The sequence below is a fragment of the Topomyia yanbarensis genome, chromosome 3 (genome assembly GCF_030247195.1).
Source record: "Topomyia yanbarensis strain Yona2022 chromosome 3, ASM3024719v1, whole genome shotgun sequence".
NCBI lineage: Eukaryota > Metazoa > Arthropoda > Insecta > Diptera > Culicidae > Topomyia > Topomyia yanbarensis.
Window position 1 is genome coordinate 168985085 of NC_080672.1, and position 72089 is coordinate 169057173.

Sequence of the window (72089 nt, forward strand, 5' to 3'; positions counted from 1 at the left end):
TGTAAGTTTGTGAAAATTCGCTGAGAAAAGTTATTAACTAAAGCAGCCGCATGGCTTCAAAACAAAACAAGGGCAATTAGCGCATCCGAGTTGGCAAATAGTCCCCCGTTAACCAGCAACATGCACTTTTTGACTGGGATAGGATATTTTTGGCTTCACAGTTCACACTATATTCATCTCTCTCCCTATTCTCTCTGATCACGATGAGCAATTCGCTTCACAAACTGTCAAGTGGTGAAAATTTGTATCAGTTTTTAGGTGCAATTATATTGTAATTGTAAACACAAATTTTGTAAAAATTGCGTATTATGATAGGAAATGACCGATTTTCCTTTCAAAAAACAGTTCATTGTTTGGCTCGTGTGCTGGCTCGCATAAAACCGACACCATGGGATAAGGTAATTCACGCTAACATCTAAATATATTGCATACTGGAAATCGTTTTCTAATTTTGCTTCAAGGTTCAAACCCTGTATAGATACTGCCCCCAGGAAAATGCGGCAGGAGTTTTCTGTCTCGACTCCAGGGCTCAGGATGCCGTTATTGCATTGGGTCTATATTTTCTTGAAAGTGATTATCAGTACGAGAAGGAAATCATACCTTATTTGCTGAGGCTTTCGAAAGCCCTTCCCAGAGCAGTATGGATCGATGACGTCAAGCCCAACAAAAACGATAGTAAGTTGGAAGTATACTATATACAGTATATAACATACTCTAGCTATTTTCTTTTTTCAGAAATACCAAACGCCGAGAAGTTTTGTTTTTGCTTGAATAGTTTACTATCGGATATTGCGGTCGGATGCCCGGAGAGTCGCGATGAAATAATCTTGAACCAGGTCGAGGTTTTAGCGGTACTCACCAACATGATCAAAGGGAGCAAGGAAAACAACACTTTACCACCAATTATATTATGCAAGGCGACTGTTCCACTGCTCCTAGGTCTAGGAAGATCTATGGGACGATATGCAACAAGTGATCCACCTTTATTGTGTCGGCTTTTTCCACGGGACTTAATCCCAACACCAAAGTCATTGGAAACCAGCTCGAACACTGATTTAAAGCAAAACAATGCAATCAGTCAGTTTCGCTCTATCATCCCGCGCTCTATGTCTGGAAGTTTAACAGTCGAATCACCGGAAGAAAGGTCACCGAAAAAGCATACCAAAAAACTAAATTCTTTTTACTCCGTCCCATACGATCCAACGACATACTTCTTCTCCAAATATGGCTCTAGTTTTAACCAGTTCCCCAACATGCGTTTTTGCGACTCTCCAGAGCGGAAAAATCGACTTCATTTTCCTATCAGTCATTTGCAGACGATATTCGCCCTAGCAAAAAAGCTTCTCACCAAGGAGACGCTAGAACATCTTGATGAGCAAGCCGGAGATATTTACGCGTTGCATCAGATAAAACCATACGGATATAAGAGTTTCTCAGAAACAATCAACCTGGTTATGGTGACCCTTTTGAGGGAAATTTTGCAAAATCAAAATGGTGAGTCATAAGAAAAACATAGCTCTCCAAGCTTCATGGTACGTTTTTTCAGATCTTCCTACACCGTTCACCAAGGATGTGCAGGAGTTTGTGAAGCGCCTGTTTCTGATTGGTCAAACCGAACTGCAAAATAAACAGCAGGACAGCTCATTGGATAGAGTGAATGATCCGTCCAACATCGTGGTAAACAAGTACAAGATCAATGTTATGGCCAACGCGGCGTGTGTCGATCTACTAGTGTGGGCCATCGGCGATGAAACTGGTGAGTAGTTACTATGCCTGTTGGGATGACTTGATTTCACGATGTATCTGTGGCTCTGTTCATTTGTGATTGAAATTTACTGCGATTAGGCGTGGAGTTATTCATGAGATTCCAAAATTGTTTTATATTATCGAATCGATGCTTTAAATTTAAAAAAAAATCGAAATTTCAATCGACAGTTGTGGAATATAATTAAGTCGATCAATTGTGTGCGATATGCATCAATTGATGAAAACATGTGTAACTATGCTAAGGCAAAGCTGGACTAAAATACAGTAAATAATTTATATTTGACTATGTTTGCTCGTAATATTACATATTATTATCATTATTTTTTCATTTTAATATTTGTTTAGTACTACTTTTATTGATTTTTTTTTTCATTTTTTGTTCTTGTGATCTTCGTTTACCAATATCCATTTCAGTGGATGATGTCTATACACTATCTTCGCTGCAACAAAGTTTATCTGGTTTGCTGGAGCTAGGTGATAGAATTTTCAGTTTTTCTATACTTCCCCCAGACAAGGAATCCCATTTGTTAACGATTGGTTGTTTATTTCGTTATTCGTTTTCATCTTGTGTTGACTTGAATATATTTTTTTGACTTTGGCTTTATTTGGCTTTGCTTTTGTTCGCTGCGATTGCTGATTTGTCAGTTTTCGTTTTTTATTGTACATATTTTATAAATAATCGATACATATTAATTTCAGAGGCTGATAAATTGTGTAGTAGATTGTATCAAAAATTGAATTCAGTGTTGGGCCATAAGGTGGTTATGGATCACATGCCGTTGCTAATGGTGTGCTTAGAGGTAAGTAGGCCATACTACTTTGCTAGAATTTGCTTTAACAAATCTTTTTCTTTGCAGGGATTGGGAAAATTAGCCCAAAAATTTCCCAACATTGCAGGTACATCGATTTCATACCTACGAGATTTCCTCGTAGATCCAAGTCCCATCTTGACAAAACTGCATGCACAATCTCAGGCACAAAATAAAAAGGAGAAAGAAAATGCTCCTTTTAGAATTATTGGTAAGTTGCTTATTTGTTGATTATAATTTTTTGGTCTAATAAGAATATTTTAGTTCAAGGATCCGATTTTAAGGCGTTGGACCAGCAGCCGAATCAACGAAATGGTCTAACGAAGTCCGCTCACGAAGCGTTCGAAGCCCTACGAGACGCGGCAATAGAAAATCTGGCCATCGCTCTCAAAGCCGCTCACATACTAGACCAGTACTGCGTCCCGGCACTGGTGGCCAATGTTTCCAATCGGTTATTTACAGTTGAGAAGCAGGAAAGCGAATCTAGTCTGGTTTCATTGAACATTATCGTCATGCTGGGTCATGTCGCCGTTACACTAAAAGACACTCCCAAAACAACGAACAACATTCTACAGTTTTTCATCCAGCGCTTCTGTAAGGTTCCATCCGAACAAAATGTGTTGATCGTGGATCAGTTGGGATGCATGATAATTTCGAAATGCGAGGCGCAGGTTTTTGAGGAAATAATGAAAATGTTTTCTCGCGTAACAGTACAGGCAGCTTCGTTGGCTTACTCTGCCAACCCGGAACAAAGGTAGGTATCACGACGTTTTATTATTCATATTATTTCTTCGCAATATTTCGATATTCTTCCTGCTTGGCTGTGGATTTTCTTGTTCTTTATTAGTTTTGGTTTTAAAATATTCTATTCTATACTTTCTAGGCATCAACTGTAGTACGACAAACGATATACATTATCTTTTGTATAATTGAGAGTAACTAACAGCTAAACAATAATTTTATTCCAATTTAATGCTATTAGCACAAGGTCCCATACTAACCATAATGTTACGAAAAAATATGTTGCTTACCCTCAGCATTATGTTCAATTATTTTCGTGCGTAAAAAGTTGCAGAATGAACATTTTTGCAAATAAATTTTGTAACAAGCAATTTATTTAGAAACCTGTGGTATATTAGTTCCATGCTCTTCTCACGCAACCTATTCGCATGCCAGTGTTCACGCTGTGTTGTTTGTGCTATGTTCAATCTACAGAGTTGAAACACGTTATAATAGTTAACAACAAGAAAAGAAAAAATTTAAAGAAAAAAAGCGTGATGTATGTTATGAGCGCTATCGCCGATAGTACAGGCCAGATTCGATTATCCGTAGGGTGCAGAAAAATTTCGCTTCGGATTATCGAATCAAAACAAAAGTTTTTTCTTCTTCATGAAATATATCTGTTATATGTTCAAAAACAGTATCTAAGGTACATACATATGTTTGACTCATGGAACATTTTTTTTGTCAAACCGTTTTAATAACGAATATCGATCGCTTTATCTATCTATCTATATATCTATATATATAAAAGTCAATGTTTGTATGTATATGATTTATGGACTCCCAAACGGCTTAACCGATTGTCGTCAAAATTTATACATAGTGGGCATTTGTTATGGAGCGTGTTTTTGTGCCATTGGTTGGAGATTATCTGCCCGCCAGATGACGCTTCGGAACAAATTATGTTTTCCTCCTATTTCGTTGAAAGTCGCAGCAACGCGCGATGGGTATTAGCTAGTATTCTATAAAGTGATAGTAAGACATGTAAGAAAAATAAGTTATATAGCCAAGTTATTTTATTTTAAAGTTTGTGTTCGATTGATTGGGATACTTATGTTTGGTCTAATAATCATGAGGCATAAAACTAAATTCTCTGCGTGAAACTTCAGTTAACTTAATGCTGGTTTCGGTAAATTCAGACAGAAGTAACAACTGAATTTATGATTACGCACTACTGGTTTGTATAAAACAACAAAACTTTGGGAATCCTTTAAGAGCCGATTTCTGCGGTCTGCTGAGCGTCGCTTAACGTTGGTCCAACGAAAGACCAGCATTGGACGATTTTAAAACATGGATTTTTAAAAAGATGAATTTTGCACACGTTACAAGTAAAAAAACCATCATCGGCAGCAGCATCATCATCGTCATCATGCGCTCTAGGGTTTTGGAGAGCTACTCAGAAACTAGCTGATTCTTGGTTCTTGAAAATTTTTAGCTATAAATATGTTCAAACGCATTGAGTGATTCAATTTGTTATACATCGTCGCACAGTAAACTTTTTTCTCTTGTTTGCTTGGTGGAAACATCATCCAGAATCTTCATTTGGCCTTTGTTCAGCGTTCTACGTCGCCGAGTCACTTAAAGTATGTTCGGTGCATATACTTCGTAACGAATTATTAGCGCTGTTCTTTTTAAAGCGGTTCAAAGTGCTGACTACAGTAAAGATCCTATTTTATAAGTCCCCGTGTTTGTCCGCCTCCGAATTTGTCAAATTTTTTACCCGTTCAAGACAAAGTCTTGTGGTTTGATTCTCCTATGTTACATGTTGGGATTCAAGCAAAAGCCTTTTACTTGAGTGAGCTAAGAATTCAAAATGTCGATGTTCTTAAAGTGATGAAAATGTTTCGATTTTTTTAACTGATGCGATAATAGACTGATTCCGAAGAGTTGAGTGGGGTTTTATATCATACTTTAGATAGTCCCAATCAATATGACACATATATATTCAGATCTTGTCAATCTTCAATACATAATGGGGATGACAAAATCGGTCATTATACATTATTACAGAAAAAATCACAGATTTTAAAATTTTGTTTTTCTAGTAATTATAGCTGGCATCTACAGGCAATTATAGTTTGCAGCCAATCTATAATGTGCATAAAATTTTATAGGACACTGCACTAAATTGAAAGATTTGTTGATTATATGAAACTTCTTTATTTTTCCAAATTATTGTAATTTTTACGAGAGTTTCAAATTTTGTGCTTCCAGGAATTGTAGCTGATATCAATTTCTATCGATTTTTGTATTTAAATATTGGGATAAAAAAATATTTTTTTTTGTGAAAAATACGATATTTCTGTATGTGTCTTTTTGAGAACATAAAATTCTAGTTTTCCAGGAATTGTAGCTAGTATCAATTGTAATTGATTGGTGTACGAAAATATGTATGTCATCGCATCGAATTCAAAATTATATGTTGAATAACTAAAATTTCTGTATTTCTACGAAGTTTTCATTATTTTTTAGAAAATAGTTATTCTTTCAAAAACTGCAGTTAGAAGCAAATAATAAATTATAAATGTGTAATGTAGCTTGAGAAAAAATAATGTGCCGATAATCGAAACAATTTCTTCGGATTGTCGTACTACGGATAATCGAATCATTTTCTACGGATAATCGAGACTGCGGATAATCGAATATGGCCTGTAGCGAATTTCAAGTCGCCATCTTTGGTTTCAAAATGGCGTCACTAATCAATTTCTGGCACCTACTCTTCAAGACCATTCCGAAAATACCCATATTGATTGGGTTATAGCGAATTTCGCTAAACCGGAAGTCGCCATCTTTGATTTCAAAATGGCGCCGAAAATTAATTTCTGGAAGCTACTCTTCAAGACCTTTCCGAAAATACCCATATTGATTGGGTTATAGCGAATTTAGCTAAACCGGAAGTCGCCATCTTTGATTTCAAAATGGCGTTAAAAATCAATTTCTGGCACCTATTATTCAAGACCATTCCGAAAATACCCATATTGATTGGGTTATAGCGATTTCACTAAACCGGAAGTCTTTGATTTCAAAATGGCGTCAAAAATCAATTTCCAAAGTCTTCCGAAAATGGGTATATTGATTGGGTTATAGCGAATTTCACTGGAACGGCACCTCCCAAGTAACCATAAGCATTAAGCCATTGCACTATATTGGCTATATATTTGAACTAATGTTGCATTGAAACTCCATTACAGCATTAACAATGCAATGAAGGTCTATATTAACATTAATAATGCATAACTGCACAGCTGACATATAGCATTATCGCTTGCTATAGATGCGTATATAAAACTGATATAACGCGTACATACTTCAAGGATCTTTAAAGCATGTAAGCTTTACAATTGCATTTAGTGCCATTATAGAGCAAATAAAAAGCCGATATAATGTTATTGTAATGCTGTGGGTTTTTTGAAGATTATATTCGGCATATTTCATTTCAATCGAACATGTGCAATATAGTCTAGGGAGCAAACGCAGCGCACTTACCGTGAAGGACAAGGCAAGGTACCTCAGTTCGAGACTGACTAAAGGTAATTTTCGTAAAACATTCATATTATGTGAGAACGAAATTTTTGCAATTTTTGCATTCAAAAGGACTTAGAATATATTTTGCAAAAACCGTGTTGATTGCGAAATCCGCGCAAAACAAAAACTGCCAAAATTCTTCTAAGTGCATTTAAAAGGACTTAGAATTTTTTTCGGAAAAAAGTCTAAGTCTTTTGCATTCAAAAGGACTTAGAATATTTTTGCAAAAACCGCGTTAATTGGAAAATCCGCGTAAAAAACCGCCGTAATTGGAAAATCCGCGTAAAAAAACCGCGTAATTGGAAAATCCGCGTAAAAAAAGCCTCGTAAAAAACCGCGCAAAAAACCGCCTAAGAAAACCTAGGTGTATATTTACATCGTATATGTTGGGACGTTTGACAGGCCATAGCAAATTGTTGACCGGATCGCGGAATTGTCATTCGATACTGATTATCCGTGACTGAAGACACTCGGACACTGCCTCACACGTGTTATCATGTACTATAAATACTAGCTACAACGGGGATGCGACCGTACGGGCGAGCGACCAAAACCACTATCAAGGACTGATCAAGTTGCATAGTTTGAGAGCATTTTACCGCAATGATCAATGCTTCCATCCAATGAACGTGCATGGATGATGATGATGTATATCCGAAGAGTCGTTCTATATCAGTGGTTTTGAACCTGGGGTGAATTCACTCATAGGGGAAAATTAAATTATTGTAGGGGATGAATTATGCGGGGTCATTTTTAGTTTGTTGCCCTTATATTCCCGTCGAATTTGTTTTAGGATTCGAGTGCGTATCTTCATCGCGAGCGGTTGACTCTCGTAGAGCTCCCTTCGAGTCGGTTAATTTTCATCATTTTCGGCAGTTTACTGCCTCCCGGTTATCAAAAGTGTGAATAACTGTGCAATTTAACGATTATACAAAGGGTTTGTGAAAATCGAATTCCGGCAAATGAAAAAAATATGTTCCTCGCATTACGGGCCGTCGATTCCCGATGCAAGGACAATAAAAGTGGGCAGAAAATATCTAGAAACACAGTGTACATTCTAAAAATAGTGAAAAATGGTTTTTCAGAGAAAAAATTCGATCCGAAAAGTGAAAAAATACGGCAATAAAACAAATTGGCATATTCAAATAATTGGCGTTTCACCGGCGACTAGCGACTACCAGGTGTCGTCCCAAAATTCTTCGCCCGAAAAATAGGTGGCAAACCAACCGGTCGGTGCTCCTATTTTTTATTGGGTGTTTCATCGGCGGTACTATCTTTGAAAATGAGCCGCCTTGGATATTCAACTGTTTTTTTTTGCGTTCTTGTTTTGTTGCAAATGAGTAGAGGTTTTGATTCTTTTATATTCGGGATTGCAGATATTTTGTCGCATGTAAATTTTGGATGTACGTTGATGTGATGGCACTGTAAGGGAACACGTATTTGCCGGTCGGCCAACTTTTCTTTGGACTGAGCAAACTAATTTCTATGTTTCTTTAGGGTTTTGTTTTACCAACGGAGGAACTGATCCAGAGAGCATTCAATGTGCATAGGGAAAGCACATGGCCTTATTTGAGTGGAATGATCACTTCAATCATATATAAGGTTTGAGGATTGACAATTCGCGAGAGGGATCGGGAGCCGCTTGGCAATTACCTTCAGTTATGTCAGCACGAAGAATAACAGTTTTGCTATCATGTTCATTGGTCATCATGTGTATGTATGTAGCTTTCAATTCTATCTCATGCCTCCATGTGAGTCCAGGTCTATTGATGACATTTGGTCCTTAGACCAGCGACGACTGGGTGCTGTCGGCCTTCTGCCGATAGTGGCAGAATGAGAGGGTGCGAACGGATCTAGCCGAGAAGACAATACCGTAAAAATGAATAGTTGTTCGGAGGTCGGCTCCAATGGGACTTTGATTTGACTGGTATCGATGATCGCGTGTCAATACGTACTGAAAATTCGCCGCGTTTGTTTTAATGAATCTAATTTCATGTTCCGTTATTGGTAACAAGCCCGTGCATCAGGTTAACGATCCTCTGTATTTCCGTTCAATGTTCGATATATTCGTTCGTATACGTGTATTTCACAAACATCCGATATGGAAAATAGGGAAAATATTTTCGTTGATTTATAACATCTCGAGCTATCATAACTCTTTGTCTGTATAACGTGTTATCACTCGGTAGTTTGCAGCCCAAAAATATACCGTAGAGAAGGAATAGTTTTATTAATAGTTAAATAATGCCGCAATAAATAGTGATCCGGCCCATTACGCAGATAAGATTAGCTTTTCTAAGCAATACTCCCACGGTCGGCTGTGTGGAGTTGCTTTTGTTTAGAAAACATAGGATACTCTCGGTAGCCGACTACCCAGAGTTTAAAAAGAACCGAAAACTAAACAAGATCTTTTTCGAGCGGTCGTGTTCTCGAAAACTAACTAAACTACTACCAAATAAACTATGCTTTACGGGTCGCATCGCTTGCTTGGAGCGAATCCTAGACTCTATTCCCTTCAGAACCACCAACTCCGTGACACCTATTGAAGAGTCTGATAAATCGAAAAAAAAAATCGTCGCGTAATTGAATATTATGAAAAAATATAAGCTGTGCTCCTTATAGCCGGCTATCCGGATTTTAAGTTGCTTATTTTGCTAATCGTATTAATACAACAAATGATAAATTTCCCAAATACTCGGCATCCGGCTGCCCAGAGCAATTATTACATGATAACGCTATTGGCACACTTACTAACAACTCTCCCCTTCTCGTGCTACATGTGGAGATGCAGAGGATTCCTCGGTCTCTAGTAGCAACATGTATCGCACTAACATTCCTTCCTTTCCTAGAAGATCTGCATTCGGACGTGGCCGGCGTCAGTATTGATAGGCATGCAGGGATCAATATAGATTGTACAATGTGGCTCATCATGTTATTCTCAAGCATGTTGTTACAATGAACATTTTGCAACCTAATTTGGTTCTGGTCAATAACGTAGTAGCAACTACGGGCGATCTCTTATGCTTATGCTTATATTCCCGTCGAATTTGTTTTAGTGTTTTGATTGTTTCGGTTGTCATAACTCTACGAGCAAATGTCCAAGAATTAGAACTTCCTGAAAGGAAGTTAGAGGCATTCGTCGGTGATAGCTCCGTACACTGACAGGTATGTCACATTGAAACCTGTGTTTCGATCAAAAAAATCTTTTCAGCATCTTTGATGTCCAAAACAGAAAAAATTGTGAAAAATCGCAATATTTTCAAAATTCTGCGGAAATTTTCATCAACATACAAAAAATCTGTCATCTGTAAAAAAGAATGTCATCAAAACTTGTGAAAAAACATATGCGACATTACAGAAAAAAATTCTGAATACAGTAACCCTGCAGTATAGGCTGTAAAGTATCTATCAAAAAGACAATTGAATAGTTTATCTTCGTCCAAAGTCCTTATATTTAGAGGGACTTTGATCTTCGTCTTCGTTTTTGTTTTACCTTTTGTGAGATCCAATCTCAAGATTTCATGCAAACTTCAAGACGTCTTTTTAGAATAGCTGCCGGAGAACACCTCAGCTGTGAAAGTCGACTAAAAAAACTGATATGCACAATGTAAAAAAGAACCACAAGTTGTGCATACATATTAACTTTAATAAATTGAAAGGTCTTTACAGGAAAAATTTATGAAAACTCTTTTTTGGCATCCTGAGTATAGCCCCTTAAGATAGATTTTTTGCCTTCATCTGTTTATTTCACACGGCTAGTTGCGGTAGCGGCAAGGAGTTTAAGTATGTAGTCTTGCATCACTTACCCAATATTCATTGACCTAACACAATTTGCATTTTAACTTGCACTGCACATACTTACATATCAATAACAATTGTTCAGAATTCAACTTCCACTTCGATTTTGCATGGTCTGTTCGTTTGGTAGTTGCCAATGTTCATTTAATCTAATATCCTCGTTTTATTTTCTCCAACCGAACCAACACGCGTAAACCCTTGACTTACATGCGCGCGCTCTTTTTCACTCTGGTTGGTTCAAATGCTAAAGTGTTTACAGGAAATCCTATCACCACGTCTCGGATGCAGTGGTCAACGCACTGGCTAATATCGCAGCCAACATCCAGGGCGAGCTGGAAATGTTGGATCTGTTGGGAAAGTTACTTGAGCTTTTTGTTCAGATTGGCTTAGAAGGAGAGCGTTCGTACGATAGTACTTCTGGTGCTCAGAAAGCTAGTTCCAGTGCTGGCAATTTGGGCATGCTAATTCCTGTGATTGCAGTAAGTTTTAATAATTTAATAATAATTTATGCATGCTTTCAACGGATTTTTCTATCGACCGTAGGTTCTAGTCAGACGTCTGCCACCTATCAAAAATCCAAAGCAACGTCTCCACAAGCTGTTTAAGGACTTTTGGCTTTACTGTGTGGTGATGGGTTTCACCAATGCGCGGTTATGGCCCTCGGACTGGTATCAGGGTGTCCAGCAGATTGCGGCTAAATCACCACTGTTGATATCACAAACAGCGCACCGATCAGAGATGCGCGAGCTTAATTACACATCCGCCATTCGTTCAGACAGTGTCAGCTTGAATGAGCTAAGAAGTCAAATTTTGGTGTTATTGGATCACCCACCAGCGGACATCACGGCTTGCATTAACAAGTTGACCTTTGCCCAGTGTACGTATTTGTTAAGTGTGTATTGGTTGGAGATTTTACGAGTGGAGAATGCATCTGAACCAAGTTTGGAACCGATTCTCAACTATCTATGTGACAACGCCTTGCTGAAGGATAAGTACGGCATGTGGCAGTGTATTCGCTGTATTGGTGATCAAGTCTTTGAAAAGTTTCGAAGTGTGCTGGTAGAACAGGATGAATTGAGGGAAAAGGTGTTGGAGTCACAAGCAATGTTATTATTGGTATATTTCAATCATATTCACAAACAGATTCAATTGGTAGCGGATCAATATCTGTCACAGTTGGTTGATAAATTTCCCCACTTGCTGTGGAATCGTAAAGTGTTATGGTGCATGTTGGACGTTCTTCAGTTGCTGGCTTTCTCACTGACATTGGATCCGAATGAAGAAACTCCTACGTTAAGAGTTGCTTCAACTCCTTATACGCTTCAGTTGATGGATAGCCTGCCGGCCAGAGAAAGTCGAGTTAAAGATTTTGCCGATCGTTGTCAAGGGATTGTCAACGAGGCTATGAAATGGGCGCCGAAATCTACAAGAAGTCATCTTCAGGAGTACCCCAATCAGGTACCAACGACAACTCTTTCTAACCACAGTGGATTGGCGCTGGCCGTGGATTCGATTCTACACACATGGGTAACTAATGCTGGTATCCAATCGACTTCGAAGCGACCGCATTGCGTTAACAGTGACACTTCAAAATTTGTGTCCGTGCTCTGCCTACGTAGCAAATACGCAGGAGAAATATCCGGGTTACTGTCTGTTTTGGAAGACAACGAGAAAAAAGGTCTAGCCGATCGATTAGTTAAAGATATTTGGGATGCTTGCGCAGAGAAGAGTGATGCCCAACATCGAGGCGCGTTATGGAGAGCAACTGCATATTTGATTCTATGCGCAAGTGCAAATCGGAAGCTTCTGCATGCGATTTCGTCGTCTCAAGTTCAGTTGTTCACAGAATCCGCTATGGAGACCGCCGTTGAATGTTGGCAATGGATCCTGACCGCCCGGCAGGATTTGGAGCTATGTTTCATCCAGGAAATGGTGACCGCTTGGCAGACGACCTTCGATAAACGGATTGGACTTTTTACGGAAGAGGTGGACATTACAAGCCCTCTAGCTGCTTACGAAGGGTGCCGTTTGGTACCAAAACCGATAATGGTTTCTCCACATTTGATTTGGCTTCAACTGCTTTCTGAAATGGTTGATACAGCCAAATATTGCAATAGGGATAAAGTTGAAATGTTTTGCATGCTCCTTCACCGATGTTTGCCATTCAGTCGTGATTTTAAACAAACAAGGCACATTTCTACCGTTGGATGTCGTTTCAAATTACTTCAGTGTGGTCTGTCGCTATTGCAAGGTAATACGATTCCGAAATCTTTGGCACGGAACATTTTGAGAGAACGAATCTACGCCAATGCTTTGGACTATTTCTGTGGACCGCAGATGTGTCCAAGTCAATCGCGAGAAGCTCTACTGGAAGACATAGGAATTCTTTTAAAATTTTGGCAAACGATGAGAAGTGAAAAGAAACACCTCGTTGCTTCAGAAGTAAGCGACTACGATCTAAACCCAACATCGCAAAATCTTTCGGTGAATAAATCCTCCTTGGATACGGTTTCTCTCGCTGGCAGTGAAGTTGCTCGTTCAACAAGTAGTGGAAATGCTGGTTGGTACAACACTATTCCTCATTCTACATCCACTTTATCAAAACGATCCAATCGAATCAAAAGACCACCCTATCAAAAGGACGCATACGACAAAGATTACATGAAGAAACGAAACCTTATTTTAGAACTGTTGGCCGTCGAGATCGAATTTATGCTGATTTGGGCTAATCCTCTTGCAACACCCGAAATGCAAGTCATTGGCGAAGAATCTGTTGCTGAGTGGCGAGCTAGGCCTATAAAGCTGAATGTTTGGCGGGATTACACTCGTCTTGCCTGGTCGTACAATGCCGCGTTAGCTATATTTTTGCCCCAAAGGATACGTAATGCTGAAACGATTGAAGATGAAGTTACCCGACTTGTCTGCTCTGATCCTCTCGCAGTGAGCCACATTCCCGAGGCACTGAAATATCTTGTCACGACGAGAACTCTTTTGAACGAAACGCCAGAGTTGGTCTACATGCTGACATGGGCACGAGTTAGTCCGATACAGGCATTGTCATACTTTTCTCGGCAATACCCTACGCATCCGTTGACTGCACAGTATGCTGTTAAAACGTTGAACTCGTACCCTGCTGATGCCGTTCTTCCATACATACCGCAGTTGGTTCAAGCCCTGCGACATGATACGGTTTGTGTTTATTCAGCCCGAATTGGTGGATAATGATAAATCTGCAATTTTCATTTCCAGATGGGCTATGTAACTGAGTTAATCAAACATATTTCGAAGCGGTCACAAATTGTGGCTCACCAGCTTATTTGGAACATGCAGACTAATATGTACATTGATGAAGAAATGCATCATAAGGATAGTAGGTTTTGAAACTCCTTCAGTCGCAACAAAACAATATATTTCAATATTCTTTTCATTTATAGCCCTTTTGTATGACGGTTTAGAGACACTTTCTCAGAATATTATCTCGTCGCTGTCCGGACCTGCCAAACAATTCTACGAACGGGAATTCGATTTCTTCGGCAAAATTACAGGTAAGGCTTTAAAAATCCTAATAAACTAGTATTTAATCTTTAGTAAATCGTATTAAAGAATATATTTTTGTGAGACGAGTATGTATTTCGAACCCGTTTTTCCTTTGATCTACAGCGACCAATCATAATTTGAAATAAAAAATTAAAGTCGGCAAGGTGAGCCTTTTTCATCTCCTCCTGCTCGATACACTGTGTGTGTGTCCGGATGTCTTACGTACTATCCGATCATACCTAAAAACTTTCGTTGCTGATTTTAATTGTAAATAATTACATAAGAGGAAAACCGTACAAACTAGTTTCTATTGTTCTCTTTCAGCCGTCAGCGGAGAAATCCGCTCCTTCCCGAAGGGTCAGGCAAGAAAGAAAGCTTGCTTAGATGCGTTAAGTAGAATCAAGGTGCAGGCTGGTTGCTATTTGCCATCGAATCCGGAAGCAATGGTTCTCGACATTGACTACAACAGTGGAACTCCGATGCAAAGTGCCGCAAAGGCGCCGTACTTGGCACGATTCCGTGTTCATCGATGTGGTATCACTGAACTGGAAACGATGGCAATGGAAGTGTCTAACAATCCCAACACACAACTGGATGGTCCAAAATTGAATTCTATGGGTCCGGAAACGTGGCAGGCAGCAATCTTCAAAGTAGGTGACGATGTGCGACAGGATATGTTGGCTTTGCAAGTCATATCGATATTTAAGAACATCTTCCAACAAGTTGGTCTTGAACTATTTCTATTTCCGTATCGTGTTGTAGCAACGGCACCAGGGGTAAGTTATTTGATATTAATGACGCCTTTCAGTTGCCATTGACGAAATGTTTTGCATTCACAGTGCGGTGTAATCGAGTGTGTGCCCAATGCTAAATCACGCGATCAGCTTGGAAGGCAAACTGATTCAGGTTTGTATGAGTATTTCCTGCATCAGTACGGAGACGAAACATCCAAAGAGTTCCAGGCAGCGCGAAGCAATTTTGTTAAATCAATGGCTGCATATTCAGTTATCGGCTATCTTCTGCAGATTAAGGATCGTCACAATGGCAATATAATGATCGATAAGGATGGTCATATTATTCACATCGGTAAATAAAGGTTACTTACTCTTATTAATTAAACAATTACCTAAAATACAATTTACAGATTTTGGCTTCATGTTTGAATCATCTCCCGGTGGTAACATAGGGTTCGAACCGGATCTCAAACTAACAGACGAAATGGTGATGGTGATGGGTGGCAAAATGGAAGCCGCTCCATTTAAATGGTTCTGTGATTTGTGTGTGCAATCATTTCTGGCGATCCGTCCGTACCAGGATGCTATCGTAACGTTGGTCTCGCTCATGCTGGACACCGGATTGCCTTGTTTCCGTGGGCAAACCATTACACTGTTGAAGCAACGATTTGTCCCTACTAAGAATAACAAAGAGGCAGCAGCTCACATGCTGGGCGTTATTCGTAACTCCTACCAGAACTTCCGTACTCGAACGTACGATATGATACAGTACTATCAGAATCAAATCCCGTACTAAGATAAAGGTCATCAGGGTGGGTTTACAGTGATTGTATTATTCAATGTTCAAATTTAAAGATTATCAAAAAAAAAGTTTTAAATCGATGACGAAATGTGTTGGAATAAACATCATAATGTGGGAAGCGGGCTGGGAATGTGGTAAACTGAACAAAATCTATTCTATGTGGTATTGCATGTGATTCAAAGTATAGCTAAACTTACTCTTGTTAAATATTTGTTGACTATATTGAATAAAATTAATGTTAGCAAGAAGCAAGAATCGCTAGTTCATCCGTCTTCACTTCAAGGAACACGAAAAAGAAAATTGCCTAACGTTGTTTTAAGAATTTCGAAGAATTGATCAAAACACGTTTGTATAATTTACACCGAACATGTGATATTTGTATTTTCAAAATATAATAGTTTACGTACAAAACTTACAAGTTAGATTTGCACTGACGAACAAAAATTAAAATTCGTGTTCTATACTTATTGTGGATAGATTCTTTTGTATGTTTGGTTTTGCTTTGACTAGCAGTAGTTTTTTTGTTGATGACATCATTTTTGGGCGTAATTTTTTGTTCCTGTAGTTTTGACTTAATTTAAATTTGTTTATGCATAACCAGAATAGTAAATATTAAAGATGTTTTCTTTGGATCCTTCTTACAATTTTTAATCTTTTGCTAATGCATTATTATTGTTTTGTTAATGGGCGGCCCTACATTCGTTTAATTGCGTTTTTATGCACGTGTCTAAATCTGCTTTGGTTTTCGGGGTTTTACTATTCCGTCGTTTTGTGTTAAAAATAGTGGAGTTTCGTCATAGTAATTGTGGTGTATGCGTTAGGTGTCATATGCTGCACATCTAAAGGGTGTTCTAGCTTTCTAACATGTCTCCTAAATCTATGCGGTAGAGTAACAAACGTTCTTTTCTAGGAGCACAACAATATTTCGACCTATCTGTTAGAACGAAGAAACAATGGCTTATAATGTGTCTATAATTAAGCTTTTTGACACTGAAATTGTGTTATTTATTAATTTCGTTTAGCTTTCATGACACGGGACAAGGAAATCTTTAGTTTTATTTTCAGAGTTGATTGAAAATTCAAGATTTAACAAGTATAAAAACGAAATACTCTACCCTTGTTCTACGGGGCATGCGGCGTGAGGCGATAAATCTCCCTTCACGTGACTTTCCTCGCTCGATTCTGAGAGTTGATTCGGATACCATCGCGATTAAGGGATGCCTGACATCTAACGAAGTTTTAAAATCGGGTTAGAAAAGTCGTGTCCTCTCTCTTTACACGCCACGTAAGGGTGAGTTTGAAATTCCTAAAACATGCCTAGAAAATTTTATGTTAAATTTCATTCAGGCTGAAATCTGCCAAATAATCGTGAACAAATTGAAAATTGAGTGAAAACGATAAAACTACGCAGATCAGCGAATGAAACTGACACGGTCTATTTCTTAGTCTGATCAAATATAAAATTAATGAAAACAAAACTAAAAGTTGATGTTATTTTTATTTCTGCATCGCCACTACAATTTTTACACCTAAGCGTGAAACAATTTTGTATAGCAGTAACTGTATTTTCTATTGGATCTATCTGAATTTAGCTAATAGTATTCCTTCACAAGCTACCTTTTCGATTTTGTGTATTGTTTTAAACTTCAAATATAACGATACAGCTAAATGGTGACAATTGAACCAGTTCAAGCGAAATACGTATAATTAGTTTTGCGATAAAAATTAAAAACGTATATTGCTAACTTTTTGTATGGGAAAAGCATGTACGACTACCAACTTCAACAACAGCCGATTCAAACCCATTTAACAAATTGAACAACAGGAAAAAGAATCACTTTGCACAGCAACCTAAAACATGATGTTTATGAACGCAATATAAGGAAGTGGATTCCGTATTGGAAGATAGATATAAAAACTACTTCCCATCTAAGTCTAAGGAACAATTCATAAACCACGCAAACCAAAATTTGACACTTTTCGATTCTCATGCTGGGGTCCGCCGACCTCCAGTGGGCCGTGAAGCTAATGCTGGGGGTCCACGAAGAACAACTTTTCCTTAACTAACAAACTGAAAATAATATATTTATCGAATAAAAACTCGATGTTAAACCGTGACACAATGTCGCCTAGCCGGCCAAAACCTAAAATTTTTATTTGAGATTTTTCATGATTTAATATTTGTCTCTGTTTGTTAACAGGTAGACTAGAGTCTGCTCAAAATGCTAAGTCCTGAGAACGAAAGTTTTTTACAGAACTTCAAAAGTGAAATAGATGATGAATTCTGAGAAAAAACTGTTTTCAAACCTAAGTTATTCAATTGAATATATCTTTTTAGTTAAGACTCCGATTAGGGTCGAACTGGTTTCATTTATAGTTGCTATTCGATTTAGTCGATACAAGTCTTTCTCTGGGACAGTTATGCTTATAGCGGCAGTGAAGAACAAATAATAAATCGCGTGCAATAAATAAAAGTTATAAAGTTCAAAGTGGGTGTACTTTTTGAAACAGTTCGGAAAGATAGCTTGTTGTTCGTTAGTGTACTTAAAATTAGTGTACTTTCCGAAAATAAATGTCTTGTTTTGCCTCTTTCTGCCTCGAGGTATGAAAATAGGTGACTTTTCATGATATGTCTGAAGGAGACGCCTGGTAGCCTTTGATTACGCAGGGTTCGTTATAATAATTTGTAGATGTGTCTTATCATTATCAACAATTGAAAAAATGTGTATTCTGCTAAAAAATCCACCACACCTAATTTTTTGAAAATTAATTTTCGGATGTAGTGCACTTTATATTTGTGAATATTGGCACTCTAGATGCCAACATTTTGAGGCAATAAAAACAAAAAAAATAAACCTCAAATATGAATTCAGCGTCACAAAATTACCTTAATGTGAAGTTTTCATCAAATTCGAGCCACTTTTGAGGTTCTGTCCGACTGTTGTATGGAAGGTGATCACTGTGCGTGGGGGTCCGCGACATCCCAGGGTGTTTTCGGTGGGGTTCGTGGTACGAGAAAGGGTTGAGCACCACTTATCTAGAAGGTAATTAATATTTTGGCACAAAACCAGTTAAAAAACGAACTGGTTCAATTTGCAAATATTACGTCAAAAGAATGTAATCTGATACATTTCGAATATTCCGCAATCAGGATCCATCAAGAAAATTTCCATTTCGGGAAGACACTTGATAGAATCGTGAATTGAACATAATCTTCCATGTTTGATAGTAATCTGTATGACTCCTCTCGTCCTGACCAAGATATCGGTATCGCCACTTGCTACGGTGAAAAGTGACGAGACTAGTGCCAGTGCCTAGAGCCTAGTAGAGTTATATCATCCAAAAAGTCATTGGTTTCGAGGATCGTAGCGGGATAATATTTCGAGTTTTCGTTACCGTGGTCATTTTTTTTTCGAAAGCCAATAGAAGTTGGTGGATGGTTTGCTATAACGTTGAACGAGGAAGAAAAAATTGAGCCAACTCCCTAATTTTTACAGTTAAGAAGCGATACGCCGAGCTACACTTTGACCACAATCTGCCTGCATCAAAAAATATGATGCAATTTGAGAAGAGAAAGGATCCATAATAATGCCATAAAGAAATCAATGCTGAGAAATTGAACAACTTCTTCAGCGATGGACACAGACAATTACAACCTGTAGACCATCACATGACGGCTAATGAACCATCCCACCGCACCGCAGATGACCGTGAAGAACCCGATTTCGATTTCCGCCACACTAATGTTGATTAAATTTGGCGCAAGATTCATGAAATAGGTACCAACGCTACAAGCTCTAATGAAATCCAGATCTCATTCATCAAACAGCTATGCCCTTTCATCGTCCCAACCCTCTCTCAGTTATTCAACTCGATCATCGGTGCCAAACCCTTCCCCTCGATTTGAAAGAAAGCTTTAATTACTCCAATCCCGCCCAACCTAAGGACTTTCGAACAATAAACGTCCTGCCAGCATTATCGAATCTTCTAGAAAAAAAAAACTACTTGCATAAATCACTGATCATCTTGATAATCTGAACATTCCGCAGTTAGCAAAGTATCAATCTGGATATCGAAAAGGATACAGCACGACAACTGTTTTAACGAAAGTCGTTCACGACATTTACGACGGGTTCGGCAGTATCCAATGCACCGTCATGGTGCTGGGTTACCTCTCGCTTCAACTGTGTGGATCATCGCATTTTAGAAACAAAACTTCGCGATGAGTTCCACTTTTCTCAAACCGCCCGTAACTTAATATCATCCTTTCTCGCGCACAGAAAACAGCCAGTGCGCTTGGGTGATAGAATATCAACCGGCCGTCATGTCCTAGACGGCACACCACAATGTTCCTGTTTAAGTGCACTGCTGTTTAGTTTATACATCAACTGCTTGCCGTCATCCCTAAGATGCAACTACCACCTCGACACGGACGACTTACAAGTGTACGTACTGATCCAGCAGCTGACATTGACGTCCTTGCCCAGTATATCAACGTTGATCTGGAAGCAATAGCTACGTGGGCCAAAATGAACCGCTTAGCTCCAAAAAAACACAAGATATAATATTTAGTATGACAGGAACGGTTTCGCAAATCAACATTTCGTTCTGCGGAGAAACAGTGCCACTTTCAAATACGGTGACGAATTTAGGATTAGAGCTCAACCATAAATTACCATGGTCTCACCAAGTCAACAGTGTGACAATGAAAGTGTACAACAGTGTAGTTTGCTACTGTTCTTTCCCTGCCGACCAAGAAGAAAGCGGATGCAAGCAGTAGTGGTACCCCGGACTCGCTGCCAACCTCAGAGCAACCACATCGATGCTATAAGTCCGCCGTTCGCTTTGTGTTCAGCCTCCGTCGTCGAGAATCTGCAGTAACCGTTCGAAACTCGGTAATGGGCCACGACCTACCGTTCAACTACCAACTACGAATCGGTAGCATCATGAGGCACGCATTCTACGCAGATCGACCTAATTGCATTTTGGAACACATGCAACGAGGTCCCAACACATACAACGTCGAGTGGCAAAAGCCTGCTAATATCCGGAGCCTCTTATTTAGGGTTACCACTTCTGGGAAGGCTTAAACCCGGAGATTTTTAATGACCTGGTAGTAGACTTTAAGGAACATATGGGTATTCGCTGGAATCAAACAGAAATGTGAATCAAAGCGATTGCTCGATATTTATCATTTTTTGTTACCCAATGAGTTAAAAGTGATAATTATGCCCTCATTCATACCTTTTGAAACTAGTCAAGGTATCAATTCAGCGCTGGTTGATAGGAATATTACCAAAATGAACTCACGTTTGCAAAGTATAATGCGCACCGTTTCTAAGAGTTCAAATTTTTCACATTTCTAAAGGTTTTAGTTTAGTACAGAATTTCACTTCCCCGGCTAATCGCAAAGAATACAAAAGCACCATTCACTCTCGCTGTGGAGGATAGGCCGAACCTTTCCCTGCAACACAACGAACAGGAAGAGCAGAGAAGCAGGATATCAGCACTGCTTGGGAATCACACTGCAGTGTCGCTATGGAGATCTTAGCAAAGCAGCAAAGCTCACCTCCGTAGCCAATACCTAAGGACCGCTAAAGGAGCAGCAAACGTTAACACGATAAGAAATCGTTGTATGTTGACCCGGCTGGTTGAATTAGACCAACCCCCATCCTATCAAGCAGCATATGTATATAAGCATCAGCAACAGGTAGGTGATTTAGTGAAATAGAAGGAACTTTTTTAAATCATTTTGAGCGCCTTTGTGTGATGTAAAATAATAAATTTTAGCAATCGGCGGAATATTTTTTTTCTAAAATGATGGACAAGCTAATTTGTTTTTCATACGAATTCCAAAATAATTCTTGGCATATCGGCCACCTTGAAACAAAGGGTTAGTCCACCAAATAACTTTTAACCCTAGAAGTGATAACAGCACTTCTTACACTTTTTAGACGTTTTGAAAAAAACAAGTACTAAAACAGTTTGAATTATAATTATGGGCAGCATAACTATGCGATAGTTGTATTGCGGTTACAGTAGAGAAACACACAGGATAAGTGACCAAATAAATCTTAGAAAATGACTGATTTGTTCGTCGGTGGAACGGTGAAACGCATGCACATCACCTGGAATATTGTAGCACAGTGTTACGATCATCGTTTTTGACAGTGCACTACATTGGTGTAGTCGGTGCTACACTCATTCAAACTTGGTAGTAATCAGTTTGTCTCTTTTTTGCACTACACTTGCACTGGTGTAACACTAGGTAAAAACGAAAACGCTATAAACTTCATTTTAGATAAATCCATTTAGTGAAATTTATGAAAAAATGCAAAAGTGCTTGTAGAAAGAAAATTTTCTACCTGAGCAAACAGCAGCTCGTGCGCCTATGTCATCAACAGTACCAAGAAGAAAAAAAAAAATAACTGATTATAATAATAACAATAAAATAAGGGTGCCCTAATAAACATCTTATGATCCAATAGACTAACGAAATATGATTTTTATTGAACCCTTTTACCAAAACTACTATCAATGCGCATCAGTCTTGTCAACAGCACGAAACGCTACTCCCCTTGTTTATGAAGTTCGCACACTTTGACCGAATAGTAGTCAAGGAGCAGGCAGAATCACGTAACCTAAACGAATCATCATTATGCCAGAGCATGCTTGTGCCGACAAAAATAGAGCAAACTTCCCGCCTAGAACACATTGTGCCACATTTCCGCAATGCTTATCTTTCTATACATTGTACTTCTGAGGACTGGTCACAAGACGAGCAGGGTCAAATTCAGGAGACAAACACTTGAACTTTCCTAATGAGGCGAACAAACTCTCGCTGCTGCTCGTCCCTGTCTAGTGTATTGCAGAAATGTTGGAGAGGGTCGTACGAACGAGTGTGCAAATCGAAAAAAAAACGTTTTGCCATGTAGGCATGTACGGAAATCAAGTTAAATTGCTGTTTTGGAGAAAAAAACGGCATTCGATGAGTTGCAATGTCCCATTTGGCTGAGCCGTTTTCAAGTTTTTTCCCTGTTTCTTTTCCGTCCTTTCAACTCATATTGGGAATGTCCTTGTATATAGGTATTATGAATTCAATTTTTTGTCGTTTAACCTATTTTCATTCTTTGAGTCATCAACTTACGATTGTTTGGAAACTCAGAAGAAGCTAAAATTAGTGAATAGCCCATTAAGCTTAGTGAGATCTTTAATTACCTTTCAATATTGCTGTCTTTTTCTGCAGTTCTATGTTTGTGTGCTGTGAACATTTTTTTGGTGACAACGGATAATTAAGGCAAGAAAGGTGATTTTATTATTTGATTAGTTTATCTTCTCAGATTGTTTAAATTTTAGACAGCGATGTAGAATACCCTATCAGGATAGTCTGCTTTTGTCCCTGGGCAATTGCGATGCCCAGCTTTCCTTCATATTTTTGTGTCTATGTACGTTGATCATTGTTTTCGATTCACAAACGATGTTCATTTAGTCATCTCAGAGAAACCTAACGAATAAAAACTTTTCCGAACGTTTACCCTAATCGTATTTTTCCTCAGAACATTTGCATATCTTCACAATAAATAGTTTTGCAGTAGTTGCAATAAAATGCTCAAATGTAAAATATATCATAATAATTCAGTAAAATCCTCCAACGTTTTTTTCTTTACCTTCTTTTTGTTTTTAAGCTCATAGACCGCCGTTGTACGCATAGTCTGCCTTATTATGCATCACCAGACAGTTGTCGACGAAGTAAAAGCTATCCGAGCGTGTCTCGAACGGGTTCAAAATCATTTCGTTTACTGGAAAGTTTAATGAGATTGATTAAACACGGTGATATGGGTTTGAATAGTGATGAAGACGATTTTCGATTTTTTTTTGCTTTATAATAAACGGTGCGGATATGGCTCTGAAAATGGTGCTCATAATATTCACTCTAAATAACAAAAAAGAAACTTCTTTAGAACAACCTGCTGAAAATTGGCATAGTATAGGTCAGTTGTAAGATTTTTTTAATTTAGAAACCAGAATTTTACGGCGATTTTATTGCGTATCACACTCCACCGAGGTCCACTAAATCTCCCGAGCTACCATGATCGTTGTATGCTTATAGACCTTGAGCTCCCGCCTATTAGCAGGGACGTGTCCATATGAGTTTTCATTGCAGATTTGCTACAATCGCGAATTGATTGTTCTGAACTTGTACAGCTTTTGAACTTCAACATTTATTATCGAGATCTCCAATACCAACCCTTCTTTCTACCGCCAGAACCATGTATAGCTACAATGAGCCTCTCGCCAGTATGTACGGTCTATTCAATCGTTGTTCCAATTGTTTCAACTTTCATCTATCCCGTAATGTTATCAAGTGTTCGTTTTTTAGTTCCTTGTCTAGTTAGCTATAGTTCTAGTGCTAGTATTATTGCGGTAAAGATGTAAGTGAGCCAATTGTTTTATCTCAAGAGGGGGGAACCCGGGGTTATTAAAAATGCGGGGATAATTCAGACCTCCTCTATTTCTCAGAAAATCATAAGACTTTGAGACTGTCGTTCATATTCGTGGAACCGCTTTTCGAATACTTTAATTTTGACAGCTAAATCACATTTTCAGGTTTTTTTGAAAGGAGATACAGCGTGTTCCATTTTTTTGCCATCTTCAAAACAAAAATCATTGTAATAGTAAAACTGTAAAGTAAAGTAAAAAATAAAAGAGAAACTAAATAACAGGTAAGTGTTTTGGAAAGCTTGAGCCTCCTATTTTATTCATGACGCTCACCACTTTTGTGCGAAATGAGCGTATGGATCTATTCGGACCCCCTATTTCATCAACCATCGTTCAGCGGCTTGCGGCTGCGCACAGGATTGCACACATCACAGCAAAGAAAGTACATGATGCGTCAATCGACAGCTACGACTACCTAATTTTATTTAACACATTTTTTTGCTTCCTAAGGAGTTTCTCCAATACATGTTTTATAGGTAAACATAATTCCATGCGGACCATACAATTCGTAGTTGCTACTCCGCAATTGACCAGAACTATCAAAATTGCACAGAGAATCAACGAATGGAGCCTGGGAGTAGCTATCCATCCTCAATGTGCACGTTTCGAAAGTACTATACTTGAAAATTTCAATAGCGGCGCCGGTCACGTCCTTACAGTCATCGTGGAAAAAAGGAATGTTAGTGTGACAAACGTTGTTATGGAGACCGTGTATACCTCTGCAGGTCCACGTTTGTCACGGGAAGGAGTTTTTGTTAGTGGGATGGGGTAAAAAGTTACGCAAATCAATATTTACCGTGATAAGCGACACCATCTATGGGACTGTGGATTTATCGTTTGTTGAATTAATTTGAAAATGCTCAATTTTTTTAAGCGGGCTGATAGGACTGCAGCTCATAGCTTAGGGGATCTCGGTTCGTCCAGCGAAGCAAAATTTGCAAATTCGGACGAATTAGCAACTATCTACCAAGTAAACACCGATCCTCGGGAGGAGTACTAAATTTTGCGCCTGTTTGTCTCGAAGTGTGTAACATCAAGTCCTCCATTTAGTCTAGTCCAATGTATCAAGCTCCTAACAACGCGTGTTAAATCGTCGACGATGCACTTAAAACGTCCCATTGAATCCGCTTCTGTCTTGTTTCTGATCTTGCCTCTTGACCTCTTGAGTCCCCTAGGTTTTAAGCGGATCAATCGACTATTAACTAATTCAGAAAGCGCTAATAACCGTAATGTCCACGAATACTAATTTCCCTGTAACTATGTATTCGGTCAGTTATTATTCCTGTGCTGGTGTGTATTAATGATTGTTTTGTTTCACAATCAGAAATAAATTAAGATTTTATTAGTTACAACTAAGTCACAGAGAACAGACATCCAGTTTCGAACAAACAAGTTTAAAATAGTTGTTTTGTCATTTGAACAAATATTTCCTAGACCATTACGACCACCATACTGGCATATCCCAAAATTATAGCGATCACTTGGATATCAATTCAGTAAAACTCACGCACTAAACGGGATGAAGACAGAACCCCCTTTGGTGGTAACATCTCAATTACCTTTGGATGTGCCTTTTTCTCAACTCCTACTTGGAAGTCTGTTCTCTGTGCCGAAATGGATGTTGCTTCTCAGTTTTGCACTACCCAGGGTGAACTTGGCCTTAATCCCACTGCTCTGTCATTGATGTAACGTGATATTAATTATGAAATATTGTTTGTTTGGGATATTCATAAACAATGTCGTGCAGAAAAAAGTCTAAAATTTTTGTTGGTTTCATTAACCCCACTCCACTAGTACGTCTCAAATGTTTAGTTTTTCTCGCGGTAATTTATGGCCTTTCCCCAACTGTCAATACGCGACATCATTTATGAACGGCTCTTGGTGATATCTTTAGAGCAGACAATCCAATGAAAAATAGAATCGACAGGATTTTTGTACGTTTAGCACCCTGTGTCACAAGTTTATGTTCGTTATACATACTAAGAATACCAAATCACGTGATGTGATGGCCGGGAGATTAGAGAAGCAAACCCTCTTCTCCGGCAATTTAACCCTTTACCTATACCTCTCGTTTAGGCTTTATATCACAAAATTCAGTATGTTGACATTTACCACATACCGAATTTTGTTATATAAAGCCTGAACGAGAGGTATATACCGTATCCACGCCAAAAAACGAGTAACAAGGAAAAATGAAATTCATGCATTTAAAATTAAGCAATATACTGCACATAAAAGCATGAGTCCCATACAGATTTTTCGAAAATAAGTTATCTGTATGATTGTATTCTGTGTCACCACTGAATCACAATGCACAAATAAGATTGCTAGGTTTGTTTAGAAAATATCGGAAAAATCCCAAAACATGGTTGTCCCATCCATAAGGCTCAATGAAAATGTAAATCTTGAACAGCGTTTTTCTCGGCTTGCTGTTTTTTTTAATATGGGACTCTTATGCTTTTATGGGCAGTGGTAACCTGTAATAAATATATGCCCTACAAATATGGTTTGTAACCGTGTGTTGAGATATTTTCACGTGCACCATTCATTTCGGCTGATCTTGGGGTCAGTTTCCAAATTATGGCTCATTTATTATTTTATAGAACCTGGTATACCGCAATCGGTATCACTATGTTTTACATTGATTGGATAATTTCGAAATGTGTCGTGAAAAGTGGTTCTCCGTTTTCCTAATTAATTAAACGAAATTATTCGAGTACCATTTACATTTCAGCCGGTTGTTCATTATAGGACATTATCACCTTATTATTACAAACAGGTATGCATGCTTCTATATACATACCTAGATCTGGTGGGATTGTAGGAAATTCGTAAATATGTTCACAGGTGTTTTTCGAATAGGGAATACAATATCCGAATTCAAAGTCGAACGTTTTCAGTAATCTATCTTGGAAAAAGTGTCTTTCAATCATTCGAAAGTTTTTCACACTTTTGCTCCCAACTGTAAATTCCACTCTGAAAAATGCAAGCGACATAAGCAAATTGGTGTGTGGTTAAACAACCCCATTTAACTTACGTAGCTCCAACTGTTTTCAGCTTCAGGAACTGCGGCGTGAACTGATATCGGACGTAACGCCCTGTGTTTGGCTCCAGGAGTTCCTCATCTTCGACGGGGTGTTCTTCGCTACTGGCAACCGCACTACCATTACCACCCTCTGCCAGTTCCGAGCTGTAGTCGGAACTTTGAACAGGTTCACCCAGGGAGGGTTTGGCAATCTCAAACAGCACTGCCCCACTTTCCATGTCACGGATTTTAAAGCGAGTGAAATCGATCTCGTAGATATTGGCGTCCGGAGCACACAGATAGTCTTCGGCGATTTTATTCATCTTGAGCACATACTCGGGTGTGATAACTTTAGACGGTGGCGGATTATTGGTGGGTGTTGCTGTAGCCCCCGAACCATCACCAGATGCGGGGGCCTTAGAAATCGAGGACAGTTTTTTGCCGATAATACTCATTTTATAATTGCGCGAACGAACGTATTCAGGCAATAAATTCGAAATTATTAAATCAATTACTAATTACTGCTAGTCTGTCACTGTCCTCCAGAACCACGACTCTTTTCACGTTAGAACATTCCGTGTTTTTCTATATTCACGAGTTTCGCGTACACGAAAATCATACGTCACTGTTCTGTTTATTTTTTCACAAACTCACTACAACCGCCGCCTGCCAAAAATGCTGAAAATAGAGCGCTGTACCGATAAATTAAGAGGAGCATGTTATTAGACCGACAAAGCATATCTACTCGCAATTGGGACCAGCCTCATGAAAACTGTTTATTACTTGAAGCTATGATGAATGAATATATGAGAAAGTACGCTTTTTCTTTCATTGCCTCTTCTCCATAAAATCCGTACGTTTTCATCACCTGAATATCGGTTAAGCACATAAAAATGAAGTTTGTTTGCATTCGACAAGTCTCAGGTCGTGTTAACAACATTGGCTCGCAACAATGTAAATGTTGCTTAAAGCGCGTTCACTGTCATTTTTGGCAACTATCCGAGCTAGAGGGTTGACATCATGGAACCATTTCGAATCGACTTTTTCATACAAGCTTGCATACAATAAACCTTTCGTTTCGAGATGCGTAATGCCACCCCAGCTTTCATATTGAAGATCTGTAAAACACAGATAAATCTGTACACCTAGGCATCCCTGGTCGGCTGTGGTTGTCGAATCACATATATTTTTCGCGAACCCAACATCTCATCTCGGTCCAGCACTTTGGCCCCCGTTTTTTGGTTACTTCACCCCAAAAGGAGAATATAGGGTAAGCGGTTTCGCATGTCTCCTGTACTAGTCGTTGACATATTTGTAAAAGGTATTATTGATTGCTGTTTAACCGTGATAATCAGGGGTGACATTGCGCATCTCGAAACGAAAGGTTTTTTGAATACAAGCTTGCATGAAAAAGTCGATTCGAATTGGTTGCATAATGTGGCCCCAGGTCCGGTCCAGCTGATGTTGGGTGCGAAATACTTGCCAGATAGCATCCCCCCGGTATACTCAAAAAGTTCAGAGAAAAAGCAGAAAAGTGTAAACAAACTGTATGCATCAGACTAGTGATTTTGAAATAGATTTTCTCGGTACGTTTTTGGTCTAATGTTTACTTTATCTCTATCAAGTTGCTGGTTGATTACTGTTTAAGCTTTTTTATAGTGTTGCAAATTTAAATTAAGAACTGAGTGCTCTGCCCATAATCGCAAGTCAGTCCCATGTTCTGTGGGATTCCCTATCTACATGGGACTGGCTTGCGATTATAGGCAGTGCTTAGCAGCTAGAAATTCCTACCTCACTTTGTGAAATTGCTCTTTGTTTATATTATTGAAATTGATTGTTATGAATGAAAACGTGGTCTAGTTAGGTCCAACGCTAGCTAGTTATGATGTCCGAAGACATCCCTATAGCCCTCGTATAATCAGAATATACGACATTAATTTATTAGAAAGATTTCGTGTGTTCGATAAGACAATTTTCCACTTGTTTCATGCCGAGAAACACCGGCAGCTATGCGCTCTTCGCTCTCAAAAGATCTTCGAATGCAACTGTCTCATTCTCTCCCTCATGTGTTATCTATCTCTTTTTGCCGTATGAACAAAGCTGTAGAAGAGCAAATGAAGAAAATTGTGAGGCATGTGTTGGATTTTGCAGTTCTTCAATCCATAATTGTAGCGATTGTTGCAACGTGCTAGGTGTTTTTTCTAATAATTCCAGAAAATTACGCCATGAACTTTCTTAAAATTATGAGTGGGGCTTATAGGAAAACACATTTCATTCAGAAAAGTGCCTGTGAATCAACAAACGCTGTGGAACAATTACTTTCGGCGCTGGTTTACGTAATCGGAAATACATTGCTTCTCATTTCAAGCATCGATTTAGGTCTTGTTTATAGAAACAAAGTATACCTAACGCTGAAAATGACACTCTTCATACATTTTGAACGAAAATTTTGCTTATGAAAAACTGCACAAAAATATTGCGTTTTTATTTACATTTTTCTCAACCCGTCAAATGACAGCGGCTCTTCCCTATTGAGTTCTTGTTCTCACGAACACTAATGCAGTTTCCCGGTTGAAAACAATCCCATTTGCTTTTGCTGTCTTTGTTTAATATTTTCCACCAGCTAGTGATGTAGTATTTGTGTCATGTGACGTGTACGTAGAATAGTCTATAAAAGCAAGAGCAACACTGATTCAAATATCGGCCAACTGTCAAAATTCACCTGGAATGAAAATGCAGGACAAATAGTTACTCGCCGTACTAAACTAAGACAAGGCAAGACAACTAGTAAGCGATTTTTGGTGCCAGCATGGAACCAATTTGATGTCTTCGAATTTGACTAATGGGATACTGTTTTCGTTACCACAGGGCTCATTTCGCAGTATTAGCATCATGATTACTGCAAGTTGCCAAATAAAATAATCTGTATTCGTCAATTATGTATCGTGAAAAAATTCAATTAATTAAATAACGTTGAATATTTGAATAAAGACTCGACCAAATACAAATATGTTAATACGGATAATGCTCTGATAATTGTTCGAGGACATGTTTTAAGCTACCCTGCACATGAAAAGGTACAGTGTCAAAGTGACAGTGTACTTTGTAGATTTTTCTATAAAACTAGCAGCCAACGATAACCAATAACGTTGTAGCAGCGCTGATAACCAATGAAAATAAAACATCACCGTTACTATAGTTATTGTTTATTTTCAAGAAAGAAAAAGTGCCCAAGAATCGAATTTGTTTTAAATTTTCTACTGTTCATTAATTTAATTAATTTGTATTTGATGTAACTATATGAACACAGACAAAAATACATAACACTCAAAAATAATGCTTCGCCCACTTTTACATATATTTGTAATTGGGACTGTGGCCGCTTTTGAAATTATGGCGCCACTGACATATGAACAAGCATAGGGGGATAGACCACTAGTGAAAAATTGTTCCCAAGCCTGAGGGGTAATCCACCAGCAAATGAGTGTTTGGGACCGTGAAAGGTGGAGCTAGTGTTCTGGGAAAATTTGCCGGATCGATATTTTTACGAAAATTCTCTCATAGTGTTATGTCTGTCTAGGGGCAGATCACTCTAAGAATGTATAACAAATTTGCATAAAATTAGAAAAAATGCATTTAATTTTTGTATCAGCTTTGCACTCCCTCGCAGAAAAGTTTGTTTAACAAACGTCCTACGCTGATCCACTTTGTTCGACGTTTTGTTAAATGTAGGGCTAGTTTTTCTGTAGGGTTTTGACGTCTTACACGCAACGCAAACAACATTGCACGCAACGCAAAAACATTGCACGCAATGCAAAATACATTATGAATTTCTATTTTGATGGAAATAAATGCATTTAATTTCGCTGATTTTTTAAAATGTCTCACAAGACTTAGTGATCTGCCCCTAGATGTCTGTTGTTATGAAATCAAGTGGTTTTTTGTTGTTCTCGATTCGATGTCAGTGTGACCCTTTGGTCGGTTCACAATCGAATTTGTCGGTCTAACGTCCACACCCCGCATTCGCTGAAAAAGACTATGCACATTTTGACAGATTCTTTTGGTTTGTTTGACATCGATCTTATGGGTTGCTTGTTGACGGATTGGTTCATTGAAGAGGACAGACAAGGAGTGGATTACCGAATCGAAATTTTTTATTAGCGTCGCAGTGCCAGAGAAAAGATGCAACCATGGATAAAAATGGACAGGAAGGTAAATATTTTCGTTGTTTTCTACGAGAAAACGGATAATTGTGACGATTCTCGGCATCGATGCAGTGAATGGTGATAATATAAACTCAAACAATGGATGATATTCGACTGAATAATCGCAGATGAAGTTGAGTGCGTGGGTGATCTAATTATGCATTCAAATGTTGGAAAAATTGAAGATTTGCTTTTTTTCGAATGATTTCTGTTTTCGTAATTTGTTAAAATGTAGAATCAATCGGCACGTTTCAACCTTGTTGATTATAAAAGAGTTTTCGGTGTGATTAGCTCAATTCGGAAGTGAATCGTCCATCAAGGGACAATTTATTCTGACAATGGCCGTCTGATGTTGCCTTAGGGAGTGTGTTTGTGTGCGTTGGCTGTAATATGTTTATGCTGTATGTTTTGGACTACGGCCAATGCGGCAGCGTCTTGTGCCGTGGCTGAGTCACCCAACAGTCCGCTTATATCCGATTAAGCTTATCCGTATTTTCGAGCAAATTGATTATATACAACCAAACAGTATTTATTGAGCGATTCAATCTAAATTCTAATGTTGGTTCTCTAATAAGTAAGAAAAAGGATTCGAATATACTCTTCTACGTCTGGCCTTGACATTTTGGCCTCAAGGCACTGCGTAGAGAAATTTTGTTTTTATTTTGCTGACTGGTACTAGATTTGAAATGAGCGAAAATAGAAAATAATCAATTAATCAATAGTTGAAGCCTTTGCAGTTTTTTCTTCGGGAAAGTAATATACAATGAGGTTAATCATTAGAAGTAAATATACCTAACTTCACAAAAGCAGTCCTTGCTTATGATAGATTTATCTACCACGGCAACCTAGTAACATTAGCAAGACAGGTTAGAAACTTATTTATATATTTTTTCAACATTTGAAACGATTTTTTGTAATTTTTATGACGGTGCTTAGTTTCAATTGTACCATATGCCCATACGTTTTAAACAGTGTTCTTTCATAGCATAAACAGTATTGATTCAATACATGACTCCGATCAAATTATCTTCATTTATTTATTTGTTTTAGGAAAAAGTGACTTATCATGTGCTAGCTGTTATAACTCAATAGCAAAAAACGATTATGTTTCGGCCCTTGGCCAGGAATGGCACAACGATTGTTTCAGGTGAGTGCAAAACAGGAAATGAAAAACAAATGGGATTAGTTTTTGCTCATTCGACATATTCTAATCGAATTAAGCCGTATGAACCAAATAGCTCGCGTTTATTTTTCGTTTTCGCGTCGGGCGTTTTCTTATCTGACAATTAATTCCCTCAGGTGCTCGGTGTGTGACATCCACCTTTCGAACTGGTACTTCGAAAAGGAAGGTCTTCTGTTCTGCAAAGATGATTATTGGGCTAAATATGGTGAATGTTGCCAGCAGTGTGCTCAGGTTAGTTCGAGGGTAAAATTGAATATATAACTAGTATCGAAAAATTATTTTCAGGTAATTTCCGGACCGGTTATGGTGGCTGGAGATCACAAATTTCATCCCGAATGTTTTTGTTGTGAGTCGTGCAAAATTTACATTGGTGATGGCGAAGCCTATGCGCTGGTGGAACGATCAAAGTTGTTTTGGTAAGTAATGACAAGCTAAGACAAACCCAAGATAATTATCCAACTTAGTTTTAATAGAGTAATAAAGACACCCTATATGTATTTTTTAACATTTCAGTGGACAATGTTACAAACGACAAATGCAGGATTCCGCGAAGGTTGTACATGAATGCACTGACAGCAGCGTGAGCCATGCTGCCGAAAGCACTCAGAAAAAGATACCCCACTCTATTCGTCTGGTGGAAATTCCTTGGGCAAACACTAAAAAGGATGGGATTCGACTGTCAGTAGACGAAAATCTGTACAGTGTTCCTGCCTACTCCAACACTGGATGTAAGGGAGTTCGAATATCAGAGTAAGTAAAAATATAGCGAATCAATTATTTTTAATATTTAAGTAACTAACCGCTATCTAACACTAACCCATTTGTAGGGTATTTTGCACCTTCTATGGGCAGATAGGAAAATACATTTTCTCATGTGTATCTTCTGTACTAGACGCTTGTTGTGGGGTGCTTCATTGTAGGTAAATGATCTTAACCGATTTTCTTAACCACGTCAATAGATTTTCTCAGCTAGTTGTTGAACCACCAGCAAATCCCGAACAATTTTTAAACTAGCTTCCTTTTCAATTTGGTCATTTTTTTTTCTTATACTTCAGAATTGATCTAACGTCTGATTTGATGTCCCTTCACATTGGTGATAAGATTCTGGAAGTCAATGGAACACCGGTACGAGATACACCGTTGGAAAATGTAGAGAAGTTGATTCAAAATTCGGGAAAAGTGCTCCAACTTACGATCGAACACGACCCAGAAGCCATAGGTCGTTGTCGGTTGAACAGAAAAAATATTGCGGAAGAAGATAGGCACTGTCAAGAGACGGATAACAATTATAACAGTGCTAGTAGCGGTGTGCTAAAGGAACGATCTCCTTCGCCGAATAAGTTTGACAAAGAACGTGTTTTCAAAAAAAAGGATGAAGGTTACATTAGCGGAACGTCACGGAAACTGCATAAACGACTGAAGGATGTCAATTGTAATAATGGTATGTTTGGAATACTATTTGTTGAGTGATTATAGATTTATTGGTTTTAATTTTCAGCATCCAATAATCTAAAGGAGAAAGAACGAAGCTCCAGTATGTCCAAACTTTTGGATGAGCATCACCCACACCACAGCGGAGATTTCTATGATCTATCACGTACGAAGTCTTTTAGAGTTGAGCAGAAGGCAGCACGTATTTTCCGTGCTTCGGATCTTGTTCAGGGAGAACTACTTGGAAAAGGGTTCTTTGGCCAAGTATTCAAGGTGACTCATCGCGTGACTCAGGAAGTGATGGTTCTCAAAGAACTCTATCGTGTCGATGAAGAAGCCCAGAAAAATTTCCTTAAAGAAGTCGCCGTGTTGCGGTCGCTCTCACATCATAATGTACTAAGATTCATCGGAGTTCTCTATAAAGACAAAAAATTACACTTGGTAACGGAGTATATTCCTGGTGGATCACTGAAAGAATTGATCCACGACTCCGGGCTGCCATTACCGTGGGAACAAAGAATATGTTTCGCACGGGACATTTCCTGCGGTATGAGTTACCTACATTCCATGAATATAATACACCGAGACCTGAATTCGCTCAACTGCCTAGTGCGTGAGGATAAGACAGTGATTGTAGCGGACTTCGGATTGGCACGGATTCTCAAACAACCCATTAGCACTGCTTTCGAAAAGTGTTCTCAACCAAATGGTACAATTGGAAGACGTGGAAGGCCACGGCGACAACGGTATACCGTTGTGGGTAATCCGTACTGGATGGCACCGGAAATGATGCGTGGCAACAAATACGACGAAAAGGTGGATATATTCTCTTTTGGCATCATGCTATGTGAGATCATCGGAAGAGTTCAAGCAGATCCCGATTATCTGCCGAGAACTTCCGACTTTGGATTGAACCAGACGGTGTTTAAAGAGAAGTTTTGTGGTCAATGTCCGGAGTCGTTTTATAAGATTGCGTTCTTATGTTGCGATCTGAATCCTGATAAACGGTAAGTTTTTTTTAAGTACTTTGCATAACTTCTTACGAGAAAGTGAAGTCCAGTCAAGGTAAAGTCACTTCCTAATTATCGAAAATCTCTTAGTTTGTCTTTCATTAAGTTTCAATTTATGGGTTCTCAGACTATTGTCAATGAAAACGATCGATGTAGGGTAATGAACCTATTTTTCGCCATGTTTCTATTACAGCGCTGCCCATTTGTAGCCGTTAATTAGAGTAGCGTTTGGCATCTTTGTTCAGCACCTTGGCTTAAATAGTAGTGGTATAATTCAGGCATTCGATTCGAGTATTTGTTGCTTTCAAAGAGAAGCATTAAACCATTTTCGGTTCTTTTTTGTTATTATATTCATATTCAAGAACGAAATACCGTGAGGTGAGCTTCAAATACAATTTTTATGCTTAGAGATTGGTAGTGCGAAGCTCCATGATTCTCGGGATCCCTAGAATCAAGCAGCCCAACGGCGCGTGCTTCCGGTAGCGGATAGAAACAAAGGGATACGAACGGCACATTGAATTATTTTACTTCCAATATTCAACTAGATCCAGACCGATGCAGTATTCTATGGTCATTGGTTTTTTGTATATAATTTAAACTAATTATTATCCCTCTCCTAGGAAGACGGGTTTGACGGTATCGCAAACATCTTCAAGCATATTTGCGCAGACACCTGCTTTAAGATGGTCATTGCATTACGCCTCGATAGTGGTGCATCGAGGAGACCGAGAGGGCTTATGGGCCTTTTTCATGTTTTGTGTTTTTTCATACTCTGCACCAGCCCAAACTAACAGTCAACTAAGAGCCTGTGCACACTGGCGTGGCCGATTGGCGGGTCGCCGTGGATTGACTTTTTCTGTAGGCTGTGTTTGCAGATGTTGTTCAACAGCTTAACGGCAGTCTTTGTGAGCACGGCTCGCAGTGGAAGTGTCGATTTATCGGTCGACCTCGTCAACGTGCACAGGCGCATTAAAAAATAACAGTTGAACCCTATTAGTTGTGTTGTGTTGTAATAATTGTAGTTTTTGGTACTAGTGTACAATTGTGTGCTAGTCGTGTGTCTATCTGTGTATGTGGGCGTCTGAGTATTTGTGCCATATGGACCAGGGAATGGATGCAGAACTGGCTTATATGATGGAATAGTGGGTGATCCTTCTTGGGATTCGTTGATCACTTTTTACTGGTGTTCAATTCGTGCACTTGATTCGATTCATTCGGATTGGATAAATGAAGGTACGATTAATTTACCGACGCACGTCAATCGTCCATTCCCGTCCAGCATAGCATGAAAAACTTCTAACGGAATGTAATTGTCATTAATTGGAAATATATAACATTTTCTGGCATTTAGACGATTCCAAGTAGTTTAATTACACGGTACATGTGTGTGGTTCAATTAATATTCAATAACAGTACTAACTCTAAGCTTTATTTCATTTTATTTTATTTATTTTCGGTCTCATGCGTCGTATTCCTCTGATGACTTCTCCGAGTTAATTCAACATAAAAGGGCAACATTGCTGTCAACAATGACTATTCGCTGCCATCAGACGTCGCCAGGTTTTAGAAAAATTGAGATGTACTTTCATACTTAATTGAATCAGATAAGTAGGAACGAACAACAAACTGCAAGTAGAATATTACGCATGTCTTATTTTAACATCATGCATATTTGTATTAACATATTATTTACAGAGTTTTAGGCATTTTTCAATGCACGGCTAGCGACCTCAAAAAATATAAGAAATCCGCTTCAAGATGTTGATTACAATACGCCTCGATAGTGGTGTATCGAGGAGGCCGGGAGGGCTGATATGAGCCTTTTTTCTGTTCTATACCTTTCCTCTATTTACCCTCTCATAGCCGACAAACAACCAGTAACAAATAGATAATTGAGAAAGGATGTGCTATGTGTGGTGGTGGGCTATTCACGTATTGGTAGAGTTTGAAGTACTAATGTATGTCTTTCATGTGATGATCATGAATTCAGCTATATCCTGTACCTATCTAATCTATTACGTCTCTCATATGTTGTCCTTTATTTCTTCTTTTCGAGTCCTATACTGCCATCCTACACCCGCCTTCAGCTGGGTCAGCAAAGATGGTGATAATGAACGTCTTAACACTCACACATTCTCAAACGCGGTCTCAAGCGGGAACCTACAAAAATGCCCTCGCGCACGCGATTACGAATCGATCACGTCCGGAAGTCTATCCTTGATCCTAGAAGCCTAGGTCCATGCCTTCAGCTGGACCAATTAAGAAAATACGCTCATACCTATTAGACAACACGTCTCATGGCGACATGACCGATATAAATGATCCCACTCTCTGCCAGAATTCTAACTGCGCACCGAAAATTTAATATCAGACTCACGGTTCGCGCGACCATTCAAGAACACACGTTATAAAATCACGTTAGCGCACAAACGTTAGAGCCCCTCGCGATTTTCCAAGCAACCTACGCCCACGAACTCGCAAACATGATTACACCCCGGTGATAAGGTGTAAATCTCAGCACTCATAAACTTACCAACGCAATCTCAAGCGTCAACCTACAAACTCCCGCGCTCGCGCCATCATGAATCGGGATCGTCCGGAAATCTCTATCCTTGGTGCCAACAATATAGGTCCTTGTTAATTATTAAAAAAAATAATAAAATTTAAAAATAACTCCCATATCCACTAGACAAAACGTTCCATGGCGACATGACCGGAAACTCTAGTGATATGGGGTAACTATCTCCCTGTCAGAATGTGATCCGTACACCGAAAACTAAAGATCAGAATGACGATCCGCGAATATATGAATGGCCGCAGGGTTTCAAAATCGAATTTATACACGCGAAGTCACATACACGCGAGCACACGCGACAAACACGTCAACATACGAACGCTTAAGCCCTTCGCGATCATCTACGTACACCTATGCCCGCGATCGCGTAAACTTGATAACACTCTGGCAATTGTGTAAACATTTTAGTACTTACGAAGTTACAAACGCGGTCTCAAACGCGAACCCGCAAACGCGCGCGATCATGAATCGGTCACGTTTGGAAATCTTTAGCCTTCATTCTAGCAATTTAGGTCCATACATTCAGTTGGACCAATAAAAAAAAATAAAGCTAATATCCACTAGACCACGCGTTCTACGGCGACATGATTGGGAACTCCAATGATATGGAAGAACCCACTTTCTTCTGGAATCTGAACCGTACACAAAAAAATTAAGTATCAGATTCACGGCCCGCGCGCGATCATTCTAGAACACACGCGAATGTGCGAAAGGCACACGGTTATGAAATAGAATTTATACACGCGAAGTTACATACACGTTAGCACACGCGACATACAAACGCACACGCGATCGAGCACGTTAACGTACAAATGTTCGAGCCCTTCGCGATGATACACGCGATCGGGAGTCCCTGCGCCCGCACATACCTGAACCGTACAATGAATATCACATTCAGAATCACGGCCCGCTACAATTGGCCTAATGCAGTGTTTTATTGGGCGACATTGCCTGTCTCGTCTGCAAATTGTAGTATGTGATTCTGACGGGGAGCCCTTCCGAGAACCTAGCTCTACAGCTCCAGTAGGACAACTCTCGAAAAAATAAATAATTTAAACTAATTATTATCATACATTTTGCACAAAGTATTAAATTCAAGTAGATTATCCAAATTATTGAGACCACATCCATTTAAATATTCAAATTTGCCTAGCTGTTTTGAAGAACCATCATCCACGCGGACCAGACCGTCAAATCAAGGAAGATTTGTTCCCAAAAATAAGCAATTACGTACTCTCGATTGGTGGATGAGAGTTGGAGATGCGAGCGAGTGCTGGTTTCTTGATCTTCTAGCTACATTATTACTAGTCATCAGTGGGTATGGACGCTTCCACTTTTGAACGGGAGAATCAAATGTTGGTTCAGAAAAGCGAGAGCCTATTTGATCTTGGGCACGGTGACCGATTCATGAGGGGAAGAAATTAACGGACTATCATCTATATCTCAACTATATCTTAGAAGAGATGATCAGACTTTTAGTGGGTCTTTATCTCTTAACTCACTCCAACTGTTGTCTTGGTTCCTAAAGATGGTAAGTAACTCTAATGGATCTAATTCGCCGCCTTCAGTAATAGGGATGACAATGTCGTCCCTATTACTGAAACCAGAGCTTCTTTTTTTTCTTCCCGGGACATCACCCAGGATAAGTCAGTTGCTTAGAAGTTCACATATGTCGTGTGAACTGTTTGGAATTTTTTGTGTCTAACTAGTGCTAACTTGGGTACTAGTTTAAATACATCGTCCAACTAGACACCCAGTTGGTGCTATTTACTGACAAGATGAATTCGAAACAAAAAATATCAAACTTAATTCAAATAGGAATAACTTAGTCCACAATAGGAATTCATTTCTATTGCAAATATCGATAAGAAATGGGTGGTTAGAATTGGAACAGGGTTGGGGTAATTCGGACCTTTCATGTACTTTTGCGCAGAACCGTTTATGCACAATACGGTACAAAATCGCAAAAAGCCGCCTTAGAAAAAAATGTGCGCAATTAATCAGGCTTTCAGGAAAAAATATTTATTTGTGAATCGGTTCACACGTTCCAGTTATATAGCTCATCAATTCTTACTAGGTGCGACATTGCCCAGTTTTCTTACAAAGAGTATGCTGTCCACGTTTCCATAAATTACCTCAAAGAGCCTACATTTATTTTAATATTTTAATTCATTTTGCATCATTGTTTTTCGCAATAATATGTAAAAGTAACAACTATTGTATAAGTATAAACGTTGGAGGTATCAAATGATCTACTTATTATCTGAAACTTCGATCCGATCACCGTTAGACATGTTTGCCGACTATTGACCAATCATACCACATTTATTTCTTTTGCAGGCCTCCTTTTGATTTGTTGGTAGTCTGGTTTGAGTGTATGGCACAGCATGCTGCCGTTGGGAAACCTCTTCCATCGATTATTGTACACGAAATAGAACATTTTAAGGGCCAGAAAAGCAATGACTCGAGCAAGTGTACGACACCGGATGGCCATGCCACTCCTCCCCCGTCGGGGGTTAAACAGTCGCTGAGCCGCAAGCGTATAAGCGAGGAAAACGTACAAGAAAGTGTGAATAGTGAAAAGACAGTGAAACCGGCCCAGGGGATTGATGTGGTGGATTGTCCGAGAGGCACGGTTGTTTCGGCAGCGAAAGACAAACTGGAAAGTAATAACATTACCAATAGCAGTAGTAACAGCAATAGCGTTAATGTAAGTGGTTTCATAATTGGAGGGACTGAAATACCCAAATCACCCCATCTGGGTAAGGATTTTTCGCCAAACGGCGATCGTATTAGGGATAGTATAAGGGCAAAACGCCGACAGCGGATGATACTTAGCAGAGAAAATCAGCGCAAGTCGTTGGATTCTAGCAGTTTGGGGCTAAAATTTAGCAGCCTTGATGTGGTGGTCAATGCTGATAGCAGTATTTCAGAGCCTACTAGTTTGATACTGGTCGATACGAATTCGTCCAAACACCCTCCATCAACGGAAGATGTATTGAACTCTGTCCGCGATACACTGGAGAAGAATCCTACCTTAGCGAGACGAAGAGAAGGCTCTCCGAAAGCGAAGCGTTACGGTGAAAAAGGGTTTATCATCCATTTGAACAATGGTAGTCTTACGTTAAATAATGTGAAAGATTTGGAAGGTTGCTCAGATTTTGATTCGAGTTGTGACACGAGTTTAAATTATATTGATTTGAATGGTAGTGGCCTAAATAGTAGTTTGGGACAAAATTTGGAAGATGAAAGCTGCTTCAGGGCAAACGATATTAGGGATATTTGGTCGGTTCCTGTATTAGGAGAAGGTAAAGATAAAGCGGAAGGCCTAACACAGTCTACCAGAACATCACAAACAACGACCAAAAGTGCGCTTGATGATCTTAGAATTCAATTGAGCTTGTGCCGTAAAAATGAGGCGAAACAGCAATCGGAAAAGGAAAATGTTAAAACAGAAGTTCAAAGTAACAATAAAGAACCTAAAGGGAGTCGAGTTTTCAACAAAATTAACCCATTAGCTACCATTTTGGGAGGAAAGAACAGTTCGCCGGAGAAGGAGCGTCCCAAGAGCCCAATTAAAACTAACAGATACACATCGAAGTTATTTCGTGTCAGTGACACCCCAATCTTCGAACGTCGAAATGTTAGTTCTCCGATTCCTTCTCCACTAAAGCGGAGTGATTCAGGCGATCAGATTAAACCACCAAAATCTTTAAATTCGGAGAAATCAATGTTTGCATCGAAGCAGAAGGTTTCACCCACCTCTGAGTTAAAAGCTCAGTCAAGTTTTGGTGAAACTCGTAATCGCTCTTCTACGAGCAACAGCTATGCCATAAGTAAGCTCAAAGCATCCAAGAATATATTCTCGGATAAAAATCTTCCTCAAGTGTTTGTTTATAAAACCAAAAAGACACCAAGCACTGCAACAGAAGTTGTTGCACCGGATGCCATATGTACAAGTAGTTCTAGTATTTCTAGTAGTAAGACAAAGTCGTTAGCATTAGTCGAAAGCCCGCCCACAAGTAGAAAGCCGCCGATCAGCGGTGGTGTAGCTAGCACTAATAGTTGTAGTATACTTAGTCTAAGTAAGCGCCGTACTTTCAAACCGGCGGAAAATACGTCCAGATATTCCAGACCCCAGCAATCCATACAGCAAGCGGGATGTCTGGAAAAGTCGGTTGAAAAATATGTTGCATTACCGTCTTCTCTCAGCGGTAGTGCTAGTAATTCTCGAACGGAATCTCCTTCACCAACTAGCGGGTCGAATGATTCTAGCAGCCGACCACGATCTGCTAATCGGGCAGCTGTACTTTCGCCCGAAAGTGTTCGCAGATTGAATGCTAGGCTATTGGAATCCCGCAAACCTTTAAGTAATGGGACTGTAGCTGGCCATTCTTCAACGAAGGGTGGTGGAACATCGACAGGAAAATTAGGTCATTCATCAAAATCAGTTGGCCAACAAGAGAAAAGTAGTCGCCCGGGGGTGAAGAATAAACGGGGAGATGTAAAAACGGTGGCTATTTAAGAATTTGTGCAATTATGTCACAGCACCTTGCGGTTGTAGTAATGGTCGTGGTAACTTATTGATAATTACCATCAATTATTTCGTTAGTTTAATACGGCATTTGTACAAAACGAAGTGGGATAATACTAGACATGGAATTTCTTCGTGTTGGACGGTACTTTAACATAGTATTCTCTTTTATCATGTATTTTGAGTGTCTAGTTGTTCGCTCGTATGCAATGAACTCAATGGAACACTTAACAAGGAAACCAGGTAGAGATTTACGGAATAGTACTATCAAATTTAAGATCTACAACTCATCCTAAGTATCTAAGGTTTCCTAAGTGTTCAATACCCCAATTTCTTCCAAAATTTAACAATACATCTCTGCAAAAGACTTGCTCAAGAATGTTTCTGACCGATCCCGCTTTGTAGGGTACAATAAATATACTTTTGGCAAGTGTTGCCAACGACTAGTGCACGAGACATGCGTTTACGCTTACCCTGTATTCTCTTTTTGGGATGAAAGGGGCTTAGATTTGAGCTTTGGAAAAGGCCCATGTAGCTAAAACTCAACGTTACGAATTGCCATATGAGACGTACATTGCTTTTCACACAACAAATTGAATCACTGTTGACAGTAACGCAAAATAATCATTCATCCCTATGCCTTTGCGTAGCTATCTGACAGAGGGTATCCACTCCAGAGGGTAGCCATTCATCTCAACCCAATTTTTGGGGCGGAACAGGATTATTTTCTCGAACATCTTACGGATACAGGACAGCATGCGAGCGATATGTGTTGTGATCGGAGGCCGATTTTCCTGGTTTTTATATGACGATGACACTCATTTGTTTCCAATCGTGTGGGACAATCATAACCTCAAGAAACTATTTAAATGTATTCCACATGCGTCTTTTGGCTTTCTGGCAGAAGGATTCGAAAATGATTCTACCCAGCATCGGAGTTTTATTGCTACATTAAAAGAGAACTGGCGGGAAGTCCACCATCGAAAACGATGTTTCGTTCGCGGTATTAGCGCCAGTTTCATGGCTTCCATCAAACACTTCGTTTTCATCCCTAACGTCGCTTACTGTAGTTAAAAATGATTTCGTGACGACCTGACATCATTCTCGAAATGGAACAATTGAATTCTACGAGAACGGGTTATACTTGCGATTACTACTAAATGCTTACAATCCAGTATTTTCACCGTCTGATGTAAGTATTCTTTAAACCATCGAATCTCATATTCCAGTAGATAGGCGCACATTAAACTCTTGGTGCTGATTACGCCTTCAATGTCATCTTTTCAAGCGGGTATGTAGATAAAATCCAGCATTAAGCGCCCGCGACCCACATTTGTTCGAATAGACCTTCGCTATTTCGGTCACAACCAAGAAGCAGCTCTTTGAAACCCCTAATACTTTTAAAGAGACCGGTCGCACGTTCTGGATATCGTTTGCCAACGATGCACCGATCAAGCCTATATTACTGTCTGTAATTTATATCTGTGCAATGAGGAAAATAGAGCACAGCGCGAGATCGAAGTAGTGTCTGTTATCATGTACCGCGCAAAAAGAAAAAAAACGCCCGGGCGTTCTGAGAGTACGGGAACGAATGATTCTGTACTTCTATCACAGACTAACAGACATACCACTATGAAGAAATTCCTTCGAAAAATATCGATCCGCCAATTTCACTAAAACACTAGCTCCACCTTTCATACACGGTCTCAACCACTCATTTGCAAAAGGGTTATCCCTCAGTCTCGGGAACAATTTTTCACTAACTTCACCCAACTAAAAATATATTTAAAATGACCGTTAAAGCGGGCGAAGAATTGTTTTCGAGTGTTATGTCTGTTAATCTGTGCTTCTATCTCTCGTTTCGAAGTGTGATATTTTGAGGATTGGCACTAGTAGCATATCGGTTGAAACCATGTCTGATCATCGGAGATTGGAAATGCTACTTCTTGGCTCTTAATTTTTATATTAACGATCAGTCCTGCATCACCACAATCGACATTCTCGGTCTGATAAAAGAAAGATTCAATATTGAGAACTTGTTAGGTGGTTCTTGTGCTTATGCACTTGAAGTTTGTATCTGATTTTTTCATTCTAGTATAATTAAAGCGTGTTACACGAAGCGTGTTCTACCCTTGTGACATTTATTTTTGGTCGCACATTTGTTTCTGGTTTGGGTTCTTTTCTATTTGGCCTGCATTTTCATCTGACTTTTTTCTGTTCTAATTCCCAACTACTGTCTAAATTAATGAACTGAAAGCGGTTGGGCATGGGCCTTATTCAGTTTAAGGATTAAGCAAAAATGGCGTAGTCAATAGTTCAGGTACACTTCGAAAAAGCTATATCCCAAAGTAATCGGTAATCGCTAGACTTACAAGAACACCTCAATATTTTCATTCTCTCTATGGGTTGCACTTGAGTGGTGTTTTATGATGATCTTAATCTCTGGTATGTGCATAAGAAAACTGCAAATATTGTAAGGTGCTGTGACTTAAACAAAATTTACGTCTGATCGTTATTTAGTAATGAACGCATTGGTCGTAACGTTCAGTACACAAACAATAACAGAATTGTTAACCGTGAAAATGACAGCCTCCAATTGCAAATTGACAACAGCTTGCTCATAATAGGTAGCTAACAAACTACAATTATTCCTTAAAAGCCAGCGGAATCCAAAAAAGATATAGGTAGTAACCATAATGCCGAATATCTGAATGTTAAAATATGGATTTTCCGATTTTCTTTAACCGAATCAAAGTAAGTCGAGATGTTTTCCTGCAGAACATGGCCAGAAATTTTTAATCTGGATAACATTTTCAATAGGACGTAGATACTATAGGGAGTTTATGGGTCTTCTTTCTCTTTCGATTATCAGGGCGCTAATATAGTTTTACCCCATTTGCAGTACAAATCGAAAGACGACTATTTTGACTAGCGTATTATGAGTTCTGGGGTACACGTTAAGTGACCTAATTGTTAACGGAACAGAAAGTATGCTAATCACTTCCTACTGAAAATTTTGTCCAGAAATATAAGGACTTCAATACTTTGTTTTCATATTATGCTTTGGGTCATCAAATTTATAAGTTGATGTTTGTTAATCGTATGGAGGTAGCAAAACAGATAATGCTTTCAGAATTTCTATTTTTATCTTTGAAGATTGACCTTGCGATTTATACGAAATTCATGAATCCTTTCATTTCATTCAGTATATTGATTATACTACAAAGCACACGACATATACGTGTTTCATGAATTGTAAGATTTTCCAGTGTACGTATTTGAACTCTACCAACGCCATGTTATCGGATTCCTTGTTCGCTAAATCGCTCAGTGAAACCAAGTAGTGGAATTGTAATCTTCCATAATTAGAAACCTATATTTTTGTGACGTAAATCTAATGGGATTACTTAAAGTAATTTACGCCAAACCTAGAGATTTCATCCCAGAGGTGCTGAAGTTTGGCATTTTTTTTATCAAAGCTCAATTGTTATCGTCGGTTTGATGTCTGTTGCCATATACGTAATTCAACAAACTCTAGCAAATTTGATCTGGAAATTGAAGAAGGTCGGTAAAATACGAACAGAAAAAAATGTTAACTCACCATGTTACTCTCGCAAACTTGAATCTCTAAGCGTTATTTATAAGCACCGAATTAAGATTTGTAAATGGCACGTATAGCTCTAACTGCACGTTTCTTTATACCTTTGTCTCTTTCCCTTACTGCATACAAGTGAAATTACGTGGAACAACCACTTTTAAATAAAATCTTTTCAAAACACTATTTACCTATGTTCAAGAGACCTTTTAACGTAAAGACTCGATTCCAAATTTTGATTGTACTAATTATATTTTACATATAAATTTATTTGTCAATTTACTGATGTAGACAAGTTACTAACCAGACTGTGATATCATACAGAAGTGTAATGTTTCGAAACAACATAATAATAATTGCTGTAGCGAGTGGGTAAGTGATTTAACCGAAACATAAAGACACAAACAGTGAGCGATTTTTGCTATTCGTTATCCTGGGCACGAGTGGCAACGTCGGGGGGCTTGGAAAACACGGTTGTGATACTGTTTTTTTCTTCCAACTGCATCCGCTTTATCATGCAAGCAAATGTATCGTATTGGAACGGATGACGGAAGGGAAAAGTCGCGCATTCGAATGAATTATATTACAACAATCAACTGTATGTAATTGTAATTAATTTTGTAGATAGGAAAACTCGTATTGTGTAAATTGAATTAAAACGTGACTGTGTAATTTGAAGGACAGAAAAAAATGTACTGGAAAGCCATAAAACATGTATTTGCAAAACAAATGCTGAAATTGGAGCAAGCGGATGTATACAAATTTTTAAATCGTAAATTGTACTCAAAGAGGAACCGGATGGAAAGAGATTGTATTTTTTTTTATTTTTATTTAGCCATGGTTATTCGGTTACGATGTGATTGTCGCTTTGTTTTTTACCGCTCAATAAATTATGGATGTAAAAATTTAACAGGAAGATGCATGTTTTGTACGGCGAATATTACATTCCGCAACAGAAGCAAACTGAAACATGAAATGTGTAAAGCAATAATAATTATTTACACAACTTTAAATAACGTAGACCTTTAAGTTTCAATGTATAATTTATTACTACTGTTTCAGATTCCATGGATGTTTATTTGATATATTTTGTACTGCAAGCCACACATTGAAATAAAACTCTTTAACAAATAGTGCCATTGTATTCCATGAAATTGAAAGAAAATAATCATGACTGTTAAAGCTTTGGATGGGACAAGATGAGCACTCGAAACCCATATATTTTTATTCGTGGAAGGAGAAATAAAGCTTACAATAAACTACAATAACAGCTTCTTGTTTCTTGGCTTTGGGTTATAATATAGGTAAGATTCGATTATCCGAGGACTCGATCTCGTAACGTTCATAAAAGGTAATAAAATCTCACCCCGGATTATTGAATCAAATCTTTTCTATGTTATTTAATTAATTTTTTAATGTTTTACGAAGAAATTAAATACAAAATGTGCGGGGTAAGTTTAATATTCCGAACATATTGAAATCGCTTTCTCTGAAAGGTTTGTGCAGCATCCTCAGCGGTTTTATTGTCTTAAAAAAATTTCTCCGAAGTGCTAAACATTTGTTTGTGATGCGGTGAGAAGTTTAGAAGTGAATATTTAACTATTTGTAACCCAAAGTGTGTGCGACTATATCGATTAGTTTAACGAACATGACTCTTTAAGATTTACAATAAGAGCAGAAATCAGTGGCGTAGTAGCGGAAGGGGAGGGGGGAGGTCGAACCCCCCCCCCCCTCCCGAAATATTTTGAAGAAATTTGAAAAAATTAAATATGTTCAACAAAAATATACCTAATATTTTAAATGGAATTCTCAAAGTTTCATTTGCAAAAGTTATCTTGTGAAAATATTTCCTTGTAGAGAAAATTGGCGGCACAACCCGACATCTACCTGTCGGCTCGTTGTGGAGGCTAGCTCAACCGCCGAGAACTACAACGAATAAATCGGGAGGAGCTAAATGGATCCTGGTATCGTGACAAAACTGGGAGCTTATTGGTTCACGAAACGGATATCGGTACCGAGAGAAATTTCGCCACATTCTGCAGTCTATGACTGACGGCGAACATGGACTGGAGAGTGTGCGAGAAGCATTCCCATAGCGACCACCAGGCGATTCGCTACCGCAACGTCCAATTAAACCCTGCTGCAGTACGGAGAAGGACGACCGACAAGCTAAAGTGGAAGATGAAAGTCTTTAACAAAAACTTCTTTGTTGAGTCACTTTGGCGAACAGCGGAATCAAGTACGTTGATGCGGCTGATCTTACAGGAATGATTGTTACGGCTTGTGACGTTACAATGCCACGAAAACTGGAGCCATGCAGTAGACGGCATGCAGCTTACTGGTTAAATGAGTAACTCAGTACGCTACACGCTGCTTGTCTTAGAGCCAGAAGGCGGGCTCAGAGCGCAAGATCGGAGAGTGAGAGAGGAACGCAAGCGGCGTTTCGAGAAGCTAGGGACTCTTTAAAACGGGAGATTAAGCTTAGCAAGCCAATAGCCATAAGTAGCTGTGCTGAGAAATAGACGCCAATCCCAGGGGGAAACGTACTGAGTCGCCATGACGAAGATGAGGGCCCGTCGACACCAGCTGAAATATGCCCGGGTAAGCTAAAGATAATCGTTGAGGGTCTCTTCCCGAAGCACGATTCAACTACCTGGCCACTGACACCGTACGGCGAAGAAGAAGGAGGTAACACAGCCGAGTGGCAAACGACTAACGACGAGCTCAAAGAAGCATCGATGTGACAAAAACCAAAGAAAACCCCCGTTCCGGATGGAATACCAACCGTGGCGCTGAAAGCTGCGATCCTGGCATATCCGGACATGTTCAGGATGCTACTGCTGAAGTCTTTAGATGATGGCAATTTCCCTGCAATGAGGAAGGTACAGAAGCTGATGTTGCTGCCAATGTCAGGGGAGTACCCGGGCCATCCAGCCTCGTATAGACCAATGCCGCAGCACTGCACAGAAGAATGAGCCAGATCCTGAAGAGCTACCTCCCGAGTAGACCACTGCTGTACCAGACGAACAAAGGGCAGAAGACAATGCGAGTCGCAGCGGGCGTTCCTGAGGGGTCCATTCTCTGTCCAACTCAACGAGATGTACGATGGGGTCTTAAGACTGCGGTTGCCCGGAAAAGCGGAAATCGTGTGTTTCGTGGACGACGTGTCACTAACGGTAATGAGTGAGACACTTGAAGAAATGGAGGTGTCGGTGACGGAGACAATAGATGCGATCGAGAGCTGGATGGACGGGGTCATGCTGCAAATAGCGCACCACAAGACGGATGTGTTGTTGGTCAGCAACTGCAAAGCGGTTCAGAAGATACAGATCACCGTCGAAGGGCATGTGATTGCATCGAAGCGTGTACTGCAGCAATTGGGAGTGATAATCGATGACTGGTTGAGCTTTAACAACCACGTTGATTACACCTACGAAATGTTGGCCTATTATCTAGTGTTTCGTCATCGATACTGAGATATGGGGCTCCTGCCTGGGGTGCGGCGCTGAAACCAAGTGGAACCGCGAAAAGCTGAACAGGATGTTCCGGCTGGTGGTCGTACGAGTTGCGGTTGCGTACCGGAGGCAGTATACGTTATCGCCAAGATGATCCCCATTTGCATGGCCCTGGCGGAGGATATCAAGTGCTCCACTCCATGAAACGTCAAAAACGTGGGGAAGATGATGAGAGTCGATTCGATGGTGGCAGCTGGAATGGGACAATACGGAGAAATGAAAGTGGACCTACTGGCTCATCCAAACCTGTCGACGTGGGTCAATAGAAAGCACGGAGAGATTACCTTCCACCTGAAACAGCTCCTATCGAGCCACGGCTGCTTCAGGAAATATTTTCCTCGATTCGGGTACACAACGTCACCACTGTGCCCGGAGTGTGAGAATGTCGAGGAGACACCCGCGCATGTGGTCTTTTAATGTCTGAGGTTTGAAGTGACGTGCAGGGAGCTACTTAAAGCGGGAGGACCGGACATCAACCCGGATAATGTAGCCTACAGAATGACAAGCGAAGTAAACAGGTGGAACGCTGTAAACAGAGTTATGTAGATCATGACCGTCTTATAGCGGAAACGGCATGATGAACATCGAGCAACGTTTTCGGGAGAGCAATCACCGCCACGGAACTCTCCGCAGGAATAAGCTAGATCCACCGCCGAGGACTAGTTGAGTAGACTGCAACAGAGCACCGAGTATGAATCGTCGAAACGCCAACGAACCGGACGTCACGCTCCATCCGGAATCGCCAGACCGACCACGGCACCCCACCGGTTGTTCCGATAGAAAAATATCGAAAACCAAAGAAGAATCGATATTGGGAGAACTTTTTTCGCCAGGGAACTCTCCATCAACGTAAGCTAGATTTACCACTGGGGACTAGACTGAGTAGACCGCGACGAGACACTACCAGTCGCGGGCCTTCCCCTGCTTCACCGTAATCGCCAAACTGACCTCGGCATCTAGCAGATTGGCTAGGTTTCGGGAGAACTTCTCTCGCCGGGGAACTCTGTTGGAGTATGTCAGGTCCATCGTCGGAGACTAGACCGAGCAGTTCGCGAACATATAGTTGAATGGCTCATCAAGGAAGTAGTTCTAAATGGCCCAAGAAAAGAACTAAAGGGTTTAAAGGAGTTGCGGCGCTAAACTACACCGGTCACGGAGCCAAAGGACTCAAGAAGTTGTGGTACTGAAACCAAATAAGAATCGGTATCGGTAGAACTTCTTTCGCCAGGGACTCTGCGTCAGCGTACAGTCAGATTCGCCGCCGGGAACTAGACTGCGTAGACTGCAACGAGACACCATCAGTCGCGCCGGGCTCCAGAAAACCGGACGCCCTACTCTACTGGAATCGCCGAACTGACCTCGGCACCTGACTGGTTGGCTTACTTTCGAACATCTCTCACCGGGAAACTCTTCGTCGGACTAGACTAGATCCATCATCAGGGACTAGACCGAGTAGTTCACGAACCAGTCGGAAGCTCAACGAGAAAGTGGTATTAAATGGAACAAGGGAACTGAAGGGCTCAGTAAATTAAACAGTCTGAAGTTGTCCGCCCAGACTGTCCTCGTAGGGGAAGAGCACTAATTCTAGACCCACAGGTAAGTTTCCTACTACTATACCGAAATCGCCACGTTGTGTGGATGGTCGAAAACTAGTAGTGTGTCGACGATGGGTGCTGTAATCCTACTGATAGAACTAGTTGGATAGGAGTGTGTGCTGTGCATGAAAAAAATCTTCACGAAGTAATGCCGTAAGGTAATGCCGCACAGTGGCCGGTTTTCGAATAAAAGTCGGACGAAACCAAAAATGTTGCGCAATCAGGTTGAAAATTACATATTAAGGTAATTTTGAGGCGCTGAGCTCATTTTTAATGTCAAAAGTTATAAAAGATGAAATAAATTTTCCCATACAGTGCTATCAAACCTTTCTTATAAGTATAATATCATTTTTATGGAAAACCTTTTTTTACTGATTAGATATAACTGAAATTAGATATAGCAACATAATAATTGGATAAAACTTCTTTCAATCTCTACAAAAAGTGTTTGTTTACGTTTTATTTAGTTGTTATTTTGCACTAATCACCATGCTCCTCCATGTCAGCAAACATTTTAAAATGTCGATTTAAACCCCTCCGGCAAAAAGGGGCAAAACGAGACCTTGAAATTCGAAAAGTAGAGATGATTTCCCATAGAATGTATAATAAGGGATCATTCCGAACTGTTTCACCTGATTGTACAGAATACATTTGTGAAAAAAGAATTTGCTATCAACCCACTTAAAATATATTTGTAATAATATTACATTGTCTGAATGAAATTTGCCAAACATGTTGAAATGATCAACAAAATTCTTCAAATGCCTTCAACTAGTTGTGCTCACATCGGATTAAAATTGAAGGAGTCACAGGTTTTTGAAGTGAACATAGATACTGTGATTTATCAAATGAATTTCATTAGAATTGCCTGACACAGCGATGTTTAAATTGGTATTAAAATGTAATTCTCATTCAGTTCTCACAAAATTTGGAGAATATGTCATTCAATACATAAGAAACCCAGAAAGAAAATAAAAAAATATCAATATTTGAAACATAGGTTTTGTTCGGTCTCCGGTCACTGTGTGCCGAGGAGAAATCAGGTTCCGTGCAAGATTAGTTGTATTAGCGAGTCGGGTTGTTGGTTTTTGTACATTTTTTTCTTGCTCAGAATGTTTTTGAATTTTTTTCATATATATAAAAAAATATTCATATCCTCCCTCCGAAAAATTTTCTTGCTACGCCACTGGCAGAAATAGGTGTTTTGGTGGTGTCGTTTGTACAGGAGCACGTTTGTTTTTTTTCGGCACTGCACAGAGGAGTAACTGGGGTCGAATCCTGGCCAAAACTATTTATTGCGGCTATTGCTGTTATTATGCCTTAATATGAACTAAAAATAGAAAATAACTGGTTTTTGGGACTATTTGGCATCTATCCACCTACCAGTGCAGGGGTCAATTTTCTAGATCCTTCCGAATGCTAGTATTTTCGAGGTGATCTTTGTGAATACATTTGTTTTCCCGCTGCATGAACAGTTGGTCAGTGGAAAAGGGAGAAAAAAGGGATACCTGTGAACATATTCATAAAGATTCACTTTGCCAAACATAGTATTTGACCCTACAGCATTTTGGCGTACCTTAAATGAGTAAAAATATCAATATTTTCAAATCGCTTGGAATTTGTGGATCGGAAAAGATCGGAAGAGATTGAATGTTTTTTGGATAGCCGGAATCTTGTTTTGCAATGTTGTTTCAGCAACTTTGCCGGATCTTGCCGTATTATGTAACTTTTTTATCATTCAAACTTGGAATAAATTGTTTAAAAAAGGTGTTTTTAAAGCTGGTCCAATACACAGAACCACTACTATTTTCAGTTATTTTAAAGCTGAGGTTATACAAATAGTTGTGTTCAATTACGTTTGTTATAATATTGTCTTATTTAATACATCATCATCATTTGAAAGCGATTTTGTGGGATATATAATAAAAATGATTGAAAACCCTTAAAATATCACTATTTTGCATCCATGCAAAAATTCTTTAGCAATTTTTCGCGTACTTGTTATATTGCCACAATATGCAGTATGCTTTTAGGTATCTAAAAAAATATAAACCAAATGAAATATCGAAAAAAATTTGTTCTAGTTACTCCTCTGTGCACTGGTGAGTAAATTTCTGTTTTTGAAAAATAATATGTGTAACGCGAATCAATTTACATCCGATTTCGAATAACTTGGTACTGCTGGAAAGGGTATTCAAAACCAAACAAAATGGTATAACGGTCACCAGTATAACCTTGTATTTGTTTGTGTAAATCGTGATTGTTCTCGAAAATATACGTTGGGGTAGGTTGGCCGAGTTCTGTGCGGGGCTGGTTGGCCGAGTTGTAAATTTAGTGTAGGGTAATGTGCACTTTGATATTTATGATATTCCAACCTTTTTCAAAGCAAAATTTGATATTATGCAAATATTGATGATTGTAAGGAAAAATATACATGAGAAATAAGTAATAAAAATAATTTAAAATTATTTTGAAATAGAAATATGAGATTATAATTATTAAAAGTTGGAAATTGTTCAACAAAAAGATGATCCCAATATTTTATGAATTAAATGCCATCGGGGTCGTAGTTCTTTCTTTTCCACCGCACTGCAGCCACAAGCTCCAACCCTTGTACCGCAGCGTCTATGGCCCATTTAAAAAAAATCATTAATACCTACTCTGATGCGTGGATGACGAACAACCCAGGTAAGATAATGACCATCTACGACATTCCGGGAATCGTGACCAGTGCAGTTCCACGCGCATGCACTCCGAACAATATTCGAGCTGGTTTCAGAGTCTCGGCGTCTGCCCCTTCAATCCTGAAATTTTAGCTTCTGGGAGGATTTGTCACAGATCGACCCAACCCCGATCAAAACTCGTCCATTAGCATAGAATTTGGTGCAGATGTAAGCCTCTCTGAAGACATCAGACCTCTTCCCGAGGCGAGTGCACGATCTGATTCGAAGAAAGGGCAAGGTCGTAAACGCCGATCGACTCAAATTTTGACCGATTCCTAAATAAAAGCAGTTTTGGAGGAGCAGAAATCAAACGTAAGCATACGCTGGTGGAGGAAAAAATCAGCGAGAGCTGGTAAAAATTAGTGAACTTTTTACCAGCTCTCGCTGCCAAAACTAAGTCCAAAAAGTATAAAAAGATGAAAAAGTGAAGAGTGGATTTTATTTTCCTTACCTATATACGAAAAAACGATGTTTTGTTTTAATTAAAAGTTTTTCACTGATACATTTGACGTGTTTAACTTATTTTACCAAACTCGGCCAACCTACCCCAGTCCTGGGGTTGGTTGGCCGATTTTTCTTTCTGCATTTGTTTGCTAATAACTTTTTCCCTGATTTTTTTCATGGATGAAAAAACTACATATGTGCTCAAGGGTTGTATCTTCATGATAGCGCAAACCGGTTTTCAAAAAGTCTAACCAGAATGAGTACAGAAATTCCGAAAGCAAAACCCCGGTCTCCCCTAATATAATACATCGATTGTTTTTCTTGCACTTAGTTTATCACGAGGCTCTTAACCGTGAAATTATTGCGCTTACATATTGCGTTGTCAACTTTTCGCAATTTCTTTGATGGTGAAAAGTTGGGTCCCTGTCGACTAAGGAAGAAAAATTGCTTGTTGTAAAAATGACATACTACTATTCATTAATAGTACATATTATATTGATAATAATAAAAGTCGCAAGGACAGAACATGCTTCGTAAAATCCGTTTCAAACATATTAGAATATAAAACCGGAAATATATTTCCAGCGTAAAATTCGGAGAGATCCTTCAGCAGTCGCTTAAAAAGTTCTCACTCATAAAACTCGGCAAAGTTGAACCTCCAATGTAAAAACAACTTAAAAATAAATAAATCGTATGCAGGATCATCCGTATATCGCGATGTTCAAGATTAAAAGTCTGCTAAAAAACTACTTTGTAAGTATCGCAAGTTTTTCCGGTTTTTATACTGAAGGGTTTTTACTCGACTCTTACAAAGAAAATTGCCAGTCTGAAGTTCTATTTTGAATACTTTAAAAGTTATGGCTTGCTGTTTGGGAATTACTCTTTGTCGCCTATTTATTGTGCAATATAGTAATAATCTATTTAAATAGGCCGAATATTATTTCGATAAAACAATTTTCGTATTTCCTAGGCCGCTAGAAATAATCACTGTGAATAAAGAGACAACATGTCGTTTTCGTTTTTTTTATTCTATGACTGATTTAGCCGATAACATCTCAAAATTCTAGTTCTATAGTTGCAAACTCGCTCAAAATCTTAATTTTAAATATGTTGTGTTATTTATGTAAGAATGGCTTGAAGTTCAGTGAAATTTACTGAAAACTTTCATGAATTTTGGATACACCCAAATCTCTTCAAAACGGTATATCTCAGGATGCGCTCATATTAAATTGGGACGATAAGTGTTTTTTATGTAAAAATGTCTGAGGAACGCGATGGCATTAAAATTTTCAAAATTAAAATATACGTATTGAGAGAAAAATTAACTTTTAAGATTTAATTGAAAAAATTGCATAGTTGGCAACACTGTCGGCAAAAAATAATATTTTTTATAGACTCCTTGAACAATTTTCTTCAAAAGCCATCTTGTGGTTTGATTCTAGAGTAAATAGAATCGGAGATATGATCAAAAGAAAATCAAGGGTTTTGGCAATTTTCCAAAACGGGGGGTGCTCCCATGACCCGAGGGGTGGTTCAATTGACACAAAAATTTGGGTTTTTATATATTCGCCCTAGATGAACAATTCCTCTAAATTTTGTTCAAATCCGTGAAGGTCGATTTCAAGTTTGCATCTTTTTTTAATCACTTCGCGTGGAATGACCCATATGTAATAGACATATCCACCACCATTCATTTGATGCATTCGATTCATTTGGTTAATTTAATTCATTTGATTCATTTTTGCCTCTCTCCTATAGAAAGGCTATGCATTCACTGAAAATCGAATTTTTAACTGAGGCCCGGAGGGCTGAGTCTTTTATACCATTCGACTCAGTTCATCGAGTTCGGCAAATGTCTGTGTGTGTGTATGTGTGCATGTATGACATATACATGTGACCAAAAAAATACATAAAATGTGTTCTAAATTGCATGGATTTATAGTTTCAGCTCACTGTTTGTTTCCAATCAAACCCACATTGACCACTTTGGACACCTTCGGCGGAACCGGAAGCTTCGGGAAAGTGACTAAGTTCCTCAAGTGAATTTACATATGCTTCTTAGAAATGTTTGACTTTATTTTCTCAAATTTAATGTCAAATGAAAGCTTTAACATCCATATTAAATTTCATTGGAATCTGAGTTTTGGTTCCCGTGTTACGGGTTGAAGTATGCGAAATTCCCTTACAAACCGATATAATCATTCTATTAAAACGATGCAGACCTAATTGAAATGAGTTTTAAATTGCTTTAAATTGTTGGTCCAGATCAATAATTGCAAATCAAAGTCTCTTTGACCACATTGAGAACCGTTGAGGATCCCATAAATTTAAGGAAATGGCCAAGTTCCCAAATTAGATTCACACCATTTCTCATCTATTGATGACTCGATTCTCACAATCTTAGTCTTAAATGAAGGGTATATTATTCGCAATGATTGCTTCCGAATTTCATTTAAACGAAGTATTTGTTCCGGAGTTGAGTTAAAGAATCACGTGAATTTCCCATATAAAACATTTTATCTTTCTCTTATCGAAAGGTTTTGCAATTACACTGAAACCGACTGTTTCACAGAAGCCTGAAGGCTGTGAAATCCCATGACTTCGGAAAAATCACTCGACATGAGAGACTCTACGGACGACTGCAACACAACAAGGATGACAATGGACTGTGACAAGCATGCTTGACATCCATTGTGAAATCGCAGTGCTGCACACAGTAAGTATGCAGCATTACCCGACCAGGAGAAGATAACTGTGCAATTACCCCTAGCATACTATTTTTTGGTATTCATACCAAAACTTAGTATTAATTGATTATTATACCGCATTGAGGTATTAAGCAGGTATTGAAGAAATATTTTTCAATACCTGCTTAATACTTCAATGAGGTATACTACTTTATTTTAGTATTATTTATGTATTCCAGTGATTTTTACAAATACGAAATCAATACCTTATTGAATAACTCCATAGAGTAAATTTTGTTTTATTATTATTCAGGTATTATAATAACTCGTTTCATTATCAAATAGTTATTTGTAGAACATGTCTGTGTTATCTTTTTTGGTATTTTACCTCTTATGTAGAGCTCATTAATACCATATTGTAGTAAACAGTTGTTAGTATTAATACCTAAATTTAGTATTCCGCAGTTATTTTCTTCTGCTCGGGTAGCGAGGGGCAAGAGATTAAGTTTTCACTTCGCACGTTCAACTCAGTTCGTTGAGTTCGGCAAATGTGTGTGTGTGCTTATGAGTGTGTATGGATGTTACTAATAATCGCACATCGCTTATTCGAAGATAACCGAACCAATTTTCTCAAACTTCGTCTCAAAGGAAAGTCATATGTTGCTATTGAATTTATTTCTGATACGACATCCGCTTCCGGAGTTACTGGATGAGAAGTGTGGTAATTCAGCATAGCCACATAGAAACTGGAACCACAATGATACCTAGGTGGTGCAAAATTTACTGAACTTGTTAAATTACATAGATTTGCAGGCCAGTAGCCGCTTTGTTCACATTGGCCACCTAGAACGGTCTTAACCCCCGGAGAACCTGCCAATGTTCACAGTTAATTTCACACCTATTCCTCATACAATTATTGATCGATATCCACCAACTTCCAAATTTGAAGTGATTGATTCTATTCTTCAATTGGCTGTTGAATTTCATGCCGATTTGACTTCAGTTGTTTAGAGTGGTCCCGTAGGAATTTCCCGTATATCTCTTCCATCACAATACTTAAACGGTTAAAAACCACAATACGTGATTATTGCAACCACGGCACATAAATCAATTCGGACCTAAGTTCTGGCAACATTGCCCACGCCGACTGTCAAATGAATTTTGAGTAGTTTTGATATCTAGTTATTAATGGATACGCGAAAGTATCTCGATTACATACGATTATAATACGGAGCTGGATCCTGATGCATCATAAATATGTAGTTATTATTAGCATTCATAAATCATTGTACAACTAGCTGTCAACTCTTTAAACATGTCAGATCGAAATGATATGAGATTATCTTCAGATTCCATAGTTTCTGTCCCAGCATACTTTGAACTTCTTCACCTGATCCAATGACTGAGAAATTTGCACCTATTGAATACATCTGACACACTCTTTCGTGACGTTACAACGATTTGACGAATCTTCGTTCCATAAATATGTTATAACTTTATCAAATGAACGCCTACATCAAAACTTATTACGTATTCAGAAAGTAGACAAAATTTCACGAAAGATTCAATCGACATAAACTGAATAAACTGGAAGAGGATTGTTTTATGACAAATAATGTAACGTGACGTTACAACGCGTCACAAATTAGAACCTTCAGCGTATTTCATTAAAAGTCAAAATATCTGCTCTATAAAAATTTTTATCAAGAACCAATCTTCTATGAAGTATTTCTAAATAACTTACGAATAATTAGGTGTCATTAAATGTAAAGTTTATTGTTTTGTTTCTTTTTAAGTATCTTTTACTTTCGTGACGTTGCAACGCTCCTTTCTCAGGAAAAGCGATATCTCATTGCGTTGTAACGTCACGAAAATCTTCAACTTTTCTATAACTCTGTAAATCACGCTGGTGTTATTGTTTTGAGTGAAATTTTAAATATTTATTACATATAGCCAGTTAATGATATTTTACTCGAATAAACGTATGGGGTTGTCCAAAAATCACGATACAGTTTATTTTTTAAATTGTTATAGAAACAATCGATCAAACCAAGAATTTTTTCTTTCATATCTGTTATAAATAGATTTGAGCTATTTGACACATTTATTTATTTGGTGCGGCTCAATATGGTAGTTTAACGGAGCCGGAAAAGTAGGTTTTATAACATATTTCACAAAAGAAAATCAACTGGCAGTATTGCTTTGTTTAATTTGGAATCAGGTATCATATGACCAGCCAGCGTCGAGGAGAATACAGCGAAGGTGAACTTTAACCCTCCGGCACTCGCGCCGTTGTATTTTGTGCAACACCTTCCGAAATTCTAGCGAAATCTTCTACCAGCACCAGCGGTTGCTCATTCGGGGAGCCATTCGCGCGAGTGCCGGAGGGTTAATAAAATATAATGTGACGTTGTACAATCGTTTATTAAATATACCTCACCCGGTGCATTCGAGTTTTGTAGATCGAATCTTATATAAAAATTTGTTTATTTTCTGAATCTATAATGATGATGGTTTGACGAAAGATTTCATTTGAAAAAGTTGTAAGATTTTTAGAATGAAGGTCAAATCTTAGTAACGGCCGTGTGTTGATGGTATATAACCCCTTAAGCACTTGAGGATGCACATTCTGAATTTATAAATATGACTACATGTCTGATAAAAGTTGATTTACGTGACGTTAAAACGCAAAGTGTTGTAACTTTTTTTCCGCACATGCAATAAAAGAAGTTGGAGGCTTTTTGGAAAAATATTTTTGAATATAAAGAATTATAAATTTGAACAAAATTGTAATTTTTTAAAAAAAAACTGAATAAATATGCATTTTTCGTGACGTTACAACACAGAAACAATCAAAACTTCTATTAGTTCAAAATAATTTAGTAGTCAAATATGAGTGAAAATCTTTCTAGTTTTATTATTCTACACTCAATAACGAACAAATTCCTTTAAACAGATTAAAATTTCAATAATAGTTTCATGAAACTTGTTTTAGAAGAACTAATTCAGAAACCATTTTTCCGTAAAATTCAACTTACTTCTCTATATATTTTTCAACTATTTGTAGAAATGTCAAAAATTTAATTACATAATTTTTCAATGGTTTAAACACTATCGAAACGAGTAAAAATTTTGTGATTCCAAAATAAGACATCCTTCTGGTGTACAAGCCTGCGGAATGTATCATCTGATCATTACATTTGATATATCGAGACATTTAATTTAGTAACACCTAACTATTTGTAAGAAAATATGACACAATTTTGAACAATTTCTGTCTTGAGAACATCGATAGGATTACATTTCGATTTTCGGCCTATTTCGTTCGTCCCTGTTTACGTACGATTCAAATGTGGTATCGTTTTAGAGTGTGTGTGTGTGTGGAAACCACGTAATGTATTTGGTTATGCGTCATAATCACTTTACTCGCTCCACTCTCGGTAAAACGGGGCAATTTTTTTTGATTTCAAATTGACAAACTTACCTTTGTCATAAAGCAAGGTTATGCAATCGCTCCAAACATCGACTTTTTATCCGAGGCCGGTAGAGTCGACTTAGTTCGACAAGATTGGAACATTTGTGTGTGTATGTGGCAAATAATATTGTCTCTGTTTCTAAGAAATGGTTATACCGATTTGCACAAACTTACCCCTGAATGAAAGGTGCAACCTTTCCATCGGCTACTATCGATTTCGGTTCGATCGGGTTTCCGGTTCCAGGTTGAAAAGTGTGACCGCACAACAATTTTTCGTTTAAACAGGTATCACTACCATAATGAAACAAAATTTGTTAAGATGGGCGCATGTTTAAGATTACATTTTTTTGTTTTAAGTGTTTCATCGTCGACACATAGCTCATCAAGTTCGTGGCTGGCGAGCCATTGTGTATAAGGGCAAAGTGTATTAGGAATGTAATAGACATATTCACAATTATATTGAACATAACCAGCCATGGAGTGGGGGACGTGTCATTTTGTCTGTTAAGTATTGATACTGTTGGGCATTTCTTAACGAAAATAAAAATTTATCAACTAAAACTAGAAGATAGGGGGACACGTAAGTTTTGGGAAGATTTTCAATGGGAGGAAGGGGGGGGGGAGTTCTACATCTGTGTATCAGAGACGTGGGAGAGAGTATGGACAAGGCTGGCAGATGGGGGGGGGGGGGTAGATAAAAACTTTAAGTTTCCGGCATCGGGAATCAAGGGCCAGGATTACAGATTCGGACGAATGCATCGTGTATTGGGACGCCGGGCGGTCTTCCTCGAGCCGGCAGGTGCTCCGCCAGATGATTTCGTAGTAAGGCTCAGTTACGGCTCGGAAACACATCGCGTTGCGCGTGTGATGTTGTACTGTAGGTCTCGTGTTGTTGGGTTATTCGATAGATGTTTCGTCTCGTCTTGGAGTCGCATCAGACCATCGTTGGTGTACGGTGGGCGGAAGAGGGGATTTAATTTCTTTAATTTTATTCATTTCATAATCAGTCATTCCACTTATTTATTTTATTCATTTTGTTAGTTTGAGTCAATTTAATTTATTATATTAATTTTAAAGCTAACTATTTTTTAAATATTGCCTAATTTTCCATTAATTCGATTTATATATTTTATTATTTTGATTTATATTAATCATTCTATTCCAGGGTTGTTAATACGATACATTTTTCACGATAATTTATCGGCGTTACTCGTTAACGATAATGTATCGTCATCGGAAACTCCGTTAACGATAATGTATCGTCGCCTTCATCGTCATCGTCGATAATTGTATCGTCGTTTTCATCGTCATCGTCGGTTCATCGGTTATCGCGATACATTTTGCGTTACTTTCCCGTTTATTGGAGTTGAAGTTGATCCGGTTAATTTTCAATTGTTTAGAAATAAATACCTATTGAAGGACATGTTGTTGGCAGTTGAAAATCAATAGTTTTGGACATTTTCTATGCACAGGGGGGTCCAACGATGCGTCAAAATAAAATAATTTAAACTTTTCGGGAAAGTGTATTATATTGAAGGGAAAGTTGTTGGCAATTGAAAATCAATTATTTTGAACATTTCAATACGCAGAAGGGTCCGACGATGTGTCAAAATTGAATTTTTTAACTTTTCGAGTAAGTTTGTGCACAGAAGAGTCCCAGGTGCACAGTGTTTCCAAGCGGCAAAAAGGTGATCAAAATTGTTTTGACCATGAAGAAAACAAATTTTGAGCTATTGTGTAATTCGTAATTTATAGCACGCAAAATTGTAGTGCATTGAAAAAAACTTCTAAACCACTATTATTAGGCCATTCACAAATTACACTACACATTCTAGTGGTGTGGTGATTAACAGATTTTATTATAATTTTAATTTAAACTAGAAGATTCCGGATTTTAAAAAAGAGAATATACACACACATTTCCAATGTTTGTTTTTTTCTAGTTAGGAAGCTTTTAGCCATTTTCTAGTTAGGAAGCTTTTAGCCCCCTCCTCCGTTTCTTCTCTACACTATGTAACAAGATGCTTCATTCTTCTTTTCCCCTAAATATGTAGTGTAATTTATGAACGGCCTCATAACAGAGTTTTAGTCGGTTTTTTGAATACAGTGAAGACCCGTTTTTATCAGCCCCTTGGCGAATTTTAGGCTGATAAAACGATGACATTGGCAAAATCGGCACATATTATTTCTGGTTCTGAAGAGACGAAGTCGAAACGCGAACACCTGGACTAACATATTTTTTCTTTCTTTTTAATAAATCGGAGCGGTTAAAATATTCTTCTTTAGTCCCTCGACAAAGCCTCATATCCCGTTCTGATCATTTAGTAAAAATTTCCCTTAAGGAGGTCTTACAGTACAGTATTATTATTTCTGTATATTTTGCATCTCTAAGATAAGAAAAATATTCTAAAGAAGGAATTTACTCGAATTTGACTTGAACGTAGGCTAGTGCCCACCAAACGGTTTTGATAGTGTTTGTTTTACAGATTCGTCTTGGTGAAGCTATACCTGCGGAAATTTGCGGCTTCCATACCAAAACATTGCTTTTTGGACACTAAAACATTCGATAACTTCTAAATTGTAAGAGATACAAATAAACTTACATTACAAAAATTCTGTATTTTCTTATGCTGAAAAAAATCTTGGAACATTTTGAAATTCTACAAAATTACCAGGAAAAGTATTTTTAAAAAAGCAATTTTCAGGGGTATATCAAAGAAATCTCCACAAATGTAATTTAAAATCGACAGATAGACACATAGTCTCTTCAGCGAAGTTATTCTCAACAACTTTGCCAAAGAAAGTTTTTTTTTATTTTCATAAATGACCAAACAAAAACTTGCTGCTCAGCTTTAGAGGGATTAATCACCCAACTAATGCTTTTTAAATGCAAAAAATATAAATAAACTTTGCTGAAGACACTATAGCTAAAAAATGTTTTTCGTGGTTCAAAGAATTTATTTCACCATTTTGCCACTTTGGAAAAACTGTGCACTGGTGGATCCTCCTGTGAATTGAAAATGTCCAAAACTATCGATTTTCAACTGCCAACAACCTGCCCTTCAATATAAAAAGGTCGCGAAAAGTTGAAAAAGATTCTATTTTGACGCACCGACGGTACATTGAAAATGCCCAAAACTATTGATTTTCACTTACCAATAACTTCTTCAATATAATAAACTTTCCCTAAAAGTTGAAAAAATCCATTTTGACACATCGTCGAACCCCCTCGTATTGAAAATGTCCAAAACTATTGATTGTCAACTGCCAATAACTTTCCCTTCAATATAAAACTCTCCCGAAAAGTTGACAAAAAATCCATTTTGACTCATCGTCGGACCCCCCTGTGCATAGAAAATGTTCAAAACTATTGATTTTCAATTGCCAACAACATGTCCTCCAATAGTTATTTATTTCAAAACAAATGAAAGTTGACCGCATCAACTTCAGCTCCAATAAACGGGAAAGTAACGCAAAATGTATCGCGATAACCACCGATGAATTATCGACGATGACGATGAATCCGACGATAAATTATCGTTAACGGAGTTTCCGATGACGTTGACGGGTGGTTAACGTTATCGACGATGACGATTAATTATCGATTAACAACCCTGGTTCTATTCATTCATATTCGTGCAGGACTAGAAACTGTTGTGTGGATACTTCGCATGAGTTATGAAAACTAATAAATGATCTTACAGTGATATGTGTAAGAAATGTCTCATCTCACTGCCAGGTAGATAAAGTTGGTTTGTACTCTTGAATTGGCGGAATTTTTCGAGAAAGATAGCAATTTTTAATTTACATTTTTTACTATAATATTAGGTGAACAACCCTGTTTTTCTTTTTTCAGCGCTGCTATTAAAAACACCTTTTATACATTACAAATATGCAAATAAATGGTAAGGTTATGTTTTCAAAACTGGGATACGTATAAACGTTCTAAATAATCAATGGACAAACATGGATTAATGATTGAAGTCTGGTGGAGAGATGGGTGGGGAATGTCAGAGCCATGACCGCAAAGAAGTAAAATACACTTTTTGCAGTACACTTGTCAGATCCATCATAAACGTGTTGGAATACTAAAAAATGACTGCCATACTCGGTTACGTTACCCTGTCGAAAACAGTAGCAACCACAAAATTTAACAATAAAAGATGCTCGCAGTGGCAAACTTTGACCCCTAACGAGAAAATTGGTTTCCTTATAACTCGTGCAGACTTAAGGTTGGCGTGTGAACAACAGCACTCATAATGTGAACTTAGTATTAGAGATAGTTTAAACAATGAATTGCGCCCTGTATACTCTCCCAGCTCTTCGGAGTTATTTGTTTATACATTCAACTCGTCGTGCTACGATTTCACTGCTTCCGGCATAAAATTTCGCTTCGTCTATATTTCATATCTCAAATAGTTGTTTATGATATTGTAATTCAGGTGAACGAAAAATCGAATGGAATGAATGAATGAATTTGATTATAGTCAAGTGTATTTCGTGCACGTGGCACTGTGCCCGTATAGACGTGTGCTGTTACATCAAGCAGTACCAAATGCTACTTTTTTATCGCTGTTGGCTACCTTCATATAATACCTGATGAATGCTTTCTGCGACGAATTGATACAACGCACCAAACGAATCGAGAAAATTTGATGAATAAATCAGAATTGCGCGGACATTCGACCCGTGCAGAAAAGGTTTTCTCCGTGGGGCATCGCAAACATATCGGAGTGGAAAAAAGCAGTTCCCATCAAGCCACCATTGGATTGCATAGAAAAAAAAGCTCACGACGAAAGCTGTTCAAAACGGTAGAATCAATTATTCAAATTTATTTTATTCCATTTTATGAGCGAAAATTTTATTTTATTATTTGAAATTCAAATGTATATGCAAAAAGGAAATTTTTATTTTGTCCAATATCGTTTGTTCACTTACAGAGGCCGAGGCCCCCGATAAACCCGAAACTAACCAACCAAATAGAAAGAGAGAGAGACACACGTTTGAGTTTGGCAAAAAAGAATATGAAAAATATTCAATCATTTCGTCATGTCAAACGTATTCAAACGCATTGCGTTCCAATACGGCTGATGTGTTCCTGAGCAGGGAGAAAGCTTTTTTTCCTCGCCCTTTTCAATGGGGTTTTTCTTTTCCCGATTTGTGTCCATCAGCTAAGCGGGTTCCCTCATGCGGGTGATGAATATTTGTGGGAATATTCAGTCACAGTGTCCAGATGTCATTCACGAGCAGTGGAATGAATAAAAATCTGCCTGCCATTAAATCAGTCACTGGAGCCTAAATATTTTTTTCTTCGCCATAGATCAGTGTGCTCAAATCGAATTGGGATGGTTTATGGTTCACAAAGAGCAAAAGATAAATACGCTCCGGACCTGCATGGAAATGGTTCCTATGCTAGCTAGACGCAATAAGTGATACGATTCGAGAGCTGATAAGTGAAAAAAAAACCCGAGCGAGCACTTAAAAGTGAATGGTTATATCTATACACGTTGCAAAGATAGTGCATATTAAAATTAAAATCTACCCACTATAATGTTGTATTTTATATAAGTTTATTTACTTTTATTACATTGATTGCAACAACTGAAAAGGTCATACAATGACATAGGAACCGTATATAAACTATGTCAAGCATAATTTCCAAAGTTTGACTCACCCTATCTCTATGCTAATTGTCGCAATTTTTAGCACTCTCCACGTAATTACGTCATACTAATCAATTCGCTCCCTCTCCTATATATGTTGAAGCACTGCATATGACTTAAAGTGACTAACTTCTTCGTCAATCGCAATGTCCGCAAAAAACATTTTTACCTTTTTAAAAAATTTATAAAAAAACTTTATTAAGACACCAAACATTGAAAAATATCATCTCATAATAGGTTGTGCGGGTTATAATTGGCATACTAGGAGGTCCATAATAGTTTATTACTTTTCTTCGGACAAATCCACTCTAGCAGCGGTGTGACATCAGGAAGGTTGAAATATCTCTGCCAAGAATTGATCCACTAGGTCCTGCTCCCATATCGTATGAGGCGACTTAAAACAGGAATTCTCAAGTTGAGGTGTTTCTGCGTGCCGAGAACTGAACGGCTGGCGGGACTAAAATATACTAGTCGCGCACAGAGTGTCGAGTTTGTTTCTTCACGAATAGTGAACCTAATACCTATTTCGGGGTGCTATGTAAGCCATCGTGTTTGGTATCTTCTAGTTGCTGTACAATAAGTGCTTGTGATCAAATGTGTTGTGCTCTGATCGAGTATGGTTAGAGTACCGCAAATTAATCTTCAGCATTTACTTACAGCAAGTATGATTCCATCCTGTTTTGTTCAGGAACGAAAAGTTCCATAGATTTGGTTCTATAACCGTATTTCTATAAAGAAATCTTCCAATTTATGTTGGAAAGCTATTCAACTCCGTCTTTGTAGCTTTCAACCAAAATGTCACGACAAATCCACGTGAAATGCCTCGTGCATGTATATTCGCGAGTAGTGCTATTGACGCATATCTTATACCCAGCCTCACAATTAGTGATATTTGTGCTTTCACAGTCAATACAACTGTTGAAAAAATATACAGGAATTACTTCTATTGTTCGGCATATTCACCGCATAATGAAGCAACACATTTTGATTATTTCAAAAGCATTGTATAATACTGTAGGCGAAATGGGTTTCCTCTCATAATCGACGGTGATGCGAATTCCCACCACATTATTTGGGGTAGCTTAGATATCAATTTTTGGAGGCACTGAATCGATGGAATACTTAAGCCGTACAAATATGAATATACCCAATCTTTGCACAATCTGGCAGGGAGGTGGTGGTAGATCTGCTACTTTCTGCTCTCACAATATTGCGCATGAGTTGGCAAACTCGGTCGTACTCAACAAGATCGAACCATTATTATTATTATTATTTGAGCATAAATATTTCCCCTTACATATCGTAATCTCCAATCTATGAACTAGGACCTCTGCGAAGAGGGTTTGACGACTAGGTTATTTCCAGGTATTTTAGACGATAGAAGCTCCAAGTGGCTTGAATGCGGTTTCAGTTTTTCGGGAGTTTTTATTTGTTTAGATCCAATAATTCTGCTGATCAAAACTACCCCGACAACAGAGATTGGAAATTTACAATAAATTTATTTTACAATTATTTTATTTTTATGACATTATAACGCATCCAACAATTTATACATTTTTTTTTTTCAATTTGTTTATTTGATAAGGCACGTATGCGTTAGCTTAAAGGTGCCATTTTTTCATTGTTTTACATTTTGAATTTCTTAAAACTAGGGGGATACACATTTCAATATTATTTTGTTTTATATAATAAAACTAAAAAAAAACTACAGCTAACTTATACATATAAAAGAGGGTATAATATAATATTCGTAAGATTTGGGGGACGGGTCATTTGTGTGTTCTTTGTATAGTAATTCACTTTATGATTTTTAGAAGGGAGATTGTAGAAAAAATAACTATTAACTAAGCGGAACATTTTACAAGCTTATTAACTAGAGATAACTAGAAAGAGTAGTTCAAGATTAAGGGGAATTAATTAGGACTATTTTAAAGTAGTGGTACTGTTGCGCATTTCTTAACGAGATTTAATATTGTTCAACTAAAACTAGAAGATAGGGGGGCACATAAATTTTGGGAAGATATTCATGGGGAGAAGGGGGTGAAGTCATACATCTGTGTATCAGAGACATGGGAGGGTGGGTTGACAAGGCTGAAGGGGGGGGGGGGGGGGGGTGAGATATAAACTTTCAGTTTCCGGCATCAGGAATTAACGGCCAGGATTACAGATTCGAATGGATTGATCAACTAACACTAGAAGATAGGGGGGCACATAAGTTTTGGGAAGATATTCAAGGGGAGAAGGGGGTGAAGACATACATCTGTGTATCAGAGACATGGGAGAGAGGGTGGACAAGACTGAACGGGGGGGGGGATATAAACTTCAGTTTCCGGCATCAGGAATCAACGGCCAGGATTACAGATTCGAACGGATGTATCAAGTATTGGGACGCCGGGCGGTTTTCCTCGAGCCGGCAGGGGTTCCTCCAGACGATTTCGTAGTACGGCTCAGATACGGATCGGGAACACACCGCGCTGCGCGTGTGATGTTGTACTGTAGATCTCGTGTTGTTGGTTCATTCGACAGATGTTTTGTCTCGTCTTGGAGTCGTATCAAACCATCGTTGGGGTACGGTAGGCGGAAGAGGGCACTTCTGGGAATGATAAGAGAAAAGATAGGGGCATTTAAATTTGGATATTGATGGTTTTGAGGAACGTGTATATAAGGGACATGTAGAGAATATCACGGCTTGCTAGTACATCTCGAACCGGGACATTGGGTGATCTTCCTCGGGCCCGAAGGGAATCGAATAGTTGAGATCTGGCAGAACAGTACTCGGCGCATGCCCAGACAACATGTTCGATTTCGTGATAACCGTTGCCACAAGCGCAGATACCGCTATCCACGAGCCCAATACGCCGGAGATGTGCGTCCAGCGTGTAGTGATTGGACATGAGCCGAGACATCACGCGAATGAAATCCCGACCCACATCCATCCCTCTGAACCAAGGTTTCGTCGATACCTTAGGGATTATCGAATGTAGCCACCTTCCCAGTTCACCATTGCTCCATGATGTTTGCCAACTTTCGAGGGTTCTCTGATGAGTAATACTGAAAAATTCGCTGAAGCTAATTGGTCTTTCATATATGTCACCTTGCAAAGCGCCCGCCTTAGCTAAAGAGTCCGCTTCTTCATTACCTGGAATGGAGCAATGCGAGGGAACCCAAACTAAGGTAATCTTGTACGATCTTGCAGACAAAGCACGCAGGCGCTCCCAGATTTTCCCCAGAAAATATGGAATGTGCTTTCTAGGTTTTATTGAACGGAGAGCCTCGATTGAGCTGAGGCTATCCGAGACAATAAAGTAATGATCGGTGGGCAAAGTATCAATGATCCCAAGGGTATACTGAATAGCAGCAAGTTCTGCGACGTAAACTGAAGCAGGATCATTGAGTTTGAATGAGGCGGTGAGGTTTTGATTGAATATACCGAAGCCAGTGGAGCCGTCGAGGCTTGACCCGTCGGTGTAAAACATCTTGTTGCAGTCGACTTCTCGAAATTTACTATGAAAGATGCTTGGGATCACTTGCGGGCGTATGTGATCCGGGATTCCACGAATCTCGTCTTTCATGGATGTGTCAAAGAAAACAGTTGAATCAGAAGCATGAAAGAGATTGACACGGTTGGGATAGTATGAAGAAGGATTGATATTTTGTGCCATGTAATCGAAGTACAAGGACATAAATCGGGTTTGAGAATTGAGCTCGATAAGCCTTTCGAAATTTGCAATTACTAACGGGTTCAAGATATCGCATCGGATGAGCAATCGATAGGAGAGTTCCCAAAATCGATTTTTCAGCGGAAGGACGCCCGCCAGCACTTCTAAACTCATCGTATGTGTCGAGTGCATACAACCCAAAGCAATACGCAAACAACAATATTGGATTCGCTCTAGTTTGATGAAATGTATGTTCGCAGCGGAGCGGAAACAGAAACTCCCGTACTCCATCACCGACAATATTGTTGTTTGGTACAGCCTGATCAGGTCTCCTGGGTGGGCACCCCACCATGTTCCGGTTATTGTACGGAGAAAGTTGATCCTTTGCTGGCACTTCTGTTTCAGATACCTAATGTGACATCCCCAGGTTCCTTTAGAGTCGAACCAGACCCCGAGATATTTGAAAGTTGAAACCTGAGCAATAGTTTGACCCATTAATTGAAGCTGTAGTTGCGCTGGTTCACGCTTCCTTGAAAATACGACTAGCTCAGTTTTCTCCGTGGAGAACTCGATACCTAGCTGGAGGGCCCAAGCAGACAAATTGTCCAAGGTATCTTGCAATGGTCCTTGCAGATCGACGGCTTTGGGACCTGTAATAGAGACCACACCGTCATCTGCAAGCTGCCTTAGCGTGCAGGAATTGACAAGACATTCGTCAATGTCATTCACGTAAAAGTTATAGAGAAGGGGGCTTAGACATGAGCCCTGGGGAAGACCCATGTAGCTAATTCGTGATGTCGATAAATCACCATGCGAAAAATGCATATGTTTTTCAGACAGCAAGTTTAGCAAAAAGTTGTTTAGAGTCGGTGAAAGACCATGCTGGTGCAGCTTCTCAGAAAGAATTTTGATAGAAACTGAGTCAAAAGCCCCCTTTATATCTAGGAAAACTGATGCCATCTGCTCTTTGCTAGCATAAGCCATTTGAATTTCTGTTGAGAGCAACGCAAGACAATCGTTCGTCCCTTTGCCTTTGCGGAAACCAAATTGTGTATCTGACAGTAAGCCATTTGCTTCAACCCAATTATCGAGGCGAAACAAGATCATTTTCTCGAACAACTTTCGGATACAGGACAGCATTGCAATCGGTCGATACGAGTTGTGGTCGGAGGCTGGTTTTCCTGGTTTTTGAATGGCGATGACCTTCACTTGCCTCCAGTCATGAGGGACAATATTATCCTCAAGAAACTTGTTAAATAAATTCAACAAGCGTCTCTTGGCAGAGTCTGGCAGATTCTTTAACAAGTTAAATTTGATTCTGTCTGGCCCTGGGGCTTTATTGTTACATGATAAGAGAGCAAGTGAGAACTCCACTATCGAAAACGGTGTTTCGTTCGCGTTATTGTGAGGGGACGCGGCGCGGTAGATCTTCTGTGCCGGGGCGGAATCCGGACAAACCTTCTTGGCAAAATCGAATATCCAACGGTTTGAATATTCCACGCTCTCATTGGTACTGTTTCGGTTTCGTAAGCGCCGGGCCGTACTCCAAAGAGTGCTCATCGATGTTTCTCTCGTTAGTCCGTCGACGAACCGGCGCCAGTAGCTACGTTTTTTGGCTTTTATCAAACTCTTCATGCGCGTTTCCGCCATCGCGTACTGTCGGTAGCTAGCTGGCAGCCCGTCGTCCCGGAAGGTCTTATACGCAGCGGCCTTCTCCGCGTACACGTCTGAGCACTCTTTGTCCCACCATGGATTGGGAGGACGCCCGCGTGAATTCGCGTCTGGTACGCGTTTAGTCTGAGCTTGAATCGCGGTATCGAGAATCAAGCCAGCCAGGAACCCGTACTCTTCCTCCGGAGGAAGCTCTTGTGTCGACTCTACTTTTTGGGATATCGCGGACGCGTAGCTCTTCCAATCAATATTTCGTGTTAGGTCATACGAAACATTGATTGTATTCGGTGGCCCTGAATCGTTAGCAATATTAATTACGATTGGCAGATGGTCGCTGCCGTGGGGATCAGAGACTACCTTCCACATGCAATCTAACCGCAGCGATGTCGAGCAGAGGGACAGATCTAAGGCGCTCGGTCGCGCTGGAGGGACAGGAATCCGTGTCATTTCACCCGTATTCAAAATAGTCATATTGAAGTTGTCGCAAAGCTCATGGAGTAGGGTAGATCGATTATCGTCATGAAGGCAACCCCATGCCGTGCCGTGGGAGTTAAAGTCACCTAAAACTAGCCTCGGTGCGGGGAGGAGTTCCGCAATATCGCAAAGCCGTCGGTGGCTAACTGAGGCTCTAGGGGGGATGTAGGTGGAAGCAATGCAAAGTTCTTTGCCTTTAATTCTGGTTTGGCAAGCGACAACTTCAATGCCTGGTGTCGAGGGGAGGTCGATCCGATTGAAAGAATAGCACTTTTTGATCCCCAAAAGTACTCCTCCGTAAGAGTCTTCTCGATCCAAGCGAATAATATTAAAATCGTGGAAGTGTAGGGTTATTTCTGAAGTGAGCCATG

General features: G+C 39.0%; 3 protein-coding genes across 5 annotated transcripts; 2 read left to right on the top strand and 1 right to left on the bottom strand.

Annotated features, from left to right (window-relative positions):
• The first annotated feature begins 206 nt into the window (after window positions 1–206).
• On the top strand, window positions 207–16010 carry LOC131694295 (phosphatidylinositol 4-kinase alpha). Of its 2 annotated transcripts, none has more exons than XM_058982912.1 (14): window positions 207–398; window positions 462–675; window positions 736–1494; window positions 1547–1756; window positions 2467–2567; window positions 2625–2787; window positions 2841–3330; window positions 10933–11161; window positions 11226–13871; window positions 13932–14052; window positions 14117–14227; window positions 14544–14995; window positions 15059–15305; window positions 15364–16010. In XM_058982912.1, the coding sequence occupies exons 1-14, from the start codon at window positions 309–311 to the stop codon at window positions 15747–15749; spliced, it is 6219 nt and encodes a 2072-aa protein (XP_058838895.1). In that variant the 5' UTR covers window positions 207–308; the 3' UTR covers window positions 15750–16010. The 2 variants fall into 2 exon arrangements, with proteins under 2 accessions (XP_058838895.1, XP_058838896.1); XM_058982913.1 differs by having other exon boundaries at window positions 10942–11161.
• A 91-nt stretch (window positions 16011–16101) lies between these two features.
• Window positions 16102–27948, bottom strand: LOC131688746 (protein unc-119 homolog). Its single transcript, XM_058973231.1, has 3 exons — window positions 27292–27948; window positions 27058–27230; window positions 16102–23554 (listed from the first exon to the last, which is right to left on the bottom strand). Exons 1-3 carry the CDS (start codon window positions 27732–27734, stop codon window positions 23442–23444), a joined length of 729 nt encoding a protein of 242 aa, XP_058829214.1. The 5' UTR covers window positions 27735–27948; the 3' UTR covers window positions 16102–23441.
• Window positions 27949–31355: 3407 nt separating this feature from the next.
• Window positions 31356–46926, top strand: LOC131686755 (LIM domain kinase 1). Of its 2 annotated transcripts, XM_058970712.1 has the most exons (9): window positions 31356–31491; window positions 32535–32631; window positions 32784–32898; window positions 32953–33083; window positions 33181–33417; window positions 33495–33587; window positions 33723–34108; window positions 34166–35105; window positions 40024–46926. In XM_058970712.1, exons 1-9 carry the CDS (start codon window positions 31470–31472, stop codon window positions 42206–42208), a joined length of 4206 nt encoding a protein of 1401 aa, XP_058826695.1. In that variant the 5' UTR covers window positions 31356–31469; the 3' UTR covers window positions 42209–46926. The 2 variants fall into 2 exon arrangements, with proteins under 2 accessions (XP_058826695.1, XP_058826696.1); XM_058970713.1 differs by lacking the exon at window positions 33495–33587.
• The last annotated feature ends 25163 nt before the right edge of the window (window positions 46927–72089 follow it).

Coding starts and splice junctions, on each gene's coding strand:
- LOC131694295 (XM_058982912.1), top strand. CDS start 309: ATGATAGGAAATGACCGATTTTCCTTTCAAAAAACAGTTCATTGTTTG. Junction 676..735: donor CAAGCCCAACAAAAACGATA/GTAAGTTGGAAG, acceptor TTCTTTTTTCAG/AAATACCAAACGCCGAGAAG. Junction 3,331..10,932: donor TCTGCCAACCCGGAACAAAG/GTAGGTATCACG, acceptor CAAATGCTAAAG/TGTTTACAGGAAATCCTATC.
- LOC131688746 (XM_058973231.1), bottom strand. CDS start 27,734: ATGAGTATTATCGGCAAAAAACTGTCCTCGATTTCTAAGGCCCCCGCA. Junction 27,231..27,291: donor CTGAAAACAGTTGGAGCTAC/GTAAGTTAAATG, acceptor TGCATTTTTCAG/AGTGGAATTTACAGTTGGGA. Junction 23,555..27,057: donor TACAATCCCACCAGATCTAG/GTATGTATATAG, acceptor TAAACTTTCCAG/TAAACGAAATGATTTTGAAC.
- LOC131686755 (XM_058970712.1), top strand. CDS start 31,470: ATGGATAAAAATGGACAGGAAG. Junction 33,588..33,722: donor TGTGGGGTGCTTCATTGTAG/GTAAATGATCTT, acceptor CTTATACTTCAG/AATTGATCTAACGTCTGATT. Junction 34,109..34,165: donor GGATGTCAATTGTAATAATG/GTATGTTTGGAA, acceptor TTTAATTTTCAG/CATCCAATAATCTAAAGGAG.